The 68,219-nt window shown below is 52.7% G+C and overlaps 1 protein-coding gene and 1 long non-coding RNA gene across 2 annotated transcripts; one reads left to right on the top strand and one right to left on the bottom strand.

The window, feature by feature from the left end:
* Positions 1-7,505: 7,505 nt before the first annotated feature.
* Positions 7,506-56,880, bottom strand: ALX4 (ALX homeobox 4). The gene is made up of 4 exons (XM_003909992.5): positions 56,230-56,880; positions 22,349-22,659; positions 14,552-14,680; positions 7,506-12,241 (listed from the first exon to the last, which is right to left on the bottom strand). Exons 1-4 carry the CDS (start codon positions 56,687-56,689, stop codon positions 11,912-11,914), a joined length of 1,230 nt encoding a protein of 409 aa, XP_003910041.1. The 5' UTR covers positions 56,690-56,880; the 3' UTR covers positions 7,506-11,911.
* Positions 49,996-51,833, top strand: LOC103877515. The gene is made up of 2 exons (XR_004177542.1): positions 49,996-50,254; positions 50,381-51,833. It is a non-coding gene; the product is annotated as an uncharacterized LOC103877515 (long non-coding RNA).
* Positions 56,881-68,219: the final 11,339 nt, after the last annotated feature.

The raw sequence follows: 68,219 nt of genomic DNA, 5'->3' as shown, positions 1-68,219 counted from the left end.
GGCTGAATTAAGCAGCAAGTGCAATTACATGCTGTCTACAAGGAAAACCCCTATAAAAGTTAAGTTTAAAAAGTAAAAGGCTAGAAAAGATATACTATACAAATAATAGTCATGAGAAAGTGAGAGTGATTGTATCATCAGGGAGCAAGAGGAACATTTCATAATCATAAAGAGGCCCAGTCATCAAGAAGACAGAACAAGATAATCCTAAAATGTGTGTGCATTAAATAACAATGCCTCAAAATATATAAAGCAAAAACTAACACTGAAAGAGAAATAGAAAACCCACAATTATATATAGATGTTTCAACGCTCCTCTCTTAGTAACTGATATAACAAGTTCATAGAAAAATGTAGATGACCTGAATAACACTGTCAACAACCTTGGCTTAATTGACAGTTATAGAACACTTCATCTGCTGTAGCTGAATACACATTCTTCTTAAGTGCACATGCAACATTTACCTCAAATGCGTTACACAAAAATAAGTCTCAGTAATTTTAGAGGAATTGAAAACATTAAAAAGTTATCTGACCACAGTGAAGTTAAATTCTAAATCAATAACAGATATCTGAGAATATCCCCAGTAGTTGGGAATTAAATAACATTTCTAAATAATGCATGGATTAATAAAGACACAAAGGAAATTAGAAAATATTTTGAGTAAAAATGAAAACAGTGTATCAAAATGTGTAGGGTACTTAGAGATTTATAGCTTGAAGAGTTTAAATTAGAAAAAAAGAAAAGTCTGCAGTAAGAAACTAGGAAAAAGAGCAAAATAAACTCAAAGTAAGTAGAAAGAATAAAGATAACAGAAATCAATGGAGTAGAAAATGGAAAACAATGGAAAAAATCAAAAACTGGTTATTTGAAAAAGATTAATAACTGCTCAAGACTGCTAAAGGGAAAAAAAAGAACTAAGATACAAATTAACAGTATCAAGAATCAGAGGGGAACTCTGGAACAGATTCTAAACATATTAGAAGGATAATACATTGCTATGATCTGAATTTTTGTGTACCTCCCCGCACCCAACCCCACTCCCCTCCAAATGTATGTGTTGAAACTTAATCCCCAGTGCACTGATGTTGGCAGGTGCGGCATCTGGCAGGTAATTAGCTCATGAGCAGAGCTCTCATGAATGTGATTAGTGTCATTATAAAAGAGACCTGAGAGAGAGCACGTTTGTGCCTTCTACCATGTGAGGACACTTAGAAGGTGCCATCTATATGGAATGGGCCCTACCCAGACACCAAATCTGCCGAAACCTAGATCTTGGATTTTCCAAGCCTCCAGAACTGTGAGCAATAAGTTTCTATTGTTTATAAATTACCAGTCTAAGATATTTTGCTGTAGCAGCCCAAACAGACGAAGAAATGTGAACTTTATAACAATAATTTCTGTAATTTACATGAAATGAGCACAATCCATGAAAGACACAAATTGACAAAACTGCCTGAAGAAGAAATGGAAAATCTGAATACCCTTGTGTCTGTTAAAGAAATCTGTAATTTAAAATGTTTTGCAAAGAAATACCTAGGTCCATATAGTTTTACTGGCTAATTCTATCAAACAATTAAGGAAGAAATAATACCAATCTATTCAAACCCTTTTCAGAAAATAGAAGGGGAGGAAGTATGTTTCAATTAATTTTAAGCGGCCATTACTACGCTGATACCAAAGCCAGATAAAAACCTTACAAGAAGAAAACTGCAGACCAATAGCCTTCCTAAACATAAATGCAAAATCCTTAACAAAAGATTGGCAGATTGATACAAGATTAAAGAATTCAAAGTTGGTCGAATGTTGGAAAATCAATGTAATTCACAATAGAGTAAAAGAGAATATTTGTGTGATTGTCTCACTAGATATAGAAAAAGCATTTGGCAAAATTCCATACCGGAATTGTTTTTAAAAAAACAGATGGCTCATGCCTGTAATCCCAGCACTTTGGGGGGCCGAGGCGGGCGGATCACGAGGTCAGGAGATTGAGACCATCCCGGCAAACACGATGAAACCCCATCTCTACTAAAAATACAAAAAAATTAGCCGGGCGTGGTGGCGGGCACCTGTAGTCCCAGCTACTTGGGAAGCTGAGGCAGGAGAATGACATGAACCTGGGGGGCAGAGCTTGCGGTGAGTGGAGATTGCGCCACTGCACTCCAGCATGGGTGACAGAGCGAGACTCCGTCTCAAAAAAAAAAAAAAAGACATATCCACACAAAAACTTGCACACAATTGTTCATAGCCGCCAACTTTATTCAGAATAGCCAAAAGCTGGAAATAAGTCAAATATTCAAGAGCAGATGAATGGATAGAAAAATTCTGGTATATTCATACAACGAAATACAACTCAGCAATACAAATACTGAGCTACTGAGTGACACAACATGGATGAGTTTCCAAAATAGGTGAGCAAAAAAAAAAAAAAAAGAAAAGAAAATGCCAGACACAAAAGAGTACATACTATATGTATGAAGTGTTGATTAAAAAAAAAAGCTGATGGTTAAAAAGTATCATCTTTTTCAGTTCCTTGGTTTATCCTGGACTGGTATATCTTCTCTTCCTTAACCTGGGATTTGCTTAGGGCCTCAGGATCTAGGATGCCTCCAGTCCCGTTGCCTCAGTCTGGTGCGTTCTTGGTATGGAATGCAGATTTGCCAACTAGGTGGCTGACATTTGTTAAATGCTGGCCATGTGAGGGATGCCATGCCAGGTTCTTCATATGAACAGGCAAAGGAGACATCATTTCCGCCTTCAAGGAACTCATTGAATTGATAAACACAGGAGATTAATCAGTTGTAGTCCTATCTGCTGTAAAAGGCAGTGCATGACAAAGGGCAAATTGCACACATTCTCCACTGTGGAAAGATAGTGGGATTACTACTGACTTGGTCAAGGAGGTACCACTTGAAGGGGTTGTGAAGAGTTAATGCATGAAGATGGGCATTAGGTGGACAGGGGTGTGTTGACCGATAACCCTCCTGAACATAATTGCAAAATCCTTAACAAAGATGCACGTTGGGGCAGGCATTCGACCTGAGGGAAGTGAAAGGAAACAAGAAGATGGGAAAATATAAAGGATGTCCTAGGTTTTCAGGAGCACAGAGCCCAGACTGGGGAATTAGAAACAACAAGGCTGAACAGGATTTGAGGGCTACATGAAAGAGCTGGAACTCCAGTCTGTAGGCTGTGTGAAGGTTTTCAGGTTAATGTGCTGGTAAAGAATGGATCAGAGCTGGGTTTTGGCATCCCTGTTGTTGATGGAGTGGACCAGGGAGAGACCGGGAATGAGATGTAGCCACTTAACAGTAGCCTGGGTAGAAAGTGAAAGGGCGCTGAACCAGAATGGCTGCTGGCAATGCTGAGACCCTTTTGGATATGGGGGTGGAAAAAGGAGCCCCCTGTCCATTTCTGTGCCTTCCCCTCACCCCGATAACACATACCAGCCACACTGCTTGTTGTGTGCCCTCCCTTCGTATACTGAAGCCCTAACCCCCAATGCAACTGCATTTGCAGATAGTGCCTTTAAAGAGGTAATAAAGGTTAAGTGAGGTCATAAGTATGGAACCCTACTCCAATAAGACTGGTGTCCTTAAAAGAAAAAGGGGCACCAGACCTGTCTCCATGTGTGCACAGAGGAAGGGCTATGTGAGGACACAGAGAGAAGGCGGTCTTCTATTAACATAAGCCAGAAAGAGGCCAGAAACCAGATTTGCCAGCACCTTGATCACAGACTTCTGGCCTCCAGAACTAGGAGAAAATAAATGTCTGTTAGCCACCCACTGTGTGGTATTTTGTTATGGCAGCCCAAGCAGATTAATACACTATTCTCCCCCAGGTCCCTCACTGCCTCTCCACCCCTGCCAATCTGATAGACATAATATCGGACGTTCCCAGTGCTCCATAGTATGATGTCACTTTTGTGAAGCAGTTATCTGATATTTGGCGCCCTGCCCTTAGCCACTTGGATGGAAGTCAACCCCTTTGGCCTTCCCAGCCTCCAGTGTGCATGATTCCCCCACTGTACAACTCTCCACTGTTTTCAAATATTTTAACTTTTGGACTTTGTAACCACCTGATGAGATAAGCAGGAAACAGTTGGTTATCCCCATTTTACAGATGAAAAAATTGAAAATGAAAGCATTTTTGTGGCTTGCCAAAGGTAACAGAGGTAAGTTGCAAAGTCAGTTCTTAAACTCATGTCTCCTGTCTCTCGCTTCACCACGTGGGTTCCTGGCCAGTGCTCTCCCATGCTTTCGTCTGGACAGTGCTTTCTGTCCATACCTATCTTGGAGAAGAGCTATGGTTTGCCTTGTGTTTCATCCTTCCTTAGGCTTTTATCCCCTTCCCCTGTCCTCTCAACACACACACACACATGCACACTCATTTATTTTCATTCTTTCCCATGATGTAGCTTGGCCCTACTATCATAGCCACAGGGAGCCCCTTCCTTTCCCAAAGAGCCTGGAAATTACAGAGGTACACTGTGGGTAGAGGACAGAGAAGGGATGGAGAGGGGGCTTGTGATGCAACCAAAGGAGAAATCCCAGGAGGCAGGGCAAGAACACCGTGTCCTCTGCACATCTAAGAACCACATCCTGACTGGGGTTCCAGGCAGATCTCATGCAGGCACTACAGTGGGTTTTCTCCCAACTAGTTAAGGCAACACCTTAACACATGGTGTACACATGCTCATAAACTGAAGCTCCCTGTGGAGGTTTGCCCTTCCTCAAGCCTGTTGGTCTGTGTTGAGCTTTAAAAAAAAAAAAAAATCTGTTTGGAATCACACAGAATTCCTGGGAAAATTTCAACTCTCACACCCCATTGTCTTCTGGCACTCACTTGCATCTTGTCACTTGTGCACATAGACAGTTTGCAGTCAGCCCTATTCTGGGGAACTGGCTATTTGTGGAGAGCCTATTGTTCCTTAGCTGCTGAGCATGCAAGTCTAGACCTGTGGAAGGAGAGGTACCATCGCCACTCCACACCCTGCTCGCCAGACTGAGGATTCTGCTGTCACATGGCCCAGCCAGCTTGTGGAGCCCTGGGGTTGGCTCTGTTGCCTGTAGCAAGACCTGGGACAATGGGATTGGTGATGAGCTGAAGGCAAGAGTGGTTTTTGCTGGAGTTGGCACCAAGGCAGGAACGGAGCTGTCTTCCGCCGGCCGCTGAAGCTGGAGTTGAGAGTAGAGGGCTTAAGGGCATGAGGATTATCCAGGGATGCTGGAGCCCAGGGACAAGTGGAGAAGCTTCCAGATGCACACTCTTGGACACAGGACCTCTTGCACCATCTTGGGGAGCTGGCCTGGTGCTGACCCGGTGCTGGCCCAACCCCGGCAACGCTCAATAAAGAGGCCAGGTTTACTGCCGTGGCCACAGCTCATCATGAATGCACGTGAACCCTGGAGGAATGGGGTGGATGGGGTTCATGTTCAACTTGAGGCTCTGACACTCCCGGAAGATCTCTAGTGGGCTGAGTTGGCTTCCAGCTGTCTCTAAAACGAATCCCTGAGTGTCCTCTGACCTCCCTCCGCCCACCCTTAATCAAAACAGAGCATCTCATTATTCTCACCTTCCCATTCATTCACCCAGTTACCTGATGTTCTTATTCTCTCAGGCATTCCGATGTGAACACAGCCTGTCTTCTCTTTGAAGAGCCTTTCAGGGATGTGAGGAAGTCAGGTGGATGGATAGATAACTTGTATGTATTATGTGCCGTCATAGTATTATGAAACAAACAGTTTTGTGGAGGCAGAGAAGGGCAGATGTTGACCTAGGGGTAGAAGTTGAGGTGAGGGCATGGGCTTAAGAAAGAGCTTCACAGAGGGTGCTATCATTTGGAGGATACACTGCAGAGTGGCTGGGTGCATTGGAGGGGATCTAGGGAGATGATAGAGGCATTCTAAGAAGAGATAGCAAGTCCAGTGGTGTGGCCAGGTGAAAGGGCCTAGTTGGCTTGGGGAACAATGAGCTGTGCTGGGTAGTCAGACAGTGAAGGGCTGAGCCATAGTCCACAGCCAGAGGAGGCCCTGCTGGCCCTGACCTTGTCCTTGTCCTCCCCAGAGACCACTGAGGCACAGGTCCCAGGGGTGGGCTGCCTGCGTCCCCCGTGATGCCTAAGTCACCCATCAGGCCAGCCTTCCTCTTTAGCAGTGGCGCTCATCTGGACTCTGCGGGATTTGGGGAGTGCTCAGCTCCCACAGGAAGAAGCAGGGGCGTGAGGTAGAGACAGCACCCCGTGGCTTCACATGTGGTTTGCACATGGCTTTTCTCCCTCTCTGCTTCAATTCCTGCCCTGTGACTTGGCAGTGATTTGGTGTGGAGCATCCAAGTGCTGCCATGACCCTGAGCCCTAATATAGGACAGGCGTCATTTTTTAAAAAAACAAGGTCCCAGTCCAGGTCAACCTAAAACCCAGTTGGGTCTCTACTGAATGTGAATGCACTGGCACAGGTATCAAATCTGAGATGTGGTTCCAAGAGAATAATGTTCAAATAGTTGGAAAGAGAGGATGAAAAGGAGCTTCTTGTTGTTGTTGTTTTATCAGACTCACCGCTGGGAGCTGGAGGGAGATGTCATTCTCTGGGAGTAATCATTGTCCCTTATGTCACTATGCCACGTCGGCTTACAAAGCCCATGTGTGGACATTGTCCATTTAATCTTCCCCACACATTGGTAAGCTAAGCAGGGACAGGGCTTATTTCTATCCTTCAGATGTGAGAACTGAGAGTCAGCTGGTTTGGTCCACAAAAATGACTCCCTGTCCACACAGTGGTCCCCTGGAGGCTGACTGCCTCTTCCTGAGTCACCTTCGTGCTGGAAAGCAAGGAAACACCTATTCCACGGTAGAATCTGGGTTCCTTCTGCTTCATAGTTTGTCTTCAGAGGTTTGCTTTAAAAGTTGTCTGGCCATACCTCCCGGAAGGACAGTTCCCCTGGCCACTCAGTAGCAGAGCCAGAACTGGGACCTGCCTCTCCTGGAGGTCCCCCGCCCTGTGCTCCTGGTGCCAAGCAGCCTGGACCTCCACGCTCTGGCCCTCTCCTGCTTTCAGAACAACCCGAGGGAACAGAACGGTACTCAGTGGCACCGAGGGGCTGGCAGTGCTGGTTGTGAAGACCTCACTGCACAGTCTGTGCCAAGCATACCCCAGATGCAGGCGAGGCAGAGAGCTGCTGCTGCGACCCTTTGGGCTGCCTGAGAAGTGGGCTCTGGTACCCCCTGCCCCCTTCTAGCTTCCCTGCAGTGCAGACAGGTCCTCTGGGACAAGGGGGCTGGGTATGTCCCAGACCTTCGCCGGCCACGCACCCCTTCTTTGTGCAGGAGCATCAGCCGGCCACCTGTTGTTCATCTAGCCCTGGTAATCCCTTCTGTACTGTGTCAGCAGTTCAAAAGGGCACTGTTAGTATTTTTTGCCGACTTCAATTAACGTGAGATTTCAGAGGCCCCTCTGATCACATTTCATCTGTCACAAGTCAGGAACAAAACAGACAGATTCCAGCTGAGAGGAGGAAGGAGAAGGAGTTTATTGCAAATAACAACAACCAAACAGTTTGGGCTGGGCCAGCAAAGGGTGTTCTGGGAGCGCCCAGCTGCCTCTGCACTCCATTTTGCCCCGTGCCTGGGCCCCTACGTCTCCTTCCCATCCGCGTTCTTCCTCTCCCAAAAAAGATGTAAGTGCAATAACTTACTTTAAAAGGCAAGAACGTTTCTTTTAATATTTTGCTATAATGTAGTTACATGGTGGTATAGGCAGTAAAACTTTATGGAACCGACCTCTTTTTTTTTTTTTTACATTTTTCTGGATTTTTACTGTATTTTTAATATATATTTTTAATATTCCACCCCAGGCCATTAAGCTAAAGGAAAAGTTGCATTTATACAGGGTTAAAATATCTTACAATGAGAACAATAAGTATCGGTTGAGGTTCATGTTCCTTCTAGCACTCAGCTCTCTTTTTTCAACCACTGCACACCCAAACAGATGATTAGACATTGAAAACTGTCCTTCAAAATCAGTAGTATAAAGGCCTAGCTCTATGTGTGTGAGTGAAGAGGGAAGAAAGGAGAGGCTGAGGTGAGGTCGTGGAAGCACCTTTCCTCCCTACAGCGTCCTGAAAGAAGTGAAGTGGGGTTGATGGGTCTTTGTCACCTTCTTGTTTTTGAACTGGATAGTCACAGAGTATTATCCTGGGGGCCCATTTGCCAACCATCCTTCCCCAGCTAGGCCTGTTTGCCTTTGCACCTGACAGTCAGGGCCATGAAACAGACCAGGAACCCCCACGTGTCTTTCGGGTTCTCAAAGATGGCCCCCCACTGTCTAGCCCAGGGAGGGAATGACTGCATAAGCAGGGTACATAGAAGCATACGTTTCATGGAAACGTCCCTCTTGTCTGCCCAGCCGAAATGACGGGAGATGGGGCACGGAGCTGGGTCCAGTGTGATCACAGCCGTGTGTGCTGGGGACCCACCTCATACTTGCTGCACCCACCCCATCGCAGTGTCTTTGAGCTAACCTGGCCACAGTGCTTCCCGAAGCTGGAGGCACAGTACTGAGCGCTGAGAATCAAGTATAGTTAAAAGAATTCAAGGAAAGTTCTAAAAGCCCATGTCCTCCAAGTGCTATTTCAGCCTTGGAGACAAGCCTCTCTGTGTGCCCCCCAGAGCCCTCGCTCCCATGCCCCAGGAGTAGTGCTGGCATCTGGAGGGCAGTAGCAGCACCTTAGTGTCGAGCCTTGCCATGCTGAGACCTGTGCCCAGCAGGGACTGGAGGCTGTCAATGTGGGGAGGCTGCCCGTCCATCTGCTGGCTACCCACGACTTCATTTTTAAGTTGCCATTTCTGTTGAGATCTTAGGCAGATATCCAAAGGAAATCCTCACCTCTCTTAGCTTATTTGCATAGCAGTGAACCACGTGGCAGATAGCTGCTTCTCTCCACCTGCCTTCATGAGCTCTAGCTCCAGACGGCCTTGGGCAGCTGCCCTGACTTGCGCAGTCATCCTAGGAGCTGACACGGCAGTGGCCCCCTGCTCTGCAGTGCAGAATGCCGGGCCTAGCCACCCGTCTGGGAAGGGACTGGGCCCCAAGGTTCTCTTCTGCAGAACTGAGCTGCTGAGTGAATGCTCATGACGCACCGGGGAGCTCCATGCAGCACCGGCCGCTCCTGGTGCCACCGACGCCGGGGCCCTCACACCCTGGGTGGCACATCCCAGGCTCCTCTCTCAGCTTAGTCTCAGGGCAAATGCAGGTCAAGGCAGTCACTTCTCCACTCCGGGCCAGGGTCTTCTCTGTTGTGAAGGGACTGGACTAACCAGAGGGTTTCTAAGCTTCCTACCAACTCGGTGGTCCTATCATACTTAGTGTGGTTAGGTGGACCCCAGGGGCTGGGCCAAGCCGCGGAGGACACGCCTGGGGTATGTGGCTGCCTTTGACGAGATGAATAGGAACGTTTCACATTGGCGTGTTTAATCCTAGCCACCTCCTGGGTGTGTTGGGACAGGCAGCCATAGCCACAGGGCCTTCTAATAGACGCCTTTTCTTCTCAAGCTTTTGGGTTGAAATTTGCCTGACTTGGGTCTAGCCTAGCCACAGAGCGGACCCATGGAGGAAATGAGTGCCGGGGGCCCCTTCGGAAAAGCCCCCTTAAAGCTCTTGCTCTCCCTCCCTGCCTGCTCTGGAGCTACCTGTCTGTCCTCCTCTTTGTCCTGATTCCCTTGCTCTCCCTCCTGGCCCACTCTGGAGCTACCTGACTCTCCTCCTCTTTGTCCTGATTCTCTCATGGGTGAGAAAGACCCGGGGTGAAAGTTCCTTCCTCCCCGATTCTTCTTCAGCCATGAACATTTCAGAAAGAAATGGGGGACAAATGGGGGAACTGTTCCCAGCCTTAAGTTCTTCCTTTCCCTGGCTAGATTTTGGGGGAGTCTAGCTCATTTCAGCAAACCTCAGAACTAGAAAAAACTTCCCAAAAGTCACTCCAAGATCCTCAAATATTTGAAACACTTAAAGCCAAGCCTCCAAGAACATTTAATTCAATGTCCAAGACCCTTTCACCTCTACAAGCTCAATTTTAGAGCTACGATCCACAAAGAGGTCTGACTCTTATTAAGGGAGGCCACAGCCAGACCCTTCCTCAGCCCGGTTTCTAGAGCAGATGAGAACACCAGGCAGGCGGGAGACTGTCACTCCCAACCCCAGAGACCCTCATTCAACAACACCAAGTTTACCCTCAGCCCAACCCAGCAGGCCTTTCTGTGTCGGCGACCCTGAGCCCTACTCCATGACAGGAATCAAGGGAGAAGGTAGAAAAGGCAAGCGCTTCAGTGCAGGGGGCTGCCTGCTGGAGGGACCCCCCTGGGTCTCACAGGCCTGCCTCTGGACGGGTTACTGTGTACTCCCAGCTGAGGTGAGGGCTGGGGCTCAGGGCCAGACCCAAGCTGCAGGGGTCAGGCAGGCAGGCACGGAGCTCCGCTTCCTGGAGCGGGAAGCCTGGTTTCAGGAGGGTATCCTGCCACCCCCGCCTGCAATAGCAAAGCCACGCCGAGGAGCCCAGGCCGGGAGCCCTTCTGCAGGCTGGAGAGAGGGCAGAGTCCCGGTCCCTGTGGAAGAAGTGTAAGGACGGAGTGTGGAAAGCTGTGTGGAGAAGAGCAGCACCTTCCCCAGTGCCTGGAGGGACAAAGAGACCCCGTCTGCCGTGGAAGGCTCTGGGCAGTGATGACACTGTGACAGATGTGGCAGGGAGGACAGTCAGTCTGAGGCCGTGGCAGAGCCTGGAGGCTGAGCACAGCCACATGTCCTCTAGCAAAGCCTGCACATGGCTCTTGACCCTCTGCCGCCCGACCCCCAAGCCCTAGCTTATGTGTTCCGAGTTGTGAGTCCTTCCACGCCGGGACACTGCCGAGCAGCCCCAGGGAGGGGCCAGGGTAGGGTGGGGAAGGGACGAGCCCCTCGGCATCCTCCTGAGGGACCCTGCCTGGGCTCCGGATGGAGAACAAAGCTGCCTAGACCTCCCCTCTGTACCGGATGCCAGACAGGCAGGAGAGCGGGAGGACTGCCCGGGCCCCTGCCCCACCCGGATGCCTCCCCCTCTCCCAGGACCTTTCCTTCTTCTAGCACCGTGGGAGCCCTTGTGGCATCCGTGTTCTCAGCCTCCCTCAGGTCTGGCTCCTCCCCTATAGTGTCCAGTGAGGGGCTGGCCCATGTCTCCCCTGGGTACTGGCATTGCTAGATGGCAGCAGGGGTCCTCGGCTCCAGCTCCTGTCGTCCTCTGCCCACTCCCTCCAGGTGTATCCAGCCCAGGGCACAGCCAGGATGCGGTCAACCAGGCTCTGTCAGACTTGTCGCTGTTCAGGGGAAGGTGGAGGCCGTTGCCTTGGCCCCAGCTGGTCGGATTCCATGTGCTTTCAGGGAGAGAAAGATGGGAGGGTAGGAGGCCGGTTCTGCAAGGCAGCCTGTGCTTCAGACACACAGCCACCAGCCTGGTGACCAGGGGACCCCACTAGGAGGGGGAAGGATGCACAAGACTGGGCTGGTGAGGCTGCTGGGTCTGCATGGAAATCTAACTTTGACTCATGGTCAACTAGGCAGAGCAGAGGAGGTGGCGGGAGGGAGAAAGCGCCTTCAGCTTATCATGGATGCGAAGCCGAAAAACGTGGCCGCTTGGCTTTCTCCACTGCCTGTGGCCGGGAGCAGGGGTCAGGGCCTCAGTGTCAGGACGGGGCCAGGGGCCTGCTGCCCCCTCCCTCCCAGCAGTCCACGGGGCCTCAGACTTGGGGTGGCTGAAAGTGCTGAGGGTCAGGCCCCTGGCCCAGGCCAGGTTCCTAAGAGGAAAGTCGAGTGGGAGGCTGGGGGCCTGGAAAACATGGGCGTGGCCCATGGTGTCCCGAGGTGGGGACGGGGCAGGGGTGCCCTGTCATGTGGCCCAGGAGATGGCCGCACTGTGCTCCTTGGCCTTCATGCGGAGGGCCGCGATGCTTGAGGTCTTGCGGTCCGGCTCGCCATTGAGCTCGTAGCCATTGAGGCCTGGGCTGAGGCTGGCTGCTCCAAACAGGCTGCCCATGTGCGTCTGGCCCACGTGACTGCCAGCCCCAGACACACTCAGGAAGTCGGTGACGCTGCTGGCCCCAGAGCCAGGGGGGTGGGCATGAGGGGACATGCAGGCAGGCACCGGGTCGCAGGGGACCACGCAGGCCGGCACTGGTGAGGCAGCCCCGTTGTTGCCGAGCCAGGACGGGTTCTGAATCTGGGAGAGGAAGGGAGAGATGTCACCAGCTGGCGGGCAGGCGCGGTCTGGAAGGGGCTCGCCCCTTCCCCCAGAGCACCTGTCCCGTCACTGTCCATCCTTCCCATGGAGCCCCTCTTGAGCATTTAGCCTTCATGGACATCCAGATACCCCTGCGGGGGTGGCTTTTACACCTTGGCACCTCTGTTCCCAGGGCCAGGCTAGCAGCAGAGGGAAACTCAGTTCTAAGGAGTGACCTCAGGCTCCATCAAGGGTCCAGTGGAAGGGTGACACCCCAGCAACCCCCAGCTGGCTTCCTAATTTTAGACTCAGCTATAGACTTGGCCTCCATCTGCGGATGGCAGCTGTGTCTCATTCACCTCCAGCTCCTCCCCAGGCCCCTTACATCCACAGGCACCTGAGCAAGGTGAGTGGACCTCCACTCGGAGAACTTTGGCATCACAGATTCCCTTGCGCCCCCACCAGTAGAAGGGAAGGTGGAGGGGTTGGGTAAGGTGGGCGGCAGGGGCCTAAACCTCTCAGAAACCACAGGTAGTGGCTGAGGTTCCAGGGCCTGAACTAGGAGGCTTCGGAACTAACTCAGGATGGAAGGGGCTGCCTCAGGAGTGGACAGCCAGAGCCAAGGCCGGACCTCCTCATGCGAGGAGGGGGCGAGGGCATGAGCAGGGGTGAGCTGGCCATCGTATCTTCCATCAGTGCCACTGGGCTTCCCTTCCCTCCACAACGTTCACCTGGGGCTCCCATCCTCCTCTGCCCTCTAGACACGTATAAGGAGGTAGAATTAGGGTATGGGGGAGATCCGGGAACTGCTCAGCTTATGCGCACAGGGTTCCTGGTAACCTGTTGTGGGCTGCTGCTGGCCTGCCCTCCTGCATGTGTCTGGAGCACACTCAAAGGAGGCATTTTAAAGCAGGGAGAAGGAGCTCAGCCCCAGTCCCAGAGGGAACCGCATTTCTCTCCGCGGTGCAGGGGAGTGGGGACCAGTTGGCCTCCATCACCCCGTCTCGGAAGAGGTCTGGGCACGCACTGTGTGGTGCTGTAGGTGAGGTGGGGGTAGGAGGGGGTGAACGGGGCCCTGTGTTGGTTTCTCCCTCCGGCTGTGCACTCAGGCGGCAGAGCTCAAAGCCAAGGAGCCAGCTAGAGTTCCATCCTGGGAGGACAGAGGGAAGCTGAGTTTAGGGAGGCAGAGGGGAGAAAGAGAATGGGAGAACACAGTGCGAGCTGATGCCGATGGCGCCTGTGTGAGACATCCCATATTCCTCAGCCTCACCTCCAGGCCTGTGCCCTGCCCCCCTGCCCCATGAATCCCGGGTTGTGGGAGAGCGAATGGAGGGCTGGTCTGGGTGGAGAGCCCAGAGACCATTTGCTAGCACAGAACCTGGTCAGGGAGAAGTAAAGGAGGCAGGGGCGCCCGTGCTACTGGCTGGCTGCTGGGCAGGCCTGGGCTTGGAGCTGAGGCGGAGGTCATGCCAGAATGAGGCCTGAGCAGGGAGGGAGCAGCCACCTCTGCTGGGCAGGCTGAGGGGGGTCAGGAGTGGACTTGGACTTGGCCAAAAGCACATCTCTCCAGGCCTCCCAGGTGCCTGATGTGACTCAACACTGCTGTTCCCTTGCATCTCACACTGGAACGGGACTGGCTGACAGACACCCAGGGAAAATACTGTGGGGGGAGGGGAGGACATGGTCCCAGAAGCTGAGTGCAGGCACACAAGCTTTTTGAAACTGTACAATTCACAAAATACTTTTGCACGATTGAATTTAGACCTTACAACTGCCTGACAACGGAGCTGAGCAGATGCTTTTACCATGTCCAAGGTACAGGTGAAGAAACTGAGGCTCAGAGACTTGAGACTTCCCTGAAGTGAGAAAGACCTGGAGCTGGAAAGACAGCCTAAGTTCCCGGACTCGGAATCCCAAGCTCATTCCAACTTGGCCACGAGTCCTAGAGAGTTCAGAGCTCGCTTTTGGAAGAGACCCTCCGAGCGGTATCTGAGGGCCTGGTGGCCTTCTGCCTGCCTTGGTTCCGATGCCCACAGCAAAAGTGGCCAAAGCTAGTGGAGGAAAGAGCTGTTCTCACTGCCCTAACCTTCCCTTCCCTAAAGTTCAGCCAAGCCTGGTTCAATGATTAGTTGGATAGAGTAACCCTGGGCCTCCCACATTCTGGTATAAACAGGCACACCCCTGGAATGAGACGGAAGGGCAGCCTGCAGCCATAAGTCATCTCAGGGGACCTGGGCTCTCCTCCAAGGGGCTCATTCTCAGAGCACCAGGGGCTGAGGATCGGTGGCGGCAGCTCAGGGCGGGACTTACCTGGGCGTAGTTCTCAGCTCGGGTGAGAAGGGGCAGCTCATACGCAGTGGAGAAGTGGGTTCGAACCTGCTGCATCTGCCCAAAGCGCTCCCGCTTCCTCCACTTGGCCCTTCGGTTCTGGAACCAGACCTACAAGATGAAGAAGCCGATGTCACCAGGGTGAGACGCCAGCCTGGAGGCCTCACTTTCAGGCAGTGCAAACTGTTCCCTTGAGCCCCCCACCAGTTGCAGTGTGTTTGGGAAGTGGTGGGGCCACACATAAATATCAACCTTGGTCTTTGTCCTCGAGAGCTGACAATCTAGAATCATCCACTCTGAGCTGGGAAGGTGTCTTACCCCCACTAGCCATGGGCGTGACCCTGAGCCAGAACTTTATTTTCCTAAGCTTCAGAATCTAGAGCAGCCAAGTGTCACCACCTATGAAATAAGTCACTGGTCATCTTAGCAATCATCTAACCCACTGTGGGTCACAAACTCCTGTGGAGAAGCTGATAAAAGCTACAAACGCTCCTCCAGATATGTTCTCCTAGACACTCACACACAGTTTTGCCACAGTGTTCCAAAAGGTTCATGGCTATCCAAGGCCTATTGGTCCAGATCCAGAATGCCTTCCTCCCTGCATCCTGTCTGCAGCCTTCTTGTTGGAAACAGTCTCCCAGCTCAAAACTTCCCTGTGTTAAAGGAAATGAGACCCTGTGGGAGAACGGGGGCTCTGCTGGGCAACAGAGGCAGTCAGGGAAGACTTCCTGGAGGAGGGACAGGAGCTGGGCCTTGAATGGTTGACTGAAAGGAGGAAAGCCAAGGCCTGGGTTTAGAAACAGCGAGGCATGCTCCAAAAGCCTAAAGAGGTCAATCTGAAGGAAGTAGTGGGAGAGAGAGAGACAGAGGCAGATCGCAGGGGGCCTTGAATGCCAAGTAAAGCGGTTTGCCCTTGGTGTTGTCCGTAGAAGCAGTCGCTTCAGCATCTTGTGTAGAAGAGTGGCCTGATGCTGAGAGGAAGCGGAGGTCCACCTGTCACTGAGCCCGGGTGGACGGGGTGTTGGCCTGATTGGGAGGGGAGGGGAGGTCTCTGAGTCAGCTGTGAGCACTGGGGTCTTTGGTGATGGGGAGTGTTGGGTCCTTTTCCTTTGCACAAGCATTTCTGGAAGGCAGAGAACTTTCCCAAGGCTCAGGAGCAAGCTGCCCTACCCCTGGCCCATGACTTAGGATCTTGAGAAGGGGCGATGGGGACGGGGTGGGTGAGAGAGGGAGAATGACGAGGGATCAGCTTCCAGGCCGGGAACAGCTTTAGGCTGATTCAGAAATGGACCGTGGTGCTCCTCAGAGGGAGGCTTCTGCCATCTTGATATGCACCTGCCTGCTGGCTTTGCAGACTCAGATGCAAGTGGGCACACCTCAGACAGCACGCTGCAGACCAGGAGAACAGAGCCATTACAACAGCCTCAGCTGTAGAGCCATAAGGAGCCTTGCCAGGCCCTTCCAGGCCCAGGCATCAAGAAAGCCAACTTTCCTGAGGGCCAGTCCCTGCTCTCCAGGTGGAAACACTTCTCCATCCATCACGATCAGTGCAGCTGCTGAGCTAAATATAGGAGTCAGCTCTCAAAATTCCTCTGCCTCAGAGCCTTTGAGCTTCCTAGGAACCACTGCAAGGAGGGGAGAAGGAGGCGTGGACATGCTTCCCCACAGACGCTGCCTGGCCACTTGGGGCATCCAGTGTAGCTGGCCAACAGACAGGCTCATAGAAGCACTGGCATTGCCAGCGGCCTCAGTTTCTGCATGGCGAATGGTGCCTCATAGCCGCAGCTGGGGAGATAGATGGGAAATGCAGGCCAAAAATGTTTAGAGTATTTCCCATTTGTTTCTTTACAGCTCCTGACCTTTCTCAATGTCTTTTGCTAGAGGAAAGAGAAGTCAAAGAAGATGGGAATGTATCTCATGTTACTGTGAGGAGGGTGGGGGTGAGCAGGGGTGCAGGGGTGCGCATTAGTGTGTTTCTCCACTCCTATACCAACTCACTTTCCCCTTCCTAATCCTAAGCATGTGTGTGTGTGCACGAGTGTACCCACTAGTGTGGCTGCACGCATGTGCGTATGTGTGCACACATTGACTGGGGGAGGAGAAGTCTCTTCCCTAGAAACGGACCCTCTCCCAAGCTTGGGGTCTCAGCCCCTGCCCTGGCCTCCCAGGGCCCCTTTTCCTCCAGGGATTCCTAGGGTCCAGGCCCTGGCCGCCCACTGGGAGCCAAGGGCAGATGGGGTCTCCTCTCTGCGCTGCTGAAATGGGATCCCTCTTTATCAGTGGCCTGGGATGGGAGACTGGGGCCAGGATGAGAGAATGAATCAGAGGAGCTTGTTTTCATTTCATGTTTAATTTCCTGCAGGCTTAGCTCCGTCTTTCCGCTCCTTCCTCAGCCTCCCAGGGTTTTCTGTGGGGGAAGCTGGGGGGAGGGGAGAAGCCACTGGAGGCGCGCAGAGAGATGGCTTCTCTTTTTCTTTCTGTCACTGTGACTGTTGGGGTTCCCCTTGTGTCTCTGTGGGTTCCAGGTCCGCATGGTGGGACCATGGAAGTGGAAGAGGTCCCTGCAGGCTCTGGAACAGAGGATCCAGGGATGGGCGGGGAGGGACCCCGAAGAGGGAAGGAGGTGGCCAGCGCCTGGCAAAGGGGTCTAGAGTGGAGGGAGGAGCCGTGTGGGGGAGTGGAATGTGGGGCGCGGGCTCGCTGGAGCTGAGTGTGAGGGAGGAGGAGATGCGGGTTATCTGGGGAAGACAGATGACCAGGCGGGGGAGAGGCCGGCAGAGCTAGCACCGTCTTTGGAACAGGAGTGGAAGAAGGTCAGGCAGAGGGATTTATTTGAGGGCTGAAGATGGAAATGGTGAGAGGCGGGTGAGCGGCCGCTGGGAGCAGGGCTGCCCACCTCCTCCCTCCTTCTCCTGTTCCTTTGTCCTGGGGCCTTACCCTGTGTACCCAGCTCTGGCTCTTCTGCCCAGATCCAGACATGAGCTAGGTGAGCCTGGCCGGTCCTCAATATCCTCCCCAGTAAATTGGAGGCAGCAAGGGTATCCCCACGACCCCTTCTACGCTCACGTCTGCTTGGAGTGTCGTTCCATTTCTGACCCCTGGTGCCCTAGGGGCTCTGAGAGCTCCCTTCCAGAGGCCACACCAACCCCCAGGCCTGCTCCTGTGCCTCCAAGCTCTGCACCGCAGGCCTGTCTCCACTGTGCAGCCCCAGGAGGACGGCCAAACATGAGGTCCCCACTGTTCTCCCAGTCTGAATGTCACACCTCAGGACCACCCCGGCCTGGGCCTACTCAGCATAGGCCTCTCCCGAGGACCGGGCTGTGCAAGGAACCAACTGTCTTGGCGGAGGCCTCGCTAACCGCAGCCCATCTGGGGCCAGGGCGGGGTGGCCTCTGTCTTATTGTCTTCAGACACCAGCTGCAGAGACTGGAATCCCAGACAGCGGAGAGAGGCCCCTGCAGCCCCCTGGAGCAGGGCCAAGCCCCAGGCTTCTTCCCAGGAAAAGTCCATCTTGGGGCCCCCGATGCCCCGTCCCTGTCCCTACCACCACTCTACTCCAGGCACCTGGTTTGCCACCAGCTGAGTATGGGCCCTGAACAAACACAGCAGAGGCAGGAAGGGGGTTCCATCACCACCCCCTTACCCCCTCCAGGGCACTGCCAGGCTTAGGGCTCAACCCTTCAAGTCTGACGCACATGAAGATCCCACCCACCCTGCTGCCTTTATACAAAGAAGAGCCTCTGAACAATCTGGCGTGTGTCCTGGTACAGCAAACTAAAGTCAAAGAAGCACTAGGCTGGGACTCAGGAGTCCTGCATTCCAGTCACGGCGCCGCTACTGAGTGGCTGCTGTTAACTTCAGGTTATGACTTCCCACCTATGGGCCTCTTCTTCCTCATCTATTAGATGGGAAGACGGGGTGATCATTTCCAGCACTACTGTTCTATAATTCTATGGTCCTCCTACTAGATGATAAGATATGCAGCACATCAGAGTTTCCCTTTCTGCCTTGGCTGCCAGGAAGCTCCAAGTTGAAGTTTGTGCTCAAAGGCAGGCAACCATGAACCTTAGCGTAAATTTTTTTAAACCACATTACCTCCGCATTTCATGCCATTGTTCTTGTTTTTAGATTGAACAAATAAATCTTTCATTGTAAGCTACCTCAACTCCATTTTGGAAGTAGGTATAAGTGTGTGTGTGCGCGTGCATGCGTGTGTGCATGTGTGTCTGCAGAGAACACTGTTTTAGTTGTATGATGGTAACTGAAAAATACTCTGTGTGCCTTTGTTTTCATGTTTTGTACTCGAAGTGTCATTCTTCTTTCAGTACTTAGTGAATTCTACTCCCGGGCACTCCCATATGTTTGTTAGGAAGCACACATGCAACCCATATATGCAAACACAAATATACACACATACTGCACAGAAAATGAACTGGTTTATCCTACACCAACACAGCACCTACCGGGCTGTCCCATAACCAGCCATGCCCCTTTCTCTACCTACACCGGTGGGTCCTCCCCAGTCCATTTGCTGGAGATCAGGCTAGATGCTAGGATTCCTGTCAAAACTCAGGCATGTAAGGTCATGTGAGTGGCTGGTCCAAATTCAAATGAGATCTGGGTGTGTGAGGGCTTCCGGATTCACAGGAAACCCCAGCTGCCCTGTTGTCCTTCCTCAAACATTCATTAGGCACTGGAGGGGGATAAAATGGCAGCCTTGCCGGGTGCAGTGGCTCATGCCTGTAATCCCAGACTTTGGGAGGCTGAGTTGGGCCTGAGGTCAGGAGTTCAAGACCAGCCTGGCCAACATGGTGAAACCCCATCTCTACGAAACATACAACAAGTAGCCGGGTGTGGTGTGTACACCTGTAATCCTGGCTACTCGGGAGGCTGAGGCAGGATAATCGCTTGAACCCGGGAGGCAGAGGTTTCAGTGAGCCAAGATCGCACCACTGCATTCCAGCCTGGGTGACAGAAAAAGACTCTGTCAAAAAAAAAAAAAGGCAACCTGGGCCGGGCATGGTGGCTCACACCTGTAATCCCAGCACACTTTGGAAGACCAAAGCGGGTGGATCACTTGAGGTCATGAGTTCAAGACCAGCTTGGCCAATATGGTGAAACCTCCGTCTCTATCAAAAAATACAAAAAATTAACTGGGTGTGGTAGCATATGCCTGTAGTCACAGCTACTAGGGAGGCTGAGGCATGAGAATCACTGGAACCCAGGAGGCGGAGGCTGCAGTGAGCCAAGATCACACCACTGCACTCCAACGTGGGTGACACAGTGAGACCCTGTCTCAAAAAAAAAAAAAAAAAAAAAAAAGGCAACCTGCCCTCAGGGAACTTATAGCAACTTAACCATGCAGCTCTTTAGCATCACTTCTGGTAGCTGCAGTTTCTGAACAGCTACATATTTACTGATCACCACTAGTCCTTTTCCACATTAGCCATTTTGGAGAAAAAGTTTGTAGACTCTATTAGAGATGCCTCTGCCTTCTTAAACAGAACATGGTTGTAACGGATGAACCTTTTACTGACGCCTTAGAACAAGGCTGCTGAAGATGCTTTCGTGAATTAATGCAAGAGTCCCTGGGGCCTGCTGAGGATGTCAGGGTTGGGGCATCTCTCTCCTTACATGGAGGGGCCCAGCCCACTGAGCTGTATGGCGCTTTGCTGATTAAAAAAAAAAAAAAAGATTCCTCTTTGTTCTAAAGCTGTTCATTTTTCTGGCCCACTGGAGAGGGAAAAACTGCTATATGGCAACACTTTATTTGCTATTTCCAACATGCTTTGGGTTGGAAAAGCAGACTGATTATGACATTTATTTTGTGTTAAATTGAAACTTAAACTTGAGTGTGTGAATTTTGTCGCCTGTATTTTGGCTACTCATGGGTCTTTCTGATCCTTTCTTTGCTGTGAATTCATGCTGGTGGGGGAGACACAGCTCTCTGGACAGGGGTTGATTGATCCATGGATACTTATTTTTTAGCCTTGATGCTCTGCATTTGGCTTTCTCTAATTGGTGGGAATACAGTGATGAACAATCAGTGCTTGATCTCAAGGAAATCACAGTTTAGTGGAAGGGGACAAACGAGTAAAATAACTTAAGCCAGTCAAAAATCCTAGAAAGAAGACAAAATACGAGTTGGGCACGGTGTCTCATACCTATAATCCCAGCACTATGGGAGGCTGAGGTGAGGGATTACTTGAGGCCAGGAGTTTGAGGCCAATGTGGGCAACCTAGCAAGACCCCATCTCTACAAAAAAATAAAAAATCTTATCCCAGGCATGGTGGTGTATGCCTGTGGTCCCAGCTACTCAGGAAGCTGAGGTGGGAGGATCCCTTGAGCCCATGAAGTTAAGGCTACAGCAAGCCATGATCACACCACTGCACTCCACGCTGGGTGACAGAGAGAGACCCAGTCTCTTTAAAAAAATAAACTAAAATACCCAGAAGATAAAATGGGCCCAGGCGTGGTGACTTATGCCTATAATTCTAGTACTTTGGGAGGCTGAGGTGGGAGGATCACTTTAGCCTAGGAGTTTGAGGCTGCAGTGAGCTATAATCGTCTTATTGCACTCCAGCCTGGGTGACAGAATGAGACCCTGTCTCTAAAAAGAAAACAAACAAACAAAAAATTAAAGTTTTAAGAAGATAAAATAGGGCAGTGTAGCAAAAAGTGAGCTGGTTTGGTTGTGTTATGTTGGGTTGGGTTGAGTGTGTCAGGCTCCACTGTGTTGTGTTGTGTTAGGTTGAGTTCCATTGGAATGTGTTATATTGGGTTGTGTTGGAATGGGTTGTGTTAGGTTTAGTATGTTGAGTCCCATTGTGTTGTGTTGGGTTGAGCTGAGTTCTACTGGGTTGTGTTGGGTTGGGCTGGGTTGAGTTCTGTTGGGTTGCACTGAGTTGGGTTGAGTGTGTCAGGTTCCATTGTGTTAGGGTGAGTTCCACTGGAGTGTGTTATATTGGGCTGTGTTATGTTGGAATGGGTTGAGTTGGGTTGAGTGTGTTGAGTTCTATTGTGTTGTGCAGGGTTGAGTTGAGTTCTATTGGGTTGTGTTGTGTTGTGTTGTGTTGGATTGCACTGAGTTGGGTTGAGTATGTTGAGTTCCATTGTGTTGTGTTGAGTTGAGTTCTATTGGGTTGTGTTCCGTTGGGTTGCAGTGAGTTGGGTTGAGTGTGTTGGGTTCCACTGTATTGTACTGGGTGGGTGTTTTGGTTGTTGACTGGTAGTAGGGGGGGCTGCTGCTTTAGCCATGGTGGTCAGGAAGACCTGTCAGAGGAGGTATGAGTTGGGACCTGAAAAATGGAGGGGGAGGCAGCCATCTAGGCAGAAGGAAGAGCTAAACTGTTCTCTGTTTCTGCCCATTGTGATGCTGTAGACATTATCTTCATGTTTGTCCTGTTTCCTGTCCAAGATATAGGCCTTCCAGAGCAGGGACCAGTAACCCTTCTCTGTGAAAAAGCCAGGATTCTCACACAGTGTAAAGCCCAGAAACAGCCAGCAGCAGCCTTCCTGCCCTTCTTCTGGGGCCCTCCTTCCTTTGCCCCCTCCCACAGTACAGAAGCCCAATATTAAAGAGGATAAAAGCAGAGTTGCTCTAGTTGGGACAGGGGCATGAGGGGCATGCTAGGAGCCCCTACTGTCAGGCTCACAATGAACTGAGGTAAGGAAAGCCATGGTGTGGTTGGTGGGCAGTCAGGAGACCCCAGCTGCAGCCAAGAGCCCAGGGGCAGGCTCTGCTTTACCAGCCTCACTCCCAGGTGGCCCTCACTGACCTGCACACGGGCCTCGGTGAGGTCTGTCCTCATGGCCAGCTGTTCTCGTGCATACACGTCTGGGTAGTGGGTCTTCTGGAAGACCTTCTCCAGCTCCTCCAGCTGGTAGCTGGTGAAGGTGGTCCGGTTCCTCCGCTTCTTGCCCTTGTTGCTCTCCGAGTCGGCCTTCTCCAGTGGGCTGGGGAGGTCTGAGCTGGCCCGGTCCTGGGGCCCCTTCACCCCAGCCTCCTTGACACTCAGGTAGCTGCTGTCCATCCCCACAGTGTCAGAGTCGGGGGGTAACTCTGGCTCCCCCAGGGAGCTTTCTTTAGCTGAGGGGGGAGGAAACAAAGTCAGAAACCAATGGCTGAACGAAGCAAAAGAAGGGGGACGTTGGTTGGGGGGCACTTGGGTAGCCACCCCCTGCCTTTTTCCTCTTAAAGCTCATTGGATGCAAGGTCAGGAGACTTGGCTTCTAATTCTGGCTTGCCATTAACATGCTGTGTGACCTTGGGCAAATCTCTTCCCCTCTCTGAGCCTCTTTGCCACCATCTTAGACTAGGTCCCTTTCAGCACCAATGTTATGTGAACCCAAGTCAGTCAATCTGACTTCTGCGACCTTTAGTCCCCACCTCACTGACCCTGAGCTCCTCTCTCTAGAGGGATTCCCTTCATCAGGACTTTTCTGGGTCCCGAGAATTCTGACCCCAGTGCCATGGCCTCCCTGGGTGGAAGGGAAACTCATTCAGCAGCCATGTCTGGCCCAGTGGGGCTTGGGGTGAGGAGGACCCAGCACTGAGGCAGACAGGAGTGCCCCTCCTTTCCTGGCCTAGTCCCACCAGGAGTTCAGCAGGAGCTGGAGACTCTGCCCCAAGAGTCCAGTGCTGAGGGGTCAACACCTCCTTGCCCGCCCCTCAACCCTGCACGCTGGTCTCACCTATTGTTCAAGAGAAGGGTCTTTCTTCCTTGGGGGTGCACGGGATCGAGGCATGGGCCACATCTCCTGTTACAAGCAGCGCCTGCACATTGCTTACTGAGGCTGCCCAGGCACCTTCATCCCCAGCACGCTGACCCCGGGCCTGGGTGGGTGTACATGAGCACGGCTCCCAGTCACTGTATCTAGCAGATGGAACCCCCCTGGCACATTCCTAGGAGCTCAGGACTGCAAGGACCAATCAACCCATACAGGTCAAGGAAGAAGAGGTGGAGGCTGGGGTGGGAGAGTGAGGCGGGAAGCCACTTTACCACCACACAGCCTGGTGAGCTTCCTGGGCAGACACACTCACCTCCTGGCAGAGGGTTTAGGACAGCAGTCCCTACCTTTTTGGCACCAGAAACTGGTTTTGTGGAAGATAATTTTTTCCATGGATGGAGGGGGTGGTGGTGGGGAATGGCTTGGGGATGAAACTGTTTCACCTCAAATCACCAGGCATCAGATTCTCGTAAGGAGCATGCAACCTAGATCCCTCGCATGCATGGTTCACAGTAGGATTCACGCTCCTGTGAGAATCTAATGGCATCAGTGACCTGAAAGGAGCCAGAACTTGCGGTAATGCTTGCTCACTTGCCGCTCACCTCCTGTGTGCTGCCCGGTTACTAACAGGCCATGGACCGGTACTGGTCCACAGCCTGCAGGCTAAGGACCCTCGTTTAGGGCATGGACTCTTTAGCCTTGCTATGAATCCTATGGCTGTGACTCCCCAGCTCTGTGCTCAGGAGAGCTTACCTACCCTTTGTGTGCCTCAGTTTCCCCCTGTATAAAATGGGGATGAAGATCCTTACAGGATCTTCCTCATAGGGTAGCTGTGGGAAATAAAGAGGCTAGAGTGCTAGCTAGGTAGTTTTGCCATTATTGATATTCATCTTTCTAGTCCAGACTTGCAAACCCACAGACCCTGTGAACATTAGAGGACTCTGGCCCTGGAGACGTCCTCCAAGCATGCAGGCCCTTGGGCGCAGGAGCATGTGCAGGGCGTGCACAGATGCCTAGGGAAGGGCAGCCAACTGGGTGTCTGCAGATGTGGGTGTGAGCAACTCGAGAGCCGCATTCCTTGTCTGTAACTTGGGGAAAAGGAACTTCTTGAGTGAAAGAACGAACACACTTCATAAGATGTGTGGGGAGCATTTGACACGACCTTTCGCATGCACAAGTTTTGATCATCACAACAAGCATGTGTGGTAGATGTGAGCATCAACCACGCTGACCCTCGGTTTCTTCTCCTGGAAATAGGTCCAGGGGATGGGCATTAAGCATCAGAATGATGCCTGTAGTCCAGGTCTTCTGACTCCATCCAGATCCTGAGGGCTGAGGCTTCAGACTCAGTCTTATCCCTGGCTTTCTGTGCACACTGGGGAAGCTGAGAGGGACATTTGGCCTGTGGCATTCTCACCTCCCTCTCCAAGGCATCAAGGAAAGGGCATAGAGGTGAGTGCCCAGAGCAGGCCTGGAAGCAGCTTCAGGAGGCTGCTCCTGAGGGCCACGGGCAGTGCAGATGCCATGGGGGTGCACGACCGGCCCAGCGGCATCATGCATGACACCGTGTGAGCCCAGGCACACGCAGACAGCCACAGCTTCACAGTATTCTGCAAACTGCAGCTGGCAGCTGGGCCAAGAGCTTTCAGCAAAGATATTTATCTTCCTGGCAGACAAATACATTTTATGTTTTAGGTTTGTTTTTTTTTTTTTTTTCTTAAAGAAACCCCACCCAGCCTTACCAAAAATAACCATCCCTGTTTTGCAATTGTCCTGGAAGCCAGATGAGGGGCTGAGGGAGGTGAGCACTGAGCCCTGAGCCCCGGTCCCCAGGCCCCATCTCACAGCCCCACGGACCCTTGCTGGGGATGGGGACCAGCCTGCACAGCAATGGGAGCTCCATGTTACAGGAACCTAGAGTTGGTACGGACCAGCCTGAACTCCTAGTTTTAACTGGGGAGAAACTGAGGCCAGAGAGAGAAGGGAACACGCCCCAATTCCGGACAGAGCACAGCCTCTCAGCTCCTGGCCTGCCCTCTACTCCCTCCCCCGGGGTCTTAGGCCCTATTCCCAGGGAGAGAGGTAGGGACAGAAGGAACCCAGGGGCCTCACATGACCAAGGCGTCCTGCTCTGCCCATCTTGTGGGGAGCAAGACCAGCCCCTGAGGATGAGGGAGTGAGGATGTGGCCTGGGGGCAGCCTCTCAGCACGGAGCCAGCTCTCGGCCTCTCAGGGGAAGTGGTGGAAGGTCCAGTCTTCATGGTGACAAGTAAGGGTCCAGTTTTGTCAACCTCTAGCTGCCCACTGAGACTAAGTGAACAGGCAGAGAGATAGAGGTGGTACAGCGTGTGCGAAGACCACCAGCCCAAGAGTTGGAAGCCCTGGCCTCGGCCCCCATTCTGCCTGGGACTTCAGATGACCCATTTCACCTCTGGAGTCTCACCTACAAATAGGGACAGCGGGGTGGCTGAGGGTCCTTCCTCCCTTGCTCACCAGCAGCCGGGACTGTCCCTGAGGACCTGGGGAGGGGAGGAGAGGGGCAGGGTGTGCCTGTGTTGGAGATGGAAGGAATTCAGGGAAGTGCTGCTCCTGGTTCCTCAAGGAAGAAGGCAGCAAGCCTTCTAACCTGTCTTGAGTCAGCTTGCTTTAAATCCTGAGGCCGGATTCCTCATTTAGACAACAAAGAAAAATTCCCCGAAGTTCTGCGGCTCCACTCAACTGGTCAGAATGACAAGCACGGCCCTCTCAGAGTCTCAGTCTTAAGACCCCAAGCTCAGGCCTCTATGTCCACCTCCCGCCACCCTGCCGCATCCCCACCCGGCGCTGGTTCCAGTCTAGCGTAGCAGGGAGCTCACTGCCCCCCGGACAGCTGGACCATTCGTCCTTAGACCCAGCCCATGTCTGTCTCCTGTAGGTCTGGCTCATTGGTTCCAGTTCTAACATCCCAGCACCCTTCCCCATGACAGCCCTGTCCCTGCGGACATTGGGAGTATACTGCCACCCCTCTGAGTCTCCCTTCCTTCTGCAGTTCCCACTGCTGTTCCTCGGGCAGCCCTGCGTTTCTCCGGCCAGTGTGAGACAGAGGGCGGCAGGGAGTGGGGCCGGACCCTGGGCAAAGCCAGCAGATCGCTCTCCTGGGAGATGACCCCGGGCTAGCTAGAGAGTCAGGGTGGTGGCCGAAGGCCTGGGTGCTGGTCAGATCGGACTCCCTGCGAGGTGCCCTCCTCAACAAGATGGATGCTGAAAACAGAGGTCCCACAGCTCAGGCTGATTGTTCCTGACCAAAGGAAACCACAGACCTTGGTCCCCCAAGTCCCCATCTCGGGTCCCTGCCTGGAATGTCCCTCCTTCCAACTGACCTCCAAGATCCAGTGAAGCACCAGCTCCTCCAAGAAGCCCTCCCAGATTGTGACTGTTTTCTGTCCTCTGCTCACCCTCTCTACTGAATGCCTGTGTTAGGTGACTCGTATCTCATCCAGTCCTGAATGTCCAGTTCCTCCTATAGAATGTCAGTTCCCCAAGGGTTGGGGCTTCCTGCCATTCGTCCCTTCTCAGCCTGAGGCTCAGCACAGGATAGGTCAGGTGGCAGAGATGCAGTAAGAGGTTGCTGAGGAATAAATGAACAATTTCTGACAAACAAACATCACTGAGCTCTCGCTCTGTCCAGGTAACTGTGTGCACCTTTGGTGAGCCGATGTTCTACAGAGCATGTGCAGAAAATGTCTGTCGAGTAAATGAACCAACCGCCTCATCCTCCTACCCACTGGGGAGAAAGTTGGGTGGGATACACTGAAAAGGGGCATGCAATGACAAATGCCACCATTCAAGGCTGACCGCACAAACAGCAGAGGTCACTGAGGGAGACAGGGGAGAAGAAAGACCCAGACAGACCTTGAGTGATGTCTCCATGCAGCGAGCAGGGGACAGAAGGAGAAGCAGAGACGGGCTTCATGGGGCGGCTCCAGAAGTGAAACCAAGGTACAGAAACCCAGTCCAGGATCTGCCAGGAACTGGCTCCACACCCACCCTGCAGCCACACTGGGGTAGGAAGACCACCAGGGAGCTCTCAGTTTGCCTGGATGCTGGGCAAGCCTTCTTCAGAGCCTTGGGGCACCTTGTGCTGGCATGAGGCTGAGCAGCAACAGCGCCCAGCCTGGGCCCAGGCCACCCGCCAGGGGTTGGACTTCTCACAGCCTCCCTGGAGCAGCTCCTTGTGGACCTGGAAAGGCTCTATGCTGACACCCCTCCCATGATGGGTTTGTCCCAGGGCTGAGACTATGGGGTCCAAGACAATGTAGTCCCAATCTGCAGCTTCCCAGTCTTGATCTGGAAGTAAACCCCCGACTACTCAGAGCCATCAATCAAGTAGTGAACCTACATCACCAAGAGCCAATGCCTGCCCCACGGGGGGTGTTGTGCACGCAGTGTGGCCATCATGCTATCCAATGCTTTTCAAACAATCCTGGGTCAGCATTATTGCCATAGACTGCTTTTGATGAAGCAGGAAGCATTCAGTTTAAGGTTATATTCTCAATCAGGAGCCACTGAGCCTTTCAACCTCTACTGGAACTCCCCCTGGGAGGACCCCCATACCTCTGGGAGCTGCGTATTCTAGCACTGGGAACCCCTGGCTGTTGGATTTCAGCTGGAGAAATGAATGAAGTGGAAAGCCTTGCTTCATTCCCTTAACCTTTACCCACCTGTCCTGGTTCAACCCAATGGCACCACTCTGGCCTGTTTCACCTTTTTAAAACAGGAAAACCCTTGAGAGATTTCCAAAGGTGACTAATTTTTCTTTTTTCTTTCTTTCTTTCTTTCTTTTTTTTTTTTTTGGCTGTGATTTAAAGAATGACCTTCTAGAGTCATTTTAGGGAGAGGGTGCTGGCAGCATCTGTGTGCACAGATGTAAACCCGGGGGCACGTAGCACAAGTCTGCAGTTGCGAGTGGATATGGGGAGCATATGTGTATTTGCTTGTAGATAGGTTTGTGGAGTGTGCATGCTTGTGTGGTCAAGTGCAGGCACACAAGTGGGATGTGTGTGCCCGTGGGAATGTGGGTGGTTGTGTGTGGGTGCAGATCCGCATGGATGGGGGCGGACATGGGTGGTGTGGACCTGCGTGGAGCTGTGCACAGGCCCATGCATATGGCGTACGGGGTCTCAGTCATTTTATCCTCCATGGTTTTGATTACATCTATTTTTCCTCCAAACATCTGCTTTGTGGGGGACATGCCACTCACTCTGTTCTTGGGTGAGCTGGCCCCACACACCCTGTGGCGGAGTGCACACAACGATGTAATCTCCTTAAAAAAAACAGGCCAGCGTGAGGCCCTTTCATGCTATTGAAAGGGCACTGACTAAACCCACTGCTGTCCAAACAGTCCTGTGGGGGTGAGGGCGGAGGTTAAAGGTTAGCCATTGATCACGTCCCCACCCTACCTCATCCGCCACTGGGGTCTGTCCAGAGCTCAACTTGGATGTCCCTAATTTAGCTCCAGTCCCAATAAATAATGCCAAAGGGGTAGTAGTGACTGGGCTTAGATTTCAGCACACATGCACGGGGCACAGCTGTCTGCAGAGACAAACAGTGTCCCGGCCCTCAAGGGGCTGCCAGTCTTCAGCAGAAGGTGTGGTGGAAATGGCAGTCCTCAGGCTAGCCAGTGGCACAGGCCATCCTGCTCACCCACAGCCACCAACCCAAGCCCTGAAATGCTCTTGACATAAGGAAAGTCTGAGAAACTGCCCCAGACTAGAGGAGGCCAAGGAGGCATGAGGACTAAGTGTCATCAATGTGTTCCAGGTGGGATGCTGGAACCATAAAAGGACATTGGGGGAAGCCAGTGAAATCTGAATAAAGTGTGGAGTGTAGTTAATAGTAATATTTAACAAAAAGCGGGCAAAATATTCTAGCAGACACTTCACCCAAGATGATATGCAGGGAGAAAATAAGCATGAAAGATGCTCAACCTCATTACCCGCTATGGAAATGCAAATTAAAAGCACAATGAGATACCACTATGTGCCTATCACAGTGGGAATAAGAAGACCTGACGATGCCAAGTTACGGCGATGTGTGGAGCACCCGGAACTCCCATCCCTCACGGCGGAAACACCTGGGCGATGTCTTATCTAGTTAAACTAACACTGACCTCATGACCCAGCAATCCCACTGCTAGGTATTTACCCTACAGAAATAATGACTTATTTTAAGAGGAGAGGAGTCCAAACCCATAGGCAAATGTCTGCAGCAGCTCTATTCAGAATCACCCCAAAATGGAAACGCCCCAAGTGTCTTTTGACAGGGGAATGGAAACGCAAGCTGTGGTCCATCCAGGCCACGGATCGATTCCACAGTGAAAAGAAAGAACTGTTGACAAACAATGACATGGATGAATCTCAAGGGTGGCCTTAGGGTCTGTAAATGAAGCCAGTCTCAAATTTACATAAAGGGCAACTTCACTCAGCTGGCACATGAATTCTGGGAAAGGCAAAACTACGGGAACTCTAGGCAACAGATCGCTGGTTGCCAGCACAGCAGGAGGGAGAAAGTTTGTCCACAAGGGGCTTGCACTGCTGCGATGGAACTATTCTGTATCATGACTGTGGCAGTGAATACATGAATCTATACATGAGTGTGTTAAAACTCATAAAAGTGTACACCAAAAAATGTTTTACAGCTGGGCACAGTGGCTTGCGCCTGTAATCCTAGCACTTTCAGAGGCAGAGGCGGGTGGCGGATCACCTGAGGTCAGGAGTTTGAGACCAGCCTGGCCAACATGGTGAAACCCTGTCTCTACTAAAAATACAAAAATTCACCGGGCATGGTGGCAGCCGCCAATAATCTCAGCTACTTGGGAGGGTGAGGCAGGAGAATCGCTTGAACACGGGAGGCGCAGGTTGCACTGAGCTGAGATCGTGCCATTGCACTTTAGCCTGGGCAACAAGAACGAAACTCCGTCTCAAAAAAAAATTATTCTAAATTAATAATGGTAAGATTTCACTAGAGAGAAAGTTCATCATGTCATTGTTTAATATTTAGGAAAACCGACAGTAATCAAAATATTCAACAATAGGGGATTGGTTAAATAAAGGATGATATTTCCATAAATGGAAGATCCTTCCCGATAGTCTTTATTCTGCAGGCTATTTCTTTTTTTTTGAGACAGAGTCCCGCTTTGTCACCAAAGCTGGAGTGCAGTGGTTCGATCTCAGCTCACTGCAACCTCATTTCCTAGGTTCAAGTGATTCTCAGGCCTCAGTTTCCTGAGTAGTGGGACTACAGGCATGGGCCACTACACCCCGCTAATTTCTGTATTTTTAGTAGAGACGGGGTTTCCTCATGTTGCCCAGGCTGGTCTTGAACTCCTGGCCTCAAATGATCCACTTGTCTTGGCCTCCCAAAGTGCTGGGATTACAGGCATGGACCACCGCGCCAATATTATGTATTTATTTGTTCTTCTGTTTTCCCTTTGTTTATTGTCTCTCTCTCTCCCTCCCATGGAGCAGGGAATATATCTGAGCATGTGTGCTTTGTTTACCCTGCTATGTAACACCTAGTAGCATAGCTGGCGTGCAGTAGATACTCAGTAAACATCTGATGAACAAATGAATGAAATTGATGCTAAGAAAGTATAGTGTTTTAACACATGCAAAGATGTTCAATTTATATCAAATAAATCTCATTTTGACCAAAAAAGAGGAAGGGAGTGGAGCATTTGTCCTCAGAAAACACTACAAGTTTCCAGAAGTGGCAATATGGATCTATGGGTTAATTTTGTTTTATTTATTTATTTATTTATTTTTGTCGGGTAGAGGGGGGAGCTGGTCCGAATTAATTTTCTATTTGTTCTCCCAGGAAGAGGTTGAAACGTTACCTGAAACCAGTGATTAGAATCCTGGATGGTGCATGCTCTGAGAGCAGGCTGGGCTCTGTGCTGTGGGATTATGGGAAGCAAGAGACAAGCACCACTTGGAAAGGGCTGGAGGAAGGTTAGGGAAGCTTCCGAGAAAGGCCCTTTCTTCGCTGTGGGGATTGGCCACCGTCGTCACAAACTGGGCCCCTGCAACTCAGACCTCTGGACCATGATGGATCCCAGTGACGCTCAGGGTGATGCTCAGTCCCGACCTGCTGAGGGGTTTCTCCACCTTCAGGCTCACCACCCTCAAATACAACCAGAGAGTGTCTAAAACATACACAGCCGGTCATGTCATGGCCTTCTCTGTAGCCTTTCACTGGCTCCCAGATCCCTCCTTAGAATGGCCAGAAATAATACAGGAGACTCGGTTAAACTGGGATTTTAGATAAACTGTGAATACTTTAAACAATATAAGTATATCCCAAATATGGCACAAGAAATACTTACCCTACAAATTATTATTTCAAATGCAGATTTGACTGAGCAACCTGGTTTTGTTGTTTGCTTGCTTGCTTTTTGCTAAATCTGCCAACCCTGTACATCAGGCGTATGAGGCATTCAGGGTCCCGAAGGCAGGACTGGTCCCACCTGACTCATGGACTTACACCCCAGCCTTCCATCGAGCTTGAGTCTCACAGACCTGCTTCCACTCCGCAGCGCACTGCACGAGCGACTTCAGGCTTCCGCACTCCTGCGGGCACCCTTCCTTCTACCTACCACGTCTCTCTGCCGCTCCTGTCTGTGGCTAACCACTACTTTCACCCAGATAGCTTTCTCTGTAACTTTTGTGACTTTTCTTTCCCCTTACAAATAGTAATCTATGTTCTGTATGGAAGATTTTAAAAAAATCAAGACAGACCAAAAGAAAATCTCACACACACACAGAACACATTACTTTGTAAACTTTTTTTTTTTTTTTTTTTTTTTTTAGATAGAGTCTCACTTTTGTCTCCCAGGTTGGAGCGCAGTGCTGCCATCTTGGCTCAGTGCAACCTCCACCTCCTGGGTTCAAGCTATTCTCTTGCCTCAGCCTCCCGAGTAGCTGGGATTACAGGCGCCAGCCACACCTGGCTAATTTTTGTACTTTTAGTAGAGACGGGGTTTTGCCATGTTGGTCAGGCTGGTCTTGAACTCCTGACTTCAGGTGATCTGCCTTAGTGAAAACAATGGCTGTTTTATTTAATCCATCCTCTTCTGTTGGGCTCACAGGTTTCTACTTGTTTGAAATCATAGCAGGTCTCTGATTTAAATCTTTCGATACATGCATGGCGATTCCCTTAGAAGAAGCTCCAAGACCTAGAAATACGGGGTTCAATTTTCCACACATTTGAGGGGCTCTGGGAAACATGGCCAAGCTGTCTTCCAGAAACATGTAATGTCCTCAGCTGCCGCGGTGTCCGCTCCCACTTCACAGCCAATAATGGTCATTAGAGTGTCATTTTGGTCATTTTTAAATCTTTGCCAGCATGATGGATGAAAGTGAGATCTTGCCTTTCCTTTTTTTTTCTTTTCTTTCTTTTTTTTTTTTTTTTAACTATGGAACCTTTTATTTTTTGTATTTCTTCTGCTGTGAATTCCTCTCCTAGGCTTTCGAGGCTCAGCCAAGGGTCACCTTTCTTCCTCCCTGACCACCCTTGCCTCTTAAACACTGAATCCTCCGCTTTACAGCAGCAGCTTATGGGCCTTCTCCCTCCCTAGACTGTGAGCTGATCAGAGTGGGCCTTCCAGATGTACTGCTGGGGTCTGGAGCTGGGGCCTTCGCCTGCTGTGAGTAAGGGCTCAGGACACACCGCTGGAATTAATGCAAACGCCCGTGTGTGCCTGGGTTGGGGGAGGCTCCTCTGGGCTCCCTCTGCCTCTGGTATGGCTGGGGCAGCTCTGCAGGGTGGCCAGTGTGTCTGCAGGAAAGGGCCCCAGGCCCCGCAGCTGGGCTCCAGACGCAGGAGGGCCTTGGTCCGCTACACACACTGCTTGTGTCGGGAGGCTGCTGCATGGAGTTGGAAGAAGGGACCTTGCAGGATGAGGGGGGTCGAGGAAACCAGCCACAGCGCAGGGCAGGAAGGACCAAAGGTGACCCTGGCAGCTCCCTGACCCTGGACAAACCTCTCGGCTTCTGTTTCCTCAGTTCAACAACATTGCATGAATTCCTGCCAGGGAGGAGTATGAGAAAATAGAGGGGCACAGCCCCGCGGGAAGCCAAGACTGAAGAGGAGTCCCCGGCCCTGGCTGCTTACCCAGAAGGCTAAGCGTTCAGGTTCCAGGGCCCAACTCCCAGCAGGCCAAGATCAAGACTGCAGTTGCGCATGCTGGCCACCAGGAGGCACTGCAGTTCCAATAAAGTCACTGGACGGAAGGTGGTGATCCTGGGGCCCCACTGCCTGACGAGGTTTCTAGAAGTTTGTTTGAAGACCCAGGTCCTAGCTGGGAGGATTTGCCACTCAAGCAGTAATTCAGCCCTACTATGCGTCTGCCACCGTCCCAGCACTACAAGGGACAAAGAGATGGATGGGGCCAGTCGCTGGCCTTCCTTGCAGCAGTCTTCCCTCCCTAGTTCTGGGTATTTTCACATTCCTGCCCATTCCAGTCCCCTCCGAATTCCCACACGGTGGCCCTGGCATCCTCATTGGACAGATGGGCAAAGTGAGGCGCCGAGAGGAGGGACCCGTGAGTGTCACCAGCGACTGAGTAACAGACAGGCTGAGACCTGGGCTCTTTTCCATTCCCTAAGTGGTCACCCTTTGGAGACCCATGGGGATTCCTTGGCCCTCCAGGGAAGATGGCGCCCAGTGGGTGCTCAGGAAACTGACTAACTTACAAAAGCCTTTGCCTTGCAAAAGCTCCCCAGGACACCCCTGTAGTTTGGCCCAGCGGCTCTCCATGTGGCTGGCAGATTTGTTACCAGCTTCCCTGTGGGTTCTTCCTGAGGCAGGCATCTGCCAAGGCAGGGTCTGCAGCCCCCTCCTCCATCGCTCCACCCTCACACAGAAGCTCTCTCAGTTCTTCCCTCAATGGCAGGGGTTGTGGTTGGGGACTGTCTTTCTCTTAGTCTAGAGATGGAGTGGGCTTCCCAGAGTCCAGGAAGGAAAAGGGATTAATGCTGGGCTCTCTCTCTCTCTCTCTCTCACACACACACACACACACACACACACACACCAAAAAACAAAACCAGGAACTGGGCTTTGTACTTTACAAAGTACTAGGGCATCTATTATGCCACCAGTAGAGTTCCAGCCTCTTTACAACCATCAGGTTTCCATTTTGCAGCCCCAGAAACTGAGGCCAGAGGGGTAAATGCCTTGCTGAGAATCAATAACTGTTAAGAAGGTCCAGGGGTGGTGGATCATCCCTGTAATCCCAAAATGTTGGGAGGCCGAGGTGGGAGGGTCACTTGAGCCCAGAGTTCCATCTAGCCTGGGTGACAGAGGGAGACCTGTCTCAAAAAAAGAAAAGAAAAGAAAAGAAAAGAAAAAAACCCAAAAAACTGGTAAGAGGCAGAGCTGAAACTTGGACTCCAGGCCTGGGGCATGCCCGCTGGGCCCTCCTGGGATGGATGCTGTGGGTGGGACTGGGACAGGCAAACAGGTGACAGGGTCGAGGAGGAAGGCAGGAAGATAGAGAAGTCACAGGAGAATGGCTGCTCTCAGCTGCCTTGAGAGATTGGCCGCCTCGCAACCACCTTCAGGGCTGCCCCTGATCAAACTGCCCTGCTGAAGATCAACTTCATTGACCATCTGGGACCTCACATGTGGACCAGTGCCTTGTTTCAGGGCCTACACACACTGAAGTACTTAGAGGCAAAGAGGCATATGTCTGCAACTTATTCTTTTCTTTCTTTCTTTTTTCTTTTCTTTCTTTCTTTCTTTTTTTTTTTTTTTTTGAGATGAAGACTTGCTCTGTCGTACAGGCTGGAGTGCAGTGGCACAATCTTGGCTAACTGTAAACTCCCCGTCCCGGGTTCAAGTGATTATCCTGTTTCAGCCTCCCGAGTAGTTGGGATTACAGGTGCACACCACCATGCCTGGCTAATTTTTGTATTTTTAGTAGAGTCGGGGTTTTACTATGTTGGCCAGGCTGGTCTCGAACTCCTGACCTCAGGTGATCCACCTGCCTCAGCCTCCCAAAGTGCTGGAATTACAGGCATGAGCCACTGTGCCCAGCCTGCAACTTACTGTTAAATGATTCAGCTGTATATGGTATGCATGTACATCTATACATACATAAACAGAGCATATACACAGAGAGAGAGACAGAGAGAGACCCAGAGAGACCGAAAATGACAATGCAAATATGGCAAAACATCACCATTTGGGGAGTCAGCATAAAAGGCATCTGGGAATTCTTTGTAGTCCATTTGTAACTTTTCTCTAAGTGTAATATTATATCAAAATAAAAGATTTTTTAAAAGCAAAGGTATGTGGACTAATGGAAAGAAGGCACCTTCCCTAGGAAGTCCTCTTGTGAAGCTGGCATTTGTAATCATTTAACAGGACCTGGACAAGTTACCTAGCAACCTCCCCACCTTCCCCTCATCACCACCACCGTTCACAGTTCTACAAGGGGCCTTGTATGTTGCAATAAAAATCTCAAGACAAATGCCAACTCTGGGAGCACACCTTGCTCGCCAGCCCTCTGGAAGCCCTCACTTCCACGGAAGCAATTGTGACCCAATGAGAACACGGGGCTCCTTTGAGCAGCTCTTCTGAGAGCTGCAGGAGGCCAAGGTCAAGCTACTGTTGGAACTTCAAAGTTTGAAAAGTACTTTAATTTTTGAGTGTACTGTAATTTCAACTGTCCTACAGTTAGTCCAAATGAGTAAAGTTTCCTTGTATTAAAAAAAAAAAAATGGTGGAAAGAAAGAACTATCCTTAGGACCTCTGTCCAGCCCTCAGCCCCCATGGCCCCTCTGCCAAGGCCTGGGTCCCCTCCACCCCCCAGCTTGTCTCTGGAATTTGTCTTTCCTGTTCTCTCCCCCACCGTGTCTTGTTTCACTGATTCATTCATTGGGCACCTTGTCAGAGCTTCCCTTAGGAATCATGGCCTAGGGAAAGAGATGGACGAGGGACAAGCATGGTCAAGTGTTCCAGGGTCTGCAGGGCAAGAGTTTAGTTTCCCAGACATGGCAGGGCCCACAGGAAGGAGCGGTCGGTTTCCATTGAAAAGGTCAGAGAAGGCTTCCATGATGGAGTGGCTCTTGAATTGGGTCTTGCCAGCCAAGGAGGGCTCGGCAAGGCATGTTGCATTTTATGGTAAAACAAGATACCAAGATACCATCCCCCTACCCCAAATAGGGCAAATCCCAAATTACCAAGGGAGAAGCCTTAGACAGCGGCTCTCCAACCAGGGCCGATGACAACCATGACAGCAATAATGTAATGCCTTGTATTCATGTTGCGACCCACCCACTATCTCCTCTGACCCTCTATCCCATGAGGTCAGTGTTGGTATCTCCATTTCACAGATGAGAAAACTGAGGTCCAGTGAAGATGAATGACTTGCTCCAGATCACGTAGCTAGGAGGGGCAGACCGGATGGTCCCATACCAAGCCCACTGCCTCTCAAGGTGGTGACGAGTCATCTTTCTAACATGGAGGACTCCTGGAGGGGTCAGGCAGGCTTCATCTTGTCCTAAGGGGGCACCGCTGAGCCACCAGGGTCATTTCTATCTCAAAGGACTGGGGTAAACCAAGCTTCAGGGTCTCCGTGAGAAGCCCACGTGTGATCTAACGCTTGGAGATCACTTTCTGATGTCTCCTGGGGTGGGACAGGTGTTCTGGCTTTAGTCCGGGCTCTAAGTGCCCCCGTCAGCTTCTCTCCCCAAGGAGGCTAGAAGTTTCCCAGCTCCTCGTCCCATCCCCAAGCTCCATCTCATGGCGTGGGTGGCTGGATGAGACCCTGTCCCCTGCAGGACCCACTGCCAGAGAAGCAGAGTCTCCTATGCTCTCCCCTATCCCAGCAATACATCTCCAGGGCTCAGAGACCCCACGGGACCAGACCCTCCCTTCACAGCCAAGATGCGGAGGCCCAGAGCAAGGTCATACTGCCTGATAATGGAAGGGCCAAGACTGGAACCCTGCACCTCCCACGTCCAGCCCTGTGGTCTGTCTGCCCATTGTCCCTCTCAACAACCCTAAACCATGTGGCCCTGGGCGTGTCCCGAGACATCTCTCACTTAATTCCCCCAAGCCTCTGTTTCCCTTCTGTAGCAGAAAGAATCCTGCAGCTCCACCACCTTCACCAAGACACTGTAATATCGCTTTCATCTGGAGGCAGGCGAGACGGATAGGCTCAGATCCTGCACAAGGTGAAATGAAATGAATGAGAAGTCTTTGGGGTAGGACAGGCCTTGGCTTGGCCCCTGGTTCTGCCACTTATTTGCTACATTCATTCATTCAACAGCATTCCTGGAGCATCAGCTATGCGCTGGGCACAGTTCCGGGTGGTGAAAATACAGAGCCCAGTAAAACACAGTCCCTCCCTTCAAATGGCTTGCCTTGGTGACAGGGGCTGTGATTACAGTGCAGGGTGGTGACCAGGGCGGGGCACCTAGCCCAGCCTTGGGGCGAATCCAGGTCTCTGTAGAGGAGGGGTTTTGAGGCAGCGATGTGGTTGGAGAGGTCTGTTGAAGCTGTGTTTAGCTAACGTGTCACATACGACTAGGGAATGCCAGTTTCCCCCATGAAAGAAATGGGGGCAGAGACTAAAGGAGATTATTAAGGAGGCTCCCAAGTCACCCTGTGGTTCTGCCACAGAAGGGTATCCTTGGAAAAGTGACTTGACCTTTGTGTGCCTCAGTTTCCTCATCTGTAAGATGAGGCTGAGAACATTCACAGCCCAGAATGACTGAGGTCTGACTGAAGTAGAGTGCAAGACGGCATATCCCCTGCCCCACACACGGCACCCACTCTATCAATGGGATGCCGCCACGATATATGAATACAGTTATGATTTGGGGATGAATTTGGCCGTGGCAGCTGACAGCCAGGGCAATGTCACTCAGCCTGCAACTGTGTCATCCCCACTCGCTTCCTTCCCCAGGTGCATCCTCTCCAGTTCAGGTTTCCTGAGCAGCAGCTCCCAGAATGACATTTATGAACTATAAACCTCTGTCAAAAGTAGCTCCCAGGGTCCCTTTCAGTGAAGGGCCCATTTCACATACATATAACAGAGACTATAAATGGGGTGAAACACTGGCAACTGCTGTAAAAATCAAATGTTAAATGTACATTTATTTGGTTATATAGACTTAAAAAACTTTTAAAGAGTGGAATCGTGGCAGCCTCTGCCTTTAGACTGTGCCCTCGCCAAGGGCAGGGGAGGGGTGTTACGAGGCAGCGTTCGTTATCCCTTGCCCTGCCTGGTGTCCGTGTCTGGAACCCAACAAGCATGTGCTGAATTGAACTAATCTTAAACAACTGAATTTCTTTCTTTCTTTCTTTTTTGGAGATGGAGTCTTGCTCTGCTGCCCAGGCTGAAGTGCAGTGGCATGATCTCGGCTCACTGCACTTCCGGGTTCAAGCGATTCTCCTGCCTCAGCCTCCCGAGTAGCTGAGACTACAGGCACACGCAGCCATGCCCGGCTAATTTTTTGTATTTTAGTAGAGACAGGGTTTCACTGTTGTTGCCCAGGCTGGTCTCGAACTCCTGAGCTCAGGCAATCTGCCTGCCTCGGCCTCCCACAGTGCTAGGATTACAGGCATGAGTCACTGCGCCTGGCCAAACAGTTGAATTTCTTAGCCTGCAGAAGCAGCATATGATCCCAGAAAGAATGTGCTGCTTTCGCCAACATCAAATCTTTTCTTTCTCAAATATGCTCATTATTTTATTTTTATTTATTTATTTATTTATTGAGATGGAGTCTCGCTCTGTCACCCAGGCTGGAGTGCATTGATGCCATCTCAGTTTACTGCAACCTCTGCCCCCCGGGGTTCAAGCCATTCTCCTGCCTCAGCCTCCTGAGTAGCTGGGGTTACAGGCACCTGCCACTGCACCTGGCTACTTTTTGTACTTTTAGTAGAGACAGGGTTTCACCATCTTGGCCAGGCTAGTCTTGAACTCCTGACCTCGAGATCCACCCACCTCGGTCTCCCAAAGTGCTGGGATTACAGGTATGAGCCACCTCACCTGGCCCAAATGTACTCATTCTAATCTAGAGAATCACTTACAAACTGAAAAAGCAACAAGGCTTTTCTCCCCATGGATGAGAAGGGGAAAGTAATGGCTCAATTAATTACAGGCTTTTTTTTTTTTCTGTTGCCTAGGCTGGTGCACAGTGGTATAATCACAGCTCACTGCAGCCTCAACCTCCTGGGCTCAAGCAATCCTCCCTCCTCAGCCTCCTGAGTAGCTGGTACTAAGGGCACACAACACCACACCCGGCTAATTTAATTTTGTTTTGTTTTGTTTTTTGTAGAGACGAGGTGTCACTATGTTGCCCAGGCTGGTCTCAGACTCCTGGATTCAAGCAATTCTCCCATCTCAGCCTCCCAAAGTGCTGGAATACAGGCATGAGCCACCATGCCCAGTCCTAGTTTGTATTTTAAGAAAGTCATCAACTTCCTTAAAGATGATATGAATGGAAAAGACTTTTCAATATTTGCTTTTTAAAAAATCCCACATTTACAACTATAAAATAGTTAACAATTCAAAATATCTAAAGGATAATTATATCTAAGTTTTGGTTAGCATTTTTGTATAAATGGCTGGGATTTGGAGTAGATGGGTTCCAAGGATTTTGCCTATCACATATAGTAAGGATAAAATATAAATAATCAATATTTCAGCATTCACAATTAACATGTTAGTTAAAAATGGTTCTTTTGGCCCTGCAGGGTAGCTCGTGCCTGTAATCCCAGCATTTTGGGAAGCCAAGATGGGCAGACTGCTTGAACTCAGGAGTTTGAGACCTGCCTGGGCAACAAAGTAAAACCCCCATCTCTACAAAAAAAAGTAAAAATTAGCTGGGCGCGGTGGCACAAGCCTGTAGTCCCAGTTACTCAGAAGGCTGAGGCAGGAGAATGGCTTGAGCCCAGGAGATTGTGGCTGCAGTGGACCACGATTTAGCCATTGCCTTCCATCCTGGGTGATAGTGACACCCTGTCTGAGGGAGGGAGGGAGGGAGGGAAGGAAGGAGGGAAGGAAGGAAGGAAGGAAGGAAGGAAGGAAGGAAGGAAGGAAGGAAGGAAGGAAGGAAGGAAGGAAGGAAGGGGGGAGGGAGGGAAGGAAGGAAGGAAGGAAGGAAGGAAGGAAGGAAGGAAATGGTTTTTTCATTGACTTCTGCTCATCTGAACAAAATAAAAAATTCAAATAAGTCTCTGCTTTAAAATCTGTGGTGTGGTCGGGTGCAGTGGCTCACACTTGTAATCCCAGCACTATGGGAGGCTGAGGTAGGCGGATCACCTGAGGTCAGGAGTTCGAGACCAACCTGGCCAACATGGCAAAAGCCCATCTTAAAAAAAGAAAAAAAATAAAATAAAATACATGGTGTGTCCCTTCTGCCAAGAAAACCTTAATCCACCAACGTGAGACAAATACATCTCTTTTCCACCTGTTACTACTTCTCGGGAGGATGGATCCCCTGCAACAGGATGGATCTCCTGAGAATATACTTTGTGTAGCACAAAACTGGACTCTGTGGAATTTTCTCTCACAGGGCTAAATCCTGGGGGACACATTAGTACAGCAGGGGTCGGGCACATGTGTTCCCTGAGGAGGCCTGGCCCTCACTGTCCACCTGCCACATGGTACGAGCGATGTTTCCAAACTGGCCTCTTGTCCCTGGCCTTGCCGACGCTGGGCAAGTGAGAGGCTATTGCTCGTTCTGTTTAGAAGGGTTTGTCTCCTCCTTCTTCATCCACAGGAGCTGCTCCCACACATCACGTGCGGGTCCTGGGCTGGGCTGGCCTTGTTCTCAGGATGGCTCTGGAGGAAGGAGGGAGTGGGGTCTGGGGGTCGGGGGACGTGGTCATCATTTCGGTAGATGAGTGAAGATGGTGTGGTACACGTACAGCATGTGGTGTGCCGAAAACCCCTCCCAGTGCGCCCCTCCACAGTTCACAGAGCTCTCACATGCTGGTTGAGTCTGATGGGCACATAGGCATGAGAGCGTCCAGGCAGGGGAGTGAAGAGGAAAAAGGCTCTTTGGCTTCAGGAAATCTGGGTTCAATTCACAGCGGGACACCTCACCCTCCTCACCTGCGAATTGAGGATACTAGTATCCCCCAGTGGGTCTCCGTGAAAAGTCTCAGTCCAGGTCCGGCCCAGGGCAATGCCCACCGGGTGCTTTCTTAATTGCACGTGGGCACGCTGGGGCCCAGGGAGGGTGCAGAGCCTGCCTAACATTCCCTGAGCCCGATTCTCTGTGCCCAGCCCTGTGCTGATCAGAGAGGAACACAACACAACCACTGCCCTGGGGACAGGCTGAAGCTCTGGGTCCAATAAACACAGAAAACACATTCAGCAGGGAGAGAGTTATTCCCCAGCTCACAATGCATGGGTACGAGGTGCAGCAGCCTATGGGGAGGAGGGGCCTGAGGGGCCTGGGTGGCCTGTGTCCCTCCTTGAAGCCTCCTGCCACTGCATTAGGTAGAGATGGCAGCCCCCACACCTCCCATCACTCATCCATGTTTTAAAAGACAATGTCAACCACACAGTAATCGTGGATTCAGTAATAATTTGTTCATTGTCCAACTCTATGCATCCCAGTCAACTTTAATTGCCCATCAAGGTTTCTGGCCAGTCTGACAGAGTCAAGGTTCCAGCAAAATCTTACCAATCATAACAGCTAACATTGAGCACTTACTATGCTCCAGGAACTGTTCTAAGATCCTTACCTATTTATTTATTTATTTATTTATTTATTTATTTATTTAGAGACAGAGTTTCGCTCTTGTTGCCCAGGCTAGAGTGCAATGGCGTGATCTCGGCTCACTGCAACCTCCGCCTCCCGGGTTCAAGTGATTCTCCTGCCTCAGCCTCCCTAGTAGCTGGGATTACAGGCGCCCACCACCACGCCCAGCTAATTTTTTGTATTTTTAGTAGAGACAGAGTTTCACTATGTTGGCCAGGCTGGTCTCAAACTCCTGACTTCAGGTGATCCACCTGCCTCAGCCTCCCAAAATGCTGGGATTACAGGCGTGAGCAACCACACCCGGCTCGATTCTTACCCGTTTTACCTTATTTAAGCCTCACCCTATCACTAACGGGTAGATACGATTCTTATCCCCACTTGACAGGTAAAGAAACCAAGGCAAAGAGGGCAACTAATTTGCCCGGGGTCACTCAACTGTGTGGGCTGAAATCTGTTTCCAGGTCCTGAGCTCCACTGGCTTCTCCAAACCGAAGGCATCTGAAGCATCAGGCAGCCTGTGTAGCCCAATTGTGGAATGAACATAGTTTCTATGATTTTCCAAGAACTCTAGAAATTATGCCTTAGGGCACATGGCTGGAAGACCAGGCTCAAGCAGGCCTCCGTTTAGTCGCATGGCCGGGGAAGTTCCTAGGAGGGGGAGCAGGGTCAGCGGCTTCTCTGCTGCTGTGCTCCCCTTGGAGCCTGCTGTCCAGTTCCTGGAGCCCCAGCCCCTGGTTGTGCCGCTCACTGGATGGCCTGGGGTAGGGGACAGGGAGTTGCAAGTGCCTCTCTTGAGAGTCAAACAGAAAATCTTCAAAATATGCATAGGGCCAGCAGCATGGAGCCACTGGCTGCTTCCCTCTTGGAGCTCCTCCCAGCTCCACTGGAAGCATTCTGGAATTATCTTAATAAAGGAAGTGGTCCCAGATTTGAGCATCTCAGGAGGTGGGTGTATAGACCCTCAGAGCACATGAGAATTTCCCCAAAGGCCACACGTCCTCATGGGATGGTCAACTGAAGGGGCAGAGGGGCCCCCAAATAGCCAGGGCCAAAACTGTGGCTCCAGAGTCCTCGCCTGTGGCTCTGCCCTCCACCCCTTCTCACCAGCTCTAGGTCCTGGAAAACAAATTTGTCCCTGAGCTCAATTTCTGTGACCTGTCAGTCACTGGCCTGCAGGCAAGGAGATGAACGGATGGCCTACGAGGGTCCTTGTACATTCTGCGATCCTGGACTTCACATCAGAAGGTCATTCAGGGGCCAGACAGACAGACAAATGCAACAGAATAGAGATCAGGCGTAAACTCTCAAATATATGCTCAACTGATTTTCAACAAAGGTCCCAAGACCAGTCGGTGAGAAAAGGGCCATCTTTTCTACAAATGGTGCTGGGAAAAGTGGATATCCCCATGAGGAAGAATGACGTTGGAGCCTTATGTTATGTCATATTCAAAATTAAAGTGCATCAAAGACCTAAACCTAAGAGCTAAACTACAAAGCTCTTAGAAGACATAGGGGAAAATCTTCATGACACTGGAGTTATTGATGATTTCTTGGATATGACACCAAAAGCACAAACAACAAAAGAAGAAGTTGAAAAATTGTGCTTCTTCATCAAAATGTAAAACTTTTGTGCATCAAAGGACAATATCCAGGGAGTGAAAGGATAACCCATAGAACGAGAAGAAATATTTGCAAATCATGTATCTGAAAAGGAATTAATATCCAGAATTCCTATGACTCAAGAACAAGGAAACAAACAACCCCATTCAACATAGGCAAAGTACTTGAATACACTTCAAAGAAGATACACAAATGGCCAGACACCAAAGGAGAAATACTGTATGATTCCACTTATAAGATGTACCTACAGCCAGGCGCGGTGGCTCACACCGGTAATCCCAGCACTTTGGGAGGCTGAGGCGGGTGAATCACCTGAGATCAGGAGTTCAAGACCAGCCTGGCCAACATGGCAAAACCCCATCTCTACCAAAAACACAAAAAGTAGCCGGGCGTGGTGGTGGGTGCCTGTAATCCCAGCTACTTGGGAGGCTGAGGCAGGAGAATCGCTTAAGCCTGGGAAGCAGAGGTTGCAGTGAGCCGAGATTGCGCCATGGCACTCCAGCCTGGGGGACTGAGTGAGACTCTGTCTCAAAAAATAAAATATAAAATAAAATAAAAGGTTGTCTTCGGCCGTGCCCCTGCCATTCCTCAGCCCACCTCACCGGCATCCATCATGCCCCTGCACTCCACACACTCGCTTCATGTTCTTCCCTTACCCAAAGGCTTAGTTCATGCTGTTTCCTGAGTCTAGAGGGCCTCTTTCAGCTCCTTCAGCTGGTGAGCTCCTATTCAACCTTCAAGGTCCACTTCAAATGTCCATGCTCAGGAAGGCTCAGTCCATTCACCTTCCCTGGGGATTCCCATGGCATGGAGCACATTCTAACCAGGCTATGGGCTCTCTGAGGGTAGAAGCCAGTTCCTTCACTGCCAAACACTCTGGTCCCTGCCTGACACAGAAGTGCCAGGCTGAAGGATCTGTTGGATGCGAAGAGGAGCTTTTTCCAGGCGCACACTCCTCCGTGCGTTCCTTCTGAGCTGTTCCACCTCTTTCAGCTTTGACTTCCATCTGTAAAATGGAGATTCAATTCCTCCACATAGCCTTTGGTGAGACTCAGGGGATCATGGGTGTTCAAGTGCCCTCAGACTGCAAATGCTGGGTTGGGGTGTATGGAAGGAATCACGGGTGTGCTGGGAAGAGCCCAGGCCTTGGAGCCGGATGCCCTGCTGGGAACCCAGGTGAGGTCAGATGGCTTCCTGGCCAGAACAGAGGGCTGCATCCCTTGCAGGTGAGTCTCAGAATCCCAGGATGGAGGATGAGTGAATGGGGGACTAAGGGAGGAGCTTCAGCAGCTCTCAGGCAGCCTGCTGGGCAGGCGGCAGGAATGGGGGTGCCAGCGGGAAGGACACGGAACTCACCGTAGGGAATGGGGGAGACCTGAGGAGGAGATTTGGGGACAAAGGGAGAAAACCACTTGACTAGAGCCAACCCTGGGGGATGTGGCAGTCAGACTGCAGGCCTGTGACCTGTGGGGTGAGACCCAAAAGAGGAGCAGTGAGGAAAAGGGGTGCTCCTCCAACTGCTGGAGTCGGAGAGGACCAAGGCTTGTGCTAAATAGAGCTACCCAGAGCCTCCCTGCTCCTACAACCCACAGGAAACCCTGCAAAAAAAAAAATAAAAAATCAATCATTTTCTACCAGAATGCAAGAGACGACAAAGCAGGCTCTCACCCCAGGCCTCAATTCAAAGGAAGGATGAACGAAGAGAGAGTGGAAAGATGTACAGAGTTCCTAGCATGTTCCCCTCCCATAAGATCCATTCATTCATTCACTCAGCAACAGACATTTACTGAGCATCTACTATATAGACAAGCTCCAGGTTCTGGGGAAAGTTTGAAATAAGACAAAGTCTCCTGCGGTCTCTCATGTTTCCTAGAGGGCAGGTGTTATTTCCCCACTGTTCCCACAGATGCGTCTCAGCTCTACCCTACCTAAATCAGAGGTTCTATCATGCTCCTGAAACCTCTGGAAACTCATGCAGTCATTCCTTATACCAGCTATGAGGCCCTATGCCATGCCTGGGACCCTGTTTTCACCTGGTACGGGTGAGGAAGCTGTGCCCAAGGTCACAGAGTCCGTGTAGAACTTCAACCTGGCAGGTGCTGAAACTTACTCTTGACACCACTTGTCTTCTGCATCCCTGGATGTGAAGCTGAGAAGAACGCTTTGGGGGTTAAGGGTTTTCTTTTCTTTTATTTATTTATTTATTTTGAGATGGACTCTTGCTCTGTCGCCCAGGCTGGAGTGCAGTGGCGCGATCTCAGCTCACTGTGAGCTCCGCCTTCTGGGTTCATGCCATTCTCCTGCCTCAGCCTCCCGAGTAGCTGGGACTACAGGCGTCCGCCACCATGCCCAGCTGATGTTTTGTATTTTTAGTAGAGACAGGGTTTCACTGTGTTGGCCAGGATGGTCTCGATCTCCTGACCTCGTGATCCACCCGTCTTGGCCTCCCAAAGTGCTGGGATTACAGGCTTAAGCCACCGTGCCCGGCCCTGGGGGCCATGTTTGTAAGACCCTGTCTTTCATCTCCACATCATCTGGGACAGAATTAGGGTGATCTCAAGTCTAATCAGGTTCATTCTAGAACAGGATGCCTTTCAGGTTTCTTGGAGCCCTTGGCCAGCAAGACTTGACTCTTCCTTCCTGGCTGTCTCACTGTGGATGAGTTACTTATCTTCCATGAACCTCAGTTTTCATCCATGAAATGGGGCTGATAATAGTACCAATCTCATAGGATTGTGATGGCAGTTAAGTGAAATAATACATAAGCAGCACTGGCGTACTGCCTGGCGCACAGGAAGGGACGCTCAGTCATTCTGGGCTGTCACGTGGTTCTGCGGCAGCAGCCAACTCTAAGTCTTCTTTGCCTCAAAACCCATTATTGTCTCTGTCCTGCAGATGGGAAAACTCAAACCAGGAGCCAGGCCTGGTATTCCAGACTCTTACCCTTTGGCAGACTGGACCAGCTTTCCCCCTTTCCTAGCACAATGAATGGGGAAGAGTGTGGGGTCCTGAGGCATCTGGAGGATTCTAGAGGGCCCATCCGTCTCTCTTGGTGAGTATCACAGAACCCCAAGGCCTCTGAAACCACCAAGTCCCATGAAGAAGGTTCAGAGATGGGGAGGCTGAGGCCACAATAGGGGAGCCGTGCAGAAGAGCTATCTGCATGTTTGTCTTCCCCATTTGAAAGCGAGCTCCCGCCTTGAAGTCAGAGGCCATGGAGCTGGGGTTGTCCCCGCTCCATGCTGGGATGTGAACCAGGTGTGAATGAATCCTTGTAGCCACGTAGAGACATCGGGAAGGCTGACACATCCAGGAGGACCCCAAACTCTACATCCCTACTCTGAAACCTGATCAGAACCCCACCACTATCATTTGCAATATGCTAGCACCCTCAAAGGGTATAGTGTGAGGGGTGGGGCAGAGAACCTGGCGGTGCAGGATGTACGGAGCAGGCGCATTACCTCTCTCCATCATCACATCCTCCTCACACTCCCCTCACAGGTGGGGCAGGGCCAAAGTGCCATTCAACACATGGAGAAATGGAGCGGCACTAGAGAGGTAAGGGGCTGTTATACACGGCTGTTTCCATAGAAAAACCAAGACCTATTGATCTACAGAGAAAGCATGGAGACAGAAAAGCAGAAAGTCAAGAGAGAAGAAACCTCAGGATTTCCAGCCACTAGAGAAGACTCATTGGCCTGGACAAATCCCAACTTCCCTCAACTTTCCTGAACCCTCCCCTTAAGTGGCTTCCAGTAAGCTTCCAAACCCCGGTGGCGCCTGCACACCCCAGGGCAAGCCAGGCTGACCTCCTCAGAGCCTGAGTCAGGGCTTTCCCCATCTCAGCACCCATCCCACTGAACTGGAATTTCAAGGTCACTTGTCTGTCTCTTCCTCTGGACCTGAAGGCAGAGGCTGCATCCAGAGCTTCCTGGAATCCCCTACAAGGCCTGGCATAGCGACAGGCAAAGTTTGGTGAGCCATGCATAAATGGAATCAGGCCTCTCAGTCCCCTTGTCTGTGAAATAAGACATGTGGGCCAGGCGATGACTGCCATCTCTTCCAACCTTGGGTGGGCCCCCCACCATGTCACCATGACCCATTGTGTGTGTGTGCCGCAGAGTCAGGGGAGGTACCAGGTTCCTGGATGTAACCAAAGGCCCTCAGGGCCTGGTGGATGGTCCTGCACAGTGGGAGGAGTTGGTCATCTGGCCTCAGCTGACCCTGGCTTGTGGTTTTCACGAACTTAGGAAAAGAAAACTCAGCTTGGGGAGCTGGGCAGAGAGCAGGAGTCCCAGCCTGGTGTGGCTGCATTAGAGTCAGGTCCCTGCAGTCCCACCAGGGATTCCATGGGTGCTCTCCTGCTGTCCTCTAATGCCCAGGAGCTCACGGTGGGGTTTGCTTTACTTCTGACTGAGGCAGAACTGCAAGCATCTGCCCTATTTGATGCACAGAGAGAGTGCAACTTACTGGACTTACTGCAGGAGCCGCATCCAACAACAGAGCAGGTGAGTGGATCTGATTCCCCAACACTTTCTACCTTTCCACCCATCGTAGTGGAAGGAGGAGAACTCAGTGAGCTCCCGCCCTCCTACTAACCTGGCTGTGGGGGTCCATTTCCCCTTGGGCCTCAGTTTGCTCATGTGCTAAATGGGGTCAGCAGTGTGTGTAAAGACAGTGCCAAGGTCGCGTCTCTTCCGCAGTGAGCCACATGGGACAGAGAGTACATTCCAGAGTTAGTGGCTTGTCAGAAGGCCTTGCCGCAGTGTGGGTGGGCTGGATGGACCACGTTCGAGGGCCTTAGGATGTTGCTGGGGGTAGTTGGACCCCACCCGGGGACTTGCCACAGGGAGATTCTGCCTGCCACTCACTGAGTCAGCTGCTCCTGGGAGCCATGACCAGGCACAGGAAGGCCACAGGCCATGATGCAAGGGCGCTTAGTCACTTTCTCCCTGGGGCACCTCTGGAGGCAGAGGCTATGCCACCCACAGACTCAGAGAAGCTCCAGAGCCGTGCACATGGGTACTCACCCTTGCACACCTGAGGCTCACACACTGGGGTACATAGACACAAGTACTGGAGGACAGGCCTTCCTTTCACTGGACTACACACAAACCCTCGGCCTCGCCGTGAAACACTCAGACAGCAGGATGTGGAACCAGAGAGAATGGGCGTGGCACACACGGCTCACATTCACGCCATGCGCACGCTCACACAAATACCTAAGCCGGCCCTCACACAGCCAAAGGTGCTCCTGGGTGCACTTAACCATGCAGGCGCAACACTGCAGGAGACACCAGTTCTTCATTCATTCTTCCAGCCAGCGAACATTTGTTAAGCCCAACTGTACAACACACTTGGAAGGACATAAGCTGTAACACAGGAGGCAGGGGCTTGGCATGTTCTCTCTCCTGGGAGAAGATCCATCCAGGGAAGGTGCTCCATAATTACTGGGATAGGGAAGATGAGTGGACACAGGGACCATGAGCCCAGGGCCTTAGCTTGAGCCTGGTCACGTGTGGACACAAAGACAGTCGCTTACCCCCTCCCTATTTACATCCCAGTCCTGAGCCCAGAACCTGCCTTCCACCACGGCCCTGCAGGACCTCCAGCTGGCTTTGTGTCCTGGGATGGCTCCCCACTCAGGACCTGTGTCAGCCTCCAGGGAAGCCTCTCCCACCTACCTTACCCCAATTTCTCCCGGACAAAAATGCGTGTGGGGGTGAGGAGGGAAGACAAAGGGGGTGAAGGTGGGCCCAGACTGCTACCAGCACAGAAACTCCGAGAGGGTCTTTGGAAATTGTCAACACTCCTGCATTTCGTACAACTAAAATTCAGAACCCAGAGCAGAATGGATTTCTCTAAGGCCATGCAGGAGTAGAGAATGCAAAGGTGGAGGCTGGGGTGATCTACACCCGGACTGTGGGCCCCGGTCCCCATATGTGCCACGCTAGACATCAGTGTCGTGGTCCAAACCTCCCACAGCTTCCCAGCCTCGGTTGTGCCCTTCAGAGCCCTGGAGAGCCAGTTGTTCTGCTCTGACCTGGGTCACCAGGTCCTGTCCCTCTAGGAGGTGTGTAGGGCCAACGTCCATGCTCGGGGACCTCCAGTTCAGAATGAAAATCCACTCTTAAAGAATCTGCTTTACGAATCCGATGAAGCGAGCACTGGCTCCCTCTCTGCCCCCAATGTGCACCCGCGCCAGTGCCCAGCAGCCATGACCAAGCGGTCCTCAGTACAAGCGGCGCCTTCACCCGGAAAGACAGGTACTTGGCAGTTGATGGCGCCTCTTACCTTGCCGGTATCTCCCAGTGACCCCCTCCTCGCCAAAAGAGCACCCTAGGAGCCGCCGAGCACCAGGGTGACACTTCCAACTGCCTCTGGAGTTCAAATCTGAACCGGCCCACAGCCCAGTGTGCCACCCTACACACCCCAGCCTTGGCTCCTCGGAGCCTTGCCTCTGCGTGGCTCTTCCTCACTGCTGAGCCACAACCTCCTTCCATTCCTCCCTCTCCTCCGCGCTGGCTGGTGCGGGTTGGGGTCAGGTGGAGAAGCTGGCCGGCCATAGCTAAGGTGACAAAATGTGCTGGGGGTGGGGGCCTGCCCAGGGCCCGTGCAACTGGTGGGAGGCCGCTGTCCCTTCCTGGACACAGTGGAAGCTTCTGCCACATCACTAAATTGTTGTCATCCTTTCTGAAGGACCTGCTTCCAGGCAGCACGCAAGTTGTTGCCCCAGGTTTATTCCGCACCCCTGTACTGGGTGAAAAAGGAGCATCTTGAATGGAGATGGGGATGTCGCCGGTTTATACATCTGCGGAGGAGAGGTGTGCCGGGCTGCACCTCTGGAGGCAGCTCCCTGGAGGCCGCGGGTAACTGATGTTAGAGAAGACCCCGGCGGCAGCTGGGAGGGCTCACAGGCTGGAGAGAGGTGCCTCCTCCTTCCAGCAAAGGGCCCCGTTCGGAAGGGCTGCTTCTCACTTGTCTAGTGGCACCGCAGGACGGTCGGCTTCCACTCGAAATCCCCCGGGCTGCATCATCACATAGCCGGGTCCTCGCAGTGCTGGTTTCCCAATCCGATGACTGTCACCTCGGTGAGGACGTGTGCCGACGGCTGGAGAACCCTGCGCTGCGGGCGCACATGGTCAGGTGGCGCCTGGCAGGGGACGTCTGGGTGCAGGACAGTGCTCTTACCACCCCACCCCAAACGGTTGCCTGGGCCTAGGTCCTTCGGCTTCCTGAGCAGGGGTTTGGGGAGCTAAGGACACTGAGGCTCCGGGGGCAGGAAGTTCTCTCTGGTCAAGCTTTCTCTCGTCTCTCCAGCATACACTCCCGTACCACCCACCCTCCTACCCTCTCGGCCAGAGGCGCACCGAGGCAGCGCACCCTCCATGAGTCATCCCAAGGCCTCGGAGCCGCCGGAACTCCAGGCAACTATCCCCCTCCTCTCCTGACCTCGGGCACCCCAGTCTAGGGGTCTGCAGAGAAGCCTGAAGCCCGGACAAACGCGCCGGACGTCAACCACCTCTCATCCCTGGCAGCAGCAAAGGCCACTATATTTCCAGTTCTTATTTTAGTTTGCCACCAAAACAAAGCTGCGCGCGGCTGCGGGTAGGAAGGGGCTGAGACGGAGAAGAAGGGACGTCCCGGAGAAAGTGCGCCTAGCTGACCTTAGAAACCAGAGTCCTCGGGGGCCTCCGGGACTTCGCCGAGATTTTCTGTAGGGCGTTTTAATCTGTTTTCCTATGCGGGCGGCATCGCAGTGCGTGCGGCTCAGGGCTTGGTGACTCCGGCTTGGCCCAGTTTTCGCGGCGAGGTTCCTGGTGCAGCCGCTTGGACTTCGCATTAGAATCAGGACTGCAAATGTCCGGGCGAAAGTGTCACCCTACTCAAGAAACACTGCTGTCAGGAACAAAATGGGGTCCCCGGTGCTCCGAAGTATCTTCTGAAATTTTCTTAAAACAACTTACAAAAAATGTTTTTGCTTTAACGTTTTACAACGTTTAATGAAACACTTAAATGATCTGTTTCTTTATCCAGATGGTCGTCCTAACAGTGTACACATACATAACAATTCTTCCAACTTTCCTCGTCAGAGCTAAGCACTTCACTGTACGTAAAGTATAATAAAAGATTGTGCAAGATTGTGCAAGTCGATTGACTTAAAATATTGAGTTTTAATCCAGGCCCTCTGTTTTTCTATTTAAGAACGTATGTGTTTGGACCAGACTGGTGAAGCAGGCTGCCGGCTATGGAAATTAACAAAGCAACAAATTAAAAGCATCTTCCTTCCCCATCCCTCCCTCCAAAATTAAACAACAGTCGCCCCTTCTCGAGCAGGCTTCAGTCCCAGGCTCGAGTTTTCCCGCAATCACCCCACAGTCACCCACTGGCTGTTGCTGCTTCTGTCGGGTTTTCGTTTCTGCCTTCTTCGGGTCGTCTCTCGTATACAAAACACACCCCAGTTCTCTAACTACATTCAAATACGACCCTGGCAGAATTTACACATTTCGTGGTGCGTGGATTGTGTCTGTGCAGGGGAAATAAATACCCGCTGGTATTTAACCACTGCGTCTAATTCGAAAAATTGGGACTGGACCCCTAGGCGGCACCCCAGGGGCTTCAGCCTGGCCCGCGCCTCCCCAGACCTTGGCGCTGAGAGCGCTGCTTTTTGAGGGTGGGTGGATGGAGAGGCAGCAATCTGCTTTCAACAGAAACCTGTCTGCACCGAATCGAAAGCGAAAGGGAAGGGGGAAACGGGGCAGCTTCCCGCAGCGGCCCCGCGTCTCGGGACCGTTAGACTAGGACGGCACGCGCCGGCTGCGGCTCCGGGGGTCGGATCCGGAATTTGGGGGCGAGGCGCTGGAGTCCCTGCCCTGAGTACAAGGAGGCTCTTGCGTCGCTGAGAAACGTCGGGTCTCCAACCTGACATGTCTCCTGGGGCCCAGGCGGCCCACCCTGGGCTCGGGCAAGGAATTCAGGAGGCCAAAGAGCGGACCCAGAGTCTGGGGGTAGACTGGTGAGGTCTTGGGTTGCAGCAGAAGAGGGCTGGGTGGGGGCTCTTTTGTAAAACCGCGGTCTCCGCACCCAAAGGACACGGCGGAGCCGCCTTAATCATCCTTCTTTTAGCACATTTGGGGAAAGGAAGGCCCAAGTTGGGGTAGGGACCCCTGCAGCCCGGAAGGGTTTCTCTCACCAACTCTTTCGGCAACCCAGACCAGACCCGGCCAGCAGAGACTAGAGGCGGCTTCCCCGCCCCGCATTCCCTCGGCTTGGCTCTGGCACAGCTGCCCGGGGCACCTTCTTTGACAAGGGGTAGTTTGGCTCTGCCAGGAGTGGGCCCCGAAGCTGAGGCCCAGAAGGAGGCCTCCGAGCTTTATCGTTTTGTTAGGTGTAGTTACACACGTGAACGACCAGCTTTTGTGCCGACCCCCAGGGCTGGGAATGGTTGCCAGCTCTCAGCTGCCTGCCTGAAGACGGGAATCAGCCAGCCCCGGTACTGGTACCAAGGCAGCTCCTGCCTCCGACTTTCCCCATGCTCCTGGGAACGTCTAAGGATTTTTCCTTGAACTCTATCTCTCCCCTTTTGAGTATATACACTCTCACAACTGTGAGAGAGAATTGTTGTGAGTGCATGCCTCAGTTTCCCTGCTTGCTGACAGGGTAGAGATCCCACTCCAGAGGCCCTCCTCCTGGCTACCTCTGTAAAGGGCAGAGCCTCACCTTTTGGAGCCTCAGTTTCTCCATCTTAGACCTAACGCGCCTAATCCCTTTCCTAGAAGGACCAGACATCTCCTGGTAGGGGAGACTCAGCTGCTGAGAGAGGGAAAAGAACAAACAGTGACTTGCTGTTTATTGTTTGTGGCTTTGCCCTGAGCAGTGCCTCCAACTTAGGCAGCATGGAGTGGGGTCCTGCGGGTGGTTAGAGGCTGCCTTTGGACTCAGCCTGCAGTTTATGACCAGAGCAGTGGCAGGAGCTTGCCCTATCCTCAGAATTGGGTGCTCTCAAGTTCCCAGCAGCAGGGAGATAGACAGGGATGGAAATGTGGGCGGGGGTTGGGGGGATGGGGGGGGGGAGCTCTTGGCTCTTGCCTCTTGCTCTCTCTGCAGAGGCACATTTATGACCCAGTAAGGCCTTTCTGTTATCACCCCAGGATGCAGATGAGGAAACCAGGGTTTGGGAAGGTGTTTGCTGTCAGGTCACACTGCCACGGGTTAGGGGCAGTACTGGGTCAAGTGACTGGCTCTTTCCCTCAGCTCCAAAGGCTAGTGCAAGTAAAGGAAGGGCCAGGCTGGCTGTGGGGGCCCAGCAGGGCACAGAGAGAAGGCTCAGGGGAGGCCAGCCCTCTCAGCCTTCCCTCTGGAATTGAAGGCATTTAACCAAGAGGTGGGGAGCTCCTTAGGCTCTCTTCTTGCCTAATATCTCAGCCTCTTCAGAGGTCTCACTGGGAATTTTCATTAAAATATGACATTTCATTGCAGTGGAGAGAAAACATGAGCCCCCTGGCTATGCAGGATGAACCTCCATGGGTCCCCTAGTCTGCCACCTGCCCTCACCTAATAGTCCTGAATGACAAGGATGAGCTGGGGCCTGCATCTCTGGGCTGGGAAGGCCAGCCGGTATGGACAGGGCTGAGATTCTCTGCCACCTTAGCATGGTGAAGGAGTACTTGCATGAGAGGTGTGTGTGTGTCTGCGTGTGGAGCTGTGTGTTTGCGTGTGGAGCTGTGTGTGTCCGTGTGTGGAGTTGTGTGTGTACGTGTGTGAAGCTGTGTGTGCCCGTGTGTGGAGCTGTGTGTGCGTGTGGAGCTGCGGGTGTCTGTGTGTGGAGCTGCGGGTGTCTGCCTGTGGAGCTGCGGGTGTCTGCGTGTGGAGCTGCGGGTGTCTGTGTGTGGAGTTGCGGGTGTCTGCGTGTGGAGCTTTGGGGGTCTGTGATCTGAATGCCTGATCTCATTCCAACTGGAGGTGAAGAGGAAGGTGGAGGAAGTGGGGAAGGGCCAGTGAAGCTTTCTAAATCTTCTCTCAGTTCTGTCCTTTGGGTTTGGGAGTATGTGGCTCATTCAAGGCCACATGGGCATATGTTCTTGGGTATGACCACATCGGCTCCTAAAGAAGATGCCGTGTGTGTGCGCGAGCGCATCTGTAGACAAGGGTATGACTGAATGTTTGTCAGCAGCCATCTATGAACTAGTTCTGCGCCTGTGAAAGAAGGAACCTGAATACGAGAAAACATCTGCCATCGGCTGTTTTCTCAAGGTTATTCCAGCCACCAAGGCCTCTGCCGTGTCCCAGCCCCTCCCCAGGCCTAGTGCCTCTCCATCAGCCTGGATCAGGGCAAATTCCCTGCCCCCAACTCATCTCACCAGGGCCAGGCCTGAAGGCCAAGGCCTCCGGGAAAGTATGTGCTCAGGGCTCCCGGCTCAGAGAAGGTTTTTCTCTTTCTGCGTCGTTGCTCCCCCTTCCGCATTGGGGTTCAGGAACCCCGATTCTGTGGAAGAAGAGAAAGCCTGGGCTACCGAGCTGCTCTGGCTAGACATCCGCTCTGGCTAGAGACCGTCCTTGAGTGTCTCTCTCCCCGGCAATGGTGGCTGTGCTCTGGGGGCCCAGGCCTGCCTCCTGTGGCTGCGTTCAAGGGGGCTTGGAGGTCATTTAGGCCAGCTCCCTCGGGTTCCCCATGGGCTCAAATCAGGACTCAGACCCTTCTCTTTTGCTACAGCCCTGGGCCACCCGGGACTCGGGACTTCCTGTCTCCCCTGCTACTCCGTCCTAAACCATTGTTCTGAGGCCTGCCGCCTCCAAGAATCGCCGAGGGAGAAGCTCCCAGGGAACTGGCCTGTCCGCATCCCCACCGCCAGTAGCGCTCAGGGTCCCAGGACTCGGGTCTTGCCAGACCCCAGTTTCTCCTGGGACCCCACGGTCTCTGACTCCGCACTGTGTCGCGCCAGTGCGCCTGGATTTCCCAAGAGCTTTTTCGGCCAACCACGCTCCGGGCTTCCTGCTGGGCTCCACACCTGCGGCGCTCTCACCTGCGACAGCGCCGCCCGAGGAGCCTCCCAGCCCGCGAGGAGCGAGGCCTCTGCAGTCCCGCAGTCCCGCAGTCCCGCAGTCCCGCAAACCCGCAGCCCAGCAGCCCCGCAGCCCCGCGGCCCCGCACCAGAGCGCTGCGCGGAGACTCCTTTGCGCCGCGCGGAGACTCCTTTTCGCCGCACACCCTGGGCCGGTAAGAAGCATCCGCTTCAAATCCCGCCCAACAGGCAGCGCAAAGCGAGCGGTTTGGGGAAATGCTGAAGGGACCGGGAAAAACAAACTCCAGGTCGAGTTTAACAGCCGAAACGTTCCGTGCCTAGGCCGGCGGACATGAAGGAGACAGAACAGATCCCTTGGCTTCCTCGCAGCGATCGATCCCGTTTACTGACCGGAGTCACCCGCGGCTGCCCCCAGCCCGCCCCCAGCCCGCCAACTCATACCTCCCGCAAGCCACCAGTTTCAAGGGATGCGGAAGCCAAGCACATCGTGGTCCCCAGCCCCAGGTGACCCGCACGTGCACTCACCGTAGCAGGGAATCTGCAAGGCCGCGTTGTGGCCACTGCTGCCTTCTTGGAGTTTGAGACTGCCGTCCGGGGGCGTCTTGCAGGCGCCTCGCTGCAAGTAAAGATGCGGTTGCGCGGGCGGTTGGGGCTGCGGTTGCTGCTGTTGGGGCTGCGGCGGCGGCTGGGGCTGCGGGGTCGACGGCTGGTGCTGGAACTTGTTAAAGGAGCCCCGCGCCCCGGCGCCACTCTCCAGGGGTGTCGCTAAGTCCTGCTGCCCAGCGCTGTAACGGGCCCGGTTCTTGGCGTCCCCGAATCCCTGTGCTTTGGCGGCGGCCGACAGGAAAGTTGTGCCGAACTTGTCGCCTCCGGGAAATGCCCTAAAAGGCGACGAGCCCTCCCGACTCTGCGACACCGGGCTGTAGTAGGCGTCCATGGCAGCAGCCGGCGACTCGCAGTAAGAGACGCAAGTCTCAGCATTCATGCCTGGCTTGCGCGGGCGGCGGGTGGGGGCGCGAGCGAGGGCGCGAGGACGCCACCGCGCGCCTTGGCTGGGAGTTTGGGGAGGCGAGGAGGCTGTGGCTGTGCACTCCGCGCCCGGCCTGCTCGCTCTCCCTCCTCCCCTCCACGCCTGCGTCTCTCTCTCCCCTCTTCTTTCTCTCTCTCTCCTCTCTCTCCCTCCTCTCTCTCTTCCCCTCCCTCCCCCCTTCTCTCTTCCTCTCTCTCTCCCTCTCTCTTTTTCCTCCCTCCCCACAGCTAGCCGAGGGAAAGAACGGAGGGCAGTAAAAAGATTCAGATGTTTCGGAAAGTTGACCAGATCTCCCAAACCCTCTTAAGGTTTTGCAGCGGAAAAAAAAAAAAAAGTAAATTTTTTCCCTGACTTGTTTCTTCCTTTCCCCCTCTCTCGTCCCCTCCTTCTCTCTCCTTCCACTGGCCCCTGCCCCCTCCTCTCCACTCTTAAGGAGATGCTACTAACTCGCTAGCGGGGATTCAACCCGGAGGTGCCCGAGGGCTTTCCGATTCTAGGCGAGGCTGGGGAGGTGCCAAGACCCCCAGAGCTCCCGAGGCTAGGCTGCGAATTGACCGAGTGTAGGAGCTTTGTCCTAGGGCAAAGGGAAATGCAAATTTTAATGACAGGTTTAAAAAAAAAGCCCCCCAAAATAAACCTAACAGGTTTTGACAGTAGAAGCCAGGGGGACCACGGGCCTGCGGATGCAAGCGAGTCCTTTGGCCTCCTGCGCGCGAGCTCACCGGCGCCGCTACGGGCCTTCCCGCTGGCACCTTTTCCTAGGTTTCCAACCTTTCTCCCCATTCCCGTTCCTCCGGGAGATTAACACACACACAAGCCTTCGTCGTCCAGTGCACGGTCACTTTCACGTATTGTTAACTATTTCCTTCCGCTGCAAGGGCGCTGGGCTGGGAGGCAGCGGGATCTGTGCTCGCTCAAGCCCTGGGGAAGCCCTGGGCTGGGCCGGACTTCAGAAGCTTTAGAGCGCTGCCCTCTGCGCTCCCTTCCAGAGGCCGCACAGCGCACACCTCACGTCTGCGCCCAGGCGAGGGGATTTCCTGCCAGGCAAGGTACAGGTACAGAGTCTGGAGACCCCCTGACCTTGCCCGATAGTCGCGCTGTCACCTGTTCACTCCTTGGGGTCAGGGGTGGGGGAGAGGGGTGAGGCTGTCTCTTCTCTTTCTGGCCTCACTGCCCCCGACTGTAAAACGAACTGCTTGGTTTTGATAGGTTGTGGTTTTCCCACCAACGCGAGCCTCAAGGCCCCTGGCACAGCCAAAACAAGAGAAAAGAACTTTGCGCGTGGAGCCCCTCGATTTTGCTTCATGACAACCTTGCTAGAGATTGGGGCCCCCAATTTTCTGAGGAGCTAACGGAGGCTAAGAGGGGGGCGGCCACCTGGCCGAGGTCACACAGCTGGGAAACAGCCGCCGCGCCCTGGACCCTCTGCTCAGGCTGGTCCCTTCACCGATCTGGAAGGCCGCGCGGACAGCGAAGACGCAGAGAGGAAACTGGCCCCCGGCTGTGAATGCTTCAAGTTGAAGGAGACCAGCGACAGCAGCCCTCCTTAAACCGCTGAGAAAATCGTGAAGGGAGAACTTACCTCGAGGGAGTCTGGGAATGGGGTGAGAGGTAAAAGTGCAAGGTAAAATTAAAGAGGGCCTGAGCACCCTGAACCCAGAAATGTGGGTCAGATGTCAACTTTCTGCATCTAAGGTCTCCCAAAGAAAAAAAAATATCTGGGGGGTCGCGCTTCTGCTCCCAACTTCATCTGGGCTAATTCTTACCCCCACCCTACCCCCTTAGTATCTCTGGTCCTTGCTCCGCTATCCCGCCGACCGCGCAATCCCACATCTGGTTTCCATCGCCGGCTTACCTTGAAGTGCTCGTTAATAAAGATATTCCGCAAACCAAGCCAGGAGCGCGCAAGCTCCAGCCGCCCCCCACTCCATGCCCAATGGGAACCGTGCCTCACTGGCCGGCAGACCTAAGCCACTTGAGAGTCCTTTACTTATTGAGCTCCTGTTGTGCCAACGATCTGCAATACAAAGTTTATCATACCCATTTTGCAAATGGGTAGACTGAGACTCAACCAAAATAATTTTCCAAAGTTAGATAGCAAAAAGCCGAGTGCTCCTGCCATCATTCTAAATACTCCTGTCCAGCAGTTTCTTCAAGTTTCTAGAACCTGCCAAGTTCTTTAGCCTGTGCACTGTAGCATAGGTGGTTTCCTCTACCTGGAATTCCCTAACCTCACTCCTGCACTTTTGTCTGGCTAATGATTCAGAGTTCAGCCTAGTGCATCTTCCTCTAGGAAATCTTCCCATCTCTTCTAGTTTAAGTTGACGCTTCCGTTTGCCTCATCTCTGTCCCAGGTCTCGTGGTTGTCTGGTTGCCTGGCTATGTGTGTATCTCATCCCCACTAGTTGCCCCAGGGCAGCCTCCTACGTGCCTGGCACCCCACAAATATTTGTGGAATAAAAGATTAAACCTGGGCCCGGCGCGGTGGCTCACGCCTGTAATCCCAGCACTTTGGGAGGCCAAGGAGGGCGAATCATGAGGTCAGGATATCGAGACTATCCTGGCTAACACGGTGAAACCCTGTCTCTACTAAAAATACAAAAATTAGCCAGATGTGGTGGCGGGCGCCTGTAGTCCCATCTACTGGGGAGGCTGAGGCAGGAGAATGGTGTGAACATGGGAGGCGGAGCTTGCAGTGAGCGGAGATCGGGCCACTGCACTCCAGCCTGGGTGACAGGGCGAGACTCTGTCTCAAAAAAAAAAAAAAAAAAAAAGATTAAACCTGGGGCTGTAGGACTCTATCCCCTCAATTTATTCCAACTGCTCAGTGCAGCACCAAGTTCTGAGACTCTTTCTTTGGTTTCCCTTAGTCAAGGACAGCTGGTTACCCACCCACCCCACTTCAAGAATCAAGTAGCAGAATTAACAGTGTGCTGGCCCTTACTCCGCCTGTGCCTTGAGAGCAGTGAGTTTTCTCACAGCAGGGACCAGGTCTGTCTTGTTCACTGTAGGGCTTGGCACTCATAAAATGCTTGTTGAGTGAATGAATGAAAGTGTCCTATGGTTCCCAGGGGCTTAGAGATGCCTTTTTTTGTCAAGGAGTTCCAAGTCAGCAACCTACTCCAGTCTCCTGTGCCCAGCAGCTGCCTGAAGGCACCCAGAAGGTGGTGGCAATACCCCCACTACTTTCTCCACCCCCATTCCTGCCTAAAATATGAGGGAAGGACTATGAAAGGGAAATTGTGGTGGAGAGGGTTGGGGTGGGGATGACAACCCGAGGACAGGAACAATTGCAATTATACGCTATTCCTAGAACCTCTGAACCAGGTGCACCCAATGCAAAAATTTGCTGTTTCATGAAGCATTTTTTGAGCATCACCACGCCTCTTACCACCTAACTACTCTGAGCTTGTATTACCTGTTTAATTACTGCCTGGCTATTCAACCTTTCCCTGACCACCTGGATAACCAAGGATTTCATGCCCTAAGCCAGAATCTCTCCTGTCTCACCTGAGACCCTGTGTCCTTGGAACGAGGGCCTTTAGTCCTCCGCATTTTATCTTATAGATGGATCCAGGAAGAATGAGCACATGCCAACGAGTGAGAAAGTACCTTGGGGACAATGTTCTGGTCAAGTCGTTTGAGTGTGTGACCTGAAGCCCCCATGCAAACCTCCACTGACTCCCTCTCCTAGGTCCCTTCCAAAACATTCCAGGGACCGTGCTAATAAGAGGAGCTAGTTATTTCTGTTCGTGTTCAATCATGTGTTCCTTTATTGGTCCTTCCATACTTGAAAGTGGAGCCACTCCCACCTGGTTCTTGAGCAAGGATGTAGGGCATCCTTCCAGCTTTCTGGCCACAGGGAGAGTGCTGGAGCTTGAGTCTGGACCTGACCGCTGCTCTCCAGGTGGGTTATTTCTCCCGCAGCTGAGGCTCTCCCTGGCTTGCTGCCTGATTCCTTTGAACACCAGGCAGTTTCTGCATGCCCGGTTACTTCACTGCGTGTACTGGGAGACCCAGGGGACTACACCCACCTCAGCGAGTCATGTGTACCACTTGGCTGGAAGTTGCCAGCTCTGCAAATGGTGGAAGGCTATGATAACTGCTTCAAGTCCTGCACCCCCACCCCTGGCAAATGCACCGCTGGCTGCCCCTTTCTGCCTCCCTTTTGCTTCTCTCCCAGTCAGCCCTCCAGGAAGCAGCTTCCCCATTCTGTGGCCTCAGGCTCCAGGCTCCACACTTGGGAAGGGTGTGGGGACGTGGCGAAGAAAAGCCTTTCTTCCTCAAACCTAATGCTGGGTGTCACCTCCTGGCTGAAGCCTTCCTTCACCACCCTGGCTACCCTTGTCACATCTTCCTTTTCCTCCATAGCATCTACCGTGATCTGACATTATCTCCCACACTTGTTAACGTACTTGGTTTATTGTCTGTGTTATTCCTAGAACGGAAGTCCCTGGCCACTGTCTCCCCAGTGCTGAGTGCAGTACTTGGCACACAGCGCTGCTCAGAAAATATGTTGAATGGATGATTCAATGAATAGCCCAGAGGACTGCCCCTGGCTGGAGGGTAGCTGTCCAGTCCCGGTGGCTCCGGCAGAGCCCAAGGATGGGGGATTGAGTTGGTTAGAGGGTGCCCAGTGGGGAGACAGCACAGCAGACTCACTCTTTCTTTCTTTCTTTCTCTTTCTTTCTTTCTCTTTCTTTCTTTCTTTCTTTCTTTCTTTCTTTCTTTCTCTCTCTCTCTCTCTCTCTTCCTTCCTTCTCTCTCTCTCTCTCAAGACGGAATCTCATTCTGTCACCCAGGTTGGAGTGCAGTGGCATGATCTTGGCTCACTGCAACCTCCACCTCCCAGGTTCAAGTGATTCTCCTGCCTTAGCCTCCCAAGTAGCTAGGACTACAGGTGTGTGCCACCATGCTCGGCTAATTTTTTGTATTTTTAGTAGACACGGGGCTTCACTGTGTTAGCCAGGGTGGTCTTGATCTCCTGACCTCGTGATCCGCCTATCTTAGCCTCCTAAAGTGCTGGGATTACAGATGTGAGTCACCGCACCCGGCAGAGCCACCACCTTCGGTCTGAGCTGCCCTCTACTCCCCAGTTATCTACTGCACCCCTACCCTGGCTGAGCACTGTGGAGCTGAGAGGAGGGGCACCCCCGCTCCTCAGCCTGGCAGGCACTTACCTTCTATGTAACCTTGTCTGACTGACCCAAGCCTTAACTTCTATGTGAGTCAAACGGGGACTACACCCACATCAGCGAGTCCTGCGCAGCACTTCGCTGGAAGTTGCCAACTCTGCAAATGGCAGAAGGCTACAATAACTGCTCTGAAGTTTAGGGTGGTTAAAAGAACACTTTGGATACCGGCAGAAAAGATGGGAAGAATCAAGATATGAAGCCCAGAAGCTTCTAAGTCTTGCGTGGGAACCCTCCCGTACTGGAGACCCCTGTGCACATATCTCACACTCTAGAAATAACAACGTAATAGCCACAGCCTATCGGCAACTGTTACAGGTCAGCTCTGCACACTGACATCTTTGCAATCCTAACAATAGCCTTATGGTGTAACAATTATTCTCATTCTATAATGGTTACGAAATCGAAACACAGGGAAGTGAAGTAATAGCTCCGGGCCACACAGCAAAGCAGAGGACTTGGGATTCGAACTCAGGCGATCCAATGTCAGAACCTAAGGTCTTAACCATTGCGCGCGTTATCAGAAATCCCTGGAGCCAAACACGACGGGGGACCGACAGACCGAAAGGTCCCTAACCCCTTTGGACCTCCAGGGCTCGCAGAAAAGCTGCCACTTCTCCAGAGCCGTCGGGGCGGGCGCGAGAGCAGCGAGTCCGTGCGGGTCCTCGGCGCGCTCGCCAGCCCCAGCAGACCGCGTGACTCACACCATGTCCTCCCCCCGGAGGAGGTCAGCATCCGCGCTGGCCACCGGCCCCCAGCCGCCGCAGCCCCTGCCCCAGTCTCCCCGGAATGCGGACGCCGCCCCGCCAACCCAAGCCTCCAGTCGCATAGAGGCAGGGAGGGAGGCACTGCCCCCGAGGAGTGCTCTCCAGGTGGGGGTCGCTTAGGGGCTTTGAGACTGCGGGCGGACCTCGGGGGAGCAGGCGCGGACCGGATCTGTGCGGGTTCAGCAGGGCCCCAGCAGCGCCGCAGCGTCGCCTGCCCTTCCTCCTCGCCCACTTCACGCTGGAACTTGCGCCCCGAGTTTAGGGGCTTAGCCATTTCCGGAACTCGGGCTAGTGGACACTGGGGAACCAGGCACTGGGAGAGGCCTTCGCAGCTGTGTCTCTCCTGCCCCGCATATTGTGTTGAATGGGGCAGGGGAGTGAGGGGATCGTAAAGGAAGCCCGCATTCAAGGGCACACCTTCATTTATCTGGGAACAGCGCGGATCCCCGAGGTGCGGGATAAACGCGGCGTTCCAGCCACACACACGCTGTTTGGTTCCCCGCGTCTATGCAGCTCAAAGCAGCAGCGGACTGGAGGTTTTACAAACTGACCAACCCCGCCGCCCGCGCCCGCCTGGAGGAGACGCACACATTTGCTCCCTATATTCGCTTCCAGGATCTGCATCCCTGCTCTTGGGGAGCCGGCCACACGCTCTTCCGCGCGGGGCTGGGGTTCCCGCCTGAAGGCGAAGACCAGGTGCGCGATGGAGCCTAGTGCCCTGCCCTCTCTGGCAAGGCAAGGCCAGGAGCGCAGGGCAGGGAGGGGAGCTCCGGGGACACGCGGAAAACCTGGCTCTAAAGCCCTAGAGACGAGCTCTCCACCCTGCCCGGTGGCCACCTTAATTCTCGTTGAACCGAGAGGAAGTTGTTGGAACCGGAAGTTGGCCTCTGGGGTCTGAGCCCGTCCACCCTTTGCAGATGGGTTACAGCCGAAGAGAGCACAGATATTTTAAGTCTACACATAATTCCCACATCTCATTAGCCAAACCCCCAGCCAGGTGTTTGGAGGGAAGCCCCGTGTGCCTACTTGTCTTCTCTCCGTCCCTTCTCTCCTGGAAGCTGGTCCTCTAAGGTTTCAAAATGTGGCTGCAGAAGATTGGTGGTGGAAGAGATGGGCCAAAGGCAACGCCTATCCGGGGTCCTATCCAGGGTCCTCAGGCACCTCCAGGGCAGACACGAGGCCTCAGTTTCTTGAGGTGCTTGGCAGGAGGAGTGGATCTGCCTTTGTTCAGTCTTAGTTCCAGGGAAGCCAGTAGGAATGTTTTACCCATTTCTCAGCTGGGGAGGTGGAGGCAAAGGAGTGTGATGGCCAGGGGGATCTGAAGACCCTTCAAACTGTGTCTGCTTGTGCCTGGCTCTGGAGAGTGGGGGAGGGCTCGACCCTTTCAGTAGAATCTCCAAGGAGTTCCTGGCCCCCCGAAGGTTAAGCTCCGCTGTCCTGGGCAGAGCTGGCCCTTGGGACAAAGCATGCCTCTCCTCAGAGTTCTCTTGGTTCCCTCAGACCTGGACCTCACTCCCTTCCCCCTCCTCCCTTTCATTCTGCAATGCAAAGGTCTACACGCCCAGCCTGGGACTGCCCAACTGACAGCCTGTGGGTTTGGGGAAGGGGGCTCTTCTGGGGTGGTGGCACCTCTGTCTGGTAAGGAAGGGATGGTCCTTTCATCCCACCGTTCAGAAAACCAAGTTGAAGCTGGAGAGAGTCAAATGGGCAGGCTTCCATGGGGATGGGAGAGGGCTGGCTTCCTGATTCTCTCTGGCTGATACTTGAGCTTGGCTCTGCGTCCACACCTCCTTCCCTCCTTTCCCCACTCCTCCTCTCCTCCAGTGGCCAGAGCCCATTGTTCAACCTTGTGCCATGGCTTCACTCACAGGAGGGAGCGTGGCCCATAATTCCCTTGTCTCCTCCCCACAACCATGGCTCTGGGCCTCCAAGGGTCCTTCTTCTCTGAGGTTTCATTTGTCTGTCCACCTGCCCCGTCCCCCCACCCCAAGAGTTGGTGGGCAGTCAGTGGCAGCTGTGTTGACTCCAATTCCAACCCTCCCTCCGCCCTCAGTATGGTCTCTGGATTGGGAGGGGGCTTCTGGATTCTCTCCAGGACAGAGCTGGAGGGAGGCCTCTGTGACAGCGGGGAGGCTTGGGTGGTAAAAGCGGGAAGGAAGGAGGCAGCAAAATGCTCTGACAGCAGCTGCATTAGTGGTGAGGAGCCCAGCTTTGAATCCCAGCTGTGCTGCTTTGCTGGCTGTGTAATGCCTGCTAAGTGACTGCCTTCAGGGAGCTCAGTTTCTCCTTCTGTGAAATGGAGATAATAATAGCACAGTATCTGCTTCATAGGATGGCTGCATGGATTAAATGAGATTATGCTGACTTCAGATTTTCCCACCCTCTCCGTATTGGAGACTGCTGTTTTAGACACCCTAGCCCAGGCTGAAAGCCCCTGAAGTGATGATTTGGGGTTCCTGACCTTCAACAGCTGGGAAAATGGGTTATATTCACCCACCTCTTCTACCCACAGCTCCGCCCTGGGTCAGGGTCGTTTCAAAGCACCAGGAGTGAAAAAGCCAAAGGAATTCATAGCTCCCACGGTCCTGCCCTTCCTGTCAGTTGGTGTGCAGGGAGGTGGAGGGTGTGTGTTGAGTGGGAGAAGGTTTTAGGGGTAGGGTCTCCGCTGCCCTCCAGCTCCTGGCTCTGCCCCACCTGGCACTTTAAGTAGCACCTTCTTCACCTTCCTTGATTCACTTTGTGAGTTTGCTACTACCTTGTGGAGAAGGGTCTATGTCCCTGTTTTACTGTTAGGGAAAGGGGAGCCCAGACAGGCATTGCCCCTTTCTCGAAGTCACCGGGCCAGCAAGAGGTCAAGTTGACCCTCCAGCTCAGGGCTCCCGGCGGCCACAGTGCTCCGGGGCCTCACAGACGGGGGCGGGCATGTGGCCTTAGCACCCCCTGTTTGCAACCTCCCCGACCCTGCCCTCCTGCCGCCTGCCTCGGGAGGGAGGGGTCCCTGCCCTAGCACCTGTCATAGGAGGCAGCCGGAGCGCACATTCTGATCGCATAATCCCGAGGCTTGTGACTGGCAGGGAGCGGGGCTGAGAGGAGGGGGGCTGAGAGAGCGAGGCAGACATCGGGGAGGGCAGAGCGGAGGGGAATGCACAGGAGAAGTACTAGGGTAACCTTAGCCACAGAAAGAGACAGAAGGAGGGGGACAAACACGGCGCTGCTCGGCACAGTGCGCGACACACAGTAGGTGCTTAGTAAGTGGTGGTGGTGATTATATTTCGATTGCCTCCTGCTACTCATTAGCTGCGGTCCAGCCTGTGCAACTCCCCCGATCCGGCCGGCAGTATCTGAGGACTCTAGTGGCCCGACCTCGACCCTCACTCCCACCCCGCCTGAGGTCCTTCCTTCCCCAGGACCTGTGGGCGCACAGCTGGCCTCTCCGTACTCCGCCCTCCCCCGCACACCCAGAGCAGGCCCAGAGCGCGCAACTGCGGGCGAACTGACACCTCTCCTGGCATCGACCCCTCGGTCTAGAGCTGAGTCCAAGGGCCTTGATTGCCGATCTATGGGCGGAAGCGCAGCGCAGAGGCTTTGTTTCTCCACCCCCAGCCCTTGGGGAAACAGACTGCGGCGCGCGCCACTAGGTCGACTAAGACCGGAGCGAACCGACTTGCAAAACCACAAGGGCAGCTGATGGGATAAAAAGAAACACCCAAAGCCTCGTGTCCCGCTCGGGCCACTCCGGGGCAAAGAGGCGAGGCCCGGAGGAGGCAGTCTGCGGAGGTCGCTGGGAGGCGGCGTCTTCGTGGAACTTCTTGAGCGCCGCTGGTCTCCCACCCCGCATCCCAACCCCCACCTTCCCGCGCATCTCAGCCGACCGTCGCAACACGCTGTCTCTCGGCCCTCACTCAAGGTCTTGGGGCCTGAAGGAGGCTGGGCCGCGCCCCGGGGAGGAGCCGCCCGCAGGAAACACTCAGGAAAATACCTGCCCTCAGGGGTTGGCTGTGGAACGAGCTTTGGCTGGAGAGCCTGGTCCTGGGTCCTGGCTGTATCTGCGCAGTGACGCGCTTCGGGGCCTGGACCCCGAGCTGCTTCTCTCTCAAACCGCAATTTCCCTCAGGTGCTCTGCCATGCTCAGGAGCGCGGAAACTCTTCGCTGCTTTCTCTAAATTGAATTCGTTTACAGGTCCCGGTCAGGTTTTTCAAAGGGTGGTAGAAAACGCGTGCGCGGGCTCTAGTAAAGCCAGGCAGAGCTGGTTGCTAATCCGTGATCTGTGGTTGTGCCATCTTGGGCAAGTCACTTCTCTCTGTGCCTCCGTTTCTTCACCTGTGAAATGGACGTGATTATTTCTATCTCCTAGGAAAGTTGTGAGGATCGGAGATCACGTGGGTAGGTGCTCCCTTCAGTTCTTATTCTCACTTGGGATAGTTGCAGGTTTTGGAGAGCTTGGAGGAAGATGCAATTCTAGAAGCCACCCTGACCTGTCCAGTCGAATTCAAATTAAGTAGTGGCGAGATTTCCCCAGATCCTCTTCCATTCGGTCCCGAGGCCACATGACCTGCCTTCTGATGGTCCCTCCACTCCCAAGTGTGGCCAATCCAGCCCTTTCAGGATGTGCCTGTTTAAATCACTGCTCTTGCCCTTTCTCTTGTCAAGTTAACTAGCACGGTTTCAATTTCTTAGAGAAGAGGAGTGGGGTGCAAAATGAGCTTTGCTAATTATTGCACCTAGGGAAGCAATCGATGCTGATTTCCCTCCCCTCCACTCCCCATTTTTTAAAGGTGAATTCACATAACATAAAATTAACCTTTTAAAGTGAACAATTCTGTGGCGTTTGGCATATTCTCAGTGTGGTGCAACAACCATCCGTCTAGAGAGGTTCCAAAACATTTGCATCACCACCAAAGGACCTATTTTCCTTTTTTAAGGATTGCTTGCCCTTGTAGCTGAGATGCTCTGCAGGTAGACAAGGTGGGCACCAGGGCATTTCAGTGCTTTTAGAAAGAGCTGCTTCTCAGATGATTGCAAAGTTGATCTCAGAAGACTTGGGAACTGGGGAGGTGGAGTCAGATGCTTACCCAGAACCTACAGAACCAGTGTGCGAGAGTAGGGAAGGGAGTGAGAAGGACTATGGGACAGACACCTCCATCTCCAGGCCCGGGTTGAGGGTGTTTGCTGATCCTGCCTTCCAAATTACAGGTACAGTTTCCATCCTGCGGGAGCAGTGACTCTACAAATACACGCCATTCACACAAACATTTTACATCCATGCCTCTTCAGCTTTCTAGGGGAGACGTCTGATGAAAGTTGAGGACCTTCTCTCTGGAAAGATGCAGATAGATGCTGTATTAGTTTCTGAGAGCTTCCTTAACAAATTGAGGCAAACGTGGTGGACCAAAATTTCTTCCCTCCCAGCTCTGGAAGCGGGAAGTGGAAGATCGAAGTTCCTGCAGGGTCATGTTCCTCCAAAGGCTCTAAGAAAGAATCTTCCCTTCCTTCTCCCGGCTTCCAGGTCCCCAGGCTTTCCTTGT

Source organism: Papio anubis, chromosome 12 (assembly GCF_008728515.1).
Source record: "Papio anubis isolate 15944 chromosome 12, Panubis1.0, whole genome shotgun sequence".
NCBI classification, from domain to species: domain Eukaryota; kingdom Metazoa; phylum Chordata; class Mammalia; order Primates; family Cercopithecidae; genus Papio; species Papio anubis.
The sequence above is the reverse complement of the archived record's forward strand: the minus strand, read 5'-3'. Positions and strand labels throughout refer to the sequence as shown.

What these genes read in the sequence shown, in the direction of transcription:
- ALX4 (XM_003909992.5), bottom strand. Translation starts at nt 56,689, where the DNA reads ATGAATGCTGAGACTTGCGTCTCTTACTGCGAGTCGCCGGCTGCTGCC. An exon ending in TCACCGAGGCCCGTGTGCAG is followed by an intron (nt 14,681 to 22,348) that starts GTCAGTGAGGGC and finishes TTCATCTTGTAG; the next exon opens with GTCTGGTTCCAGAACCGAAG. An exon ending in GAGCTGAGAACTACGCCCAG is followed by an intron (nt 12,242 to 14,551) that starts GTAAGTCCCGCC and finishes TTCCTCTCCCAG; the next exon opens with ATTCAGAACCCGTCCTGGCT.